We start from the raw sequence: 72089 nt of genomic DNA, 5'->3' as shown, positions 1-72089 counted from the left end.
CTGGGACAGGAAGGTGTGATACTGCGCTAAGCACCTGAACTTCTCAGGCTGAATACTTCTCGGTCCCAAGTGTGCATGTTTGGCAGTGCCAGGCAGCAGATACCCAGCAATGCCCTCTTGGCCTCCGTGGGTTCCCCTCACCTACGATCTGTGCTCCTCAGCTCAGGTTTGAGGCCACAGAGCCAAGTGGCTGAAACTAGTCACAGCCACTGTGAGAAGGCAAAGCCTTTCTGTGCCTGCTCTTGACAAGCCAGCTGTGTTTCGCCATGAGCTAAGGCAGCACAGAAGATGCCAAGGAAATGTAACCCTGTGGGCAGGGACTATACCAGTCTTTAGAAAGCATTGCCTGCAGCAGGTGTGGGATCTGCAGTCAGAGTTGTTTCTGCCCACTGAGGACTGGGAGTCAAACAGCTATTCATACGGTGATAGTGACTTACAGGCCTGTCTTTGTGCAGTTACTTTGCATGCCGTCACCTGTTCCTTCTCCTCTCCATCACCACCTATGGATTTATGGTATCTATACAGATGATTTGCTTCATGCTAAGATCCAGTAACGCACCTAATGAGGTTTTTTTTATTCATGGCTAAATTTAATATTTAAGCATGGTAAAAAAAAAATGAAAGATGTGGCTCAGGACTGGCAGCAGGGTGTCTGAGGCAGAAGAGCAGCAAGCAGACACTTGCTGCTTAGACTGAGCCTTTGTCTCCTCGTACCTGACATTTCAGAGGGCACTGCCAGAGAGTTTGAGGTCTGCCCCAACCACACTCCCTCTCTTTCCCATATGTGCTCACTGAGCTTCCATGGGGAGCTTTGGGCTCGGCCATCATCAGGTGGACTCTCACCAGCTAGAAGAACGGGCTGCACAGAGACAGCACAGAACTGTCCTGTCCCATCACCGCAGGGCTCCTGTGCAGCACGCCTGGCTCTCCCCACCATCAGAAGTGCCAGCAGCCCTGTGATGTGCCGGTTCTAGCCTCCCTCTTGGTAGAAAACAGGAGCACCCTGAAGTCAGTGATGAAGGCTTTAGGTTCTGTAGGTTTTTGCATTCTACTGAATGTCTTAATGATCCTTTTTGTGAGTCCAGACAGAGAGCAGAAATGCCTTTAAAGCAGCAGAAATGACCCAGGGATTAAAGCAAGGTGCTTTCTTCTTTCTTTTATGCTACTTGGGGATGGGGAATGGACATTTCAAGGAAGTTGCTCTGAGGGAATTACTCACTGCACACAATTTAAAGCCAGAATCACTGTGGGAAAGCTGAGACTTAAGACCCAAGCGGGAGAGACCACACAGTTTCTATATTGGTGGCCATGAGTTCCTCCCGGCACTGGCAGAGAAGGGGTTAACCCCTTTCCACCGACCAGGAAAAATTGCCCTGGTTGCCCTCATTGCTAGCAGGGCTGCAGCAGAGTGAAAGCAGCTGGTGGGGTGAGACACTGTAAAAGGAATGTGCTTCAGGTGAACAAGTTTTGCATTTAGCATTGCAAGCAGGGGTGGGATGAGCTCTAGGGACTGACTGGGAAGGGGATTGCTTTCTCTGCAGAAAAGCTGGGTTTATAACTTCAGTCTAGTTGTCTTTCTGCTTTATGTGTGGCTTTAAGGAGGTGAGATAGCCTTCATTTGATTTCACATTAAACCTTAGCCTCCCAGCTGGAGAATTTTTTTCCTGTTCTTGCAATAATGAGGAGAGCCAGGGGACTTAGGCTGATCAGGTTTTTTTATTCATGTGCCAGGACTGAACACGCTGTTGCCACACTGGCTGAGTCAAACTGGGCTTTGCCTGGGTGATGGCAGCAGCATAGGATGGATCCAGGCATAAGGTCTCAATTGTGCCACAGTTCATTTGGGTTGTTAATAGGAATCCAGGAAGTTGCTGACTCACCTGCAAAAGCTAAAGAATTACAAAAGTTGGATCTCTCTGCTTGAGTGCAAAGATACTGAGGGGATTGAGAGGTTTTTGGGCAGACTAGAAGGTAGAAAGGAACATCCCTGTCTAGCAGAAGGATTTTTCTAGGCATTTAAAGGTTTTCAAGTGGCATCAAACTAACAGCACCACAGAAAGAACAGCAGTAACAAAGAAGAGTTTATTTAAGCATCAGCAAAATACACAGTGCTGAGGTTCTGAAAATGTTTCCCTTAAGTTCCTTCTCTTATAATCTGCAAAATATTATTGCAATTGTCACATTTATTTAATAAAACACCACGTTCTGTTTACACTTTAAAATATGCAGCTTTTTTTTAAAAGAAAGAAAAAGGTTGTATGTCCCAGGAGTCTGACTAACACAAATGGAAATAGCATGAACCTTGCCCATTAGCGAGTGGTTTTACTGCAAACACAAGCAGCATGTTACAGCAGCTTCAAGTAATTCTGTGCTGAGGCTATATTGAGGAGGAGGAAGACGGAGATTATTCGCAGGACCGGGGTTTAGTTCAGAGAAGAGTGAACTCAGGTGAAACTGAGCCTGGCTGATGAATAAGACTTGATAGTAACAGAACAACAAACTACACTCTGAGGCTGTGCCATGCATTGCCTTATGGTGACTTGATTTAATAGGACAGTTTAGGGTTTTTCTGAGAAAAGCCCAGAGTCTAGCCCAGAAGGAAACAATAAAATGAAACAAGGGAAAACCTAGTATTATTTTTTTTTTACTTTGTGCCAGAAAATAAAATCCAAGCCAACAGCATAGCAGGGTCTGGCTGGAAACTGTCCAGCGCTCCTCCAAGGAGCATCCCACAGACACTGTGAGGTCTCCACTGCCGTCCTGGCCGTGGGTTAGCATATAACCAGTGGGCAGTTCTGGGTCTGCACTAGGACCAGGCAGGATGACTGTGGTTGGGGCTGAAAGAAGGTCTCCTATGTCTTATTCAGCCTCTCTTATTTTCAGAGCTTATATAAAACCATAAACTGCTCAGGGGAAATCTTACCACTGTGTTTAACAGAAGGTTTTGGATTGCATCCTGCTCAAGCCTTGCTACTGCACTTCCTTGCAAGAAGAGCAATCAGCACTGCATCCCCCCAGGCACTTCAGCTATTTGGCAGGGGCCAATCTGCCTGTTTCAGAGCCCTAAATCTTCAGAGCCCTAAATCTACCCCTGCCCCATCACCAGACCTGGATGCTTCCCCCAGCCCAGAGGGCGGCAGAGGGGATGGATGGTTCCTGGAGGTGCTCTGACCACGGGCTTCCCACCTGCCAGCGAGCTCAGAGAGAGGCACCTGGGCGAGGAGGTCACGTATCTGAGCATCCTGCTGCAGCCCCTGCGGATGACGCGGCCATGCAGAGGTGAGGGGCTCGTCTCCCCTCGCCTTTCCAGATCCTGTTGCAATGAATATGCATTTGGTTGATGTGGGGCTTCACTGAGCAGCCATGCTGGGGGGAGCGGGAGTGGACTTCAAGGCACCTTCAGGCTGGATGCATCTCCTCTCCCCAGGAATTCATTTATGGAATAAGCAGAGGCCTCTTTCAAGGCCTGTGTTCCACTAAGTGAATATATAATGAAGCAGTCTATACATTTATACATCATCCCCTGCAAACAGGGGCCTATTTAGGACAAGATCAGACTATGCTTCTCCCGGCAGGGGTTGCATTAGCAATTCATTTCATAGCATAAAAGGAGTGTACGGAGACAATCATCCATAGCCTGAATAAAACACTGGAGTTGAAGCCAGGGACCAAGGGAGGAAAGGATGATTCCTTTGAAAGGAAAGTTAAAAAAAAAAAAAAAAAGAAAAGGAAAAAAAAGGAAGAGAAAATATAGCTCCTCTATAAGGCAAAATGTCCTGGAAAAGTAATCAGAGAGATAGGAAATCCAAGCTGTTTATTATTCTGGATTATTGGAAGGAGAGGAAAAGGGGGAATAAAGCATATATTTCCTCTCAAGATTGATGGAAATAGACTAGCAAACTCAAAGAATGTGTTAAAAGAGTTTGGGAAGGAAAAGGGAAGAAAATGTTATCAGAGACACATTCATATGTGTGCACGTATGTGCACACACAGTCTGGAGGTGATCAGAAAGAATCTGAAGTAAAATAAAAAGATTTAGAAGTCCAGAGATCCTGCCTGAAAAAAATATATTCTGCCTCTAGGATACACAGAATGGAAGATGATAAATTAGGGAAAGTAGAAATGGGAAGGTGGAATATAGGAAAGAAGAAGGAAGAGAAAAGAAACACACAAAGGATAGGAAAGGTAAAGTGAGGACTTGTTTACTCTTTCTAATAGCCCAGACCTTTCCAAGGTGCATGTGGGATCACTCAGCCGTCAAAACATGTAGCTTTCTGAGACAGAATGAGCACATGCCCGCTAGCATCATTTGTCTTTTTGTCTATTTAATGGCCTTGTTTACATGAGGGCCAACGATTTCAGATGGAACAACTCCTGTGAGTTTAAATTTGTGGCTGTCTGACAAAAGAGAGAAAAAAGGTCCCAGTGAGGGTTGGGGTGCTCCATAATCTTCTAAAGAAACCTCTTTGAAACCAAAGGGCAACACAAAAGCAGCCCAAAGTCACTGATGACCTTCTCTAAATTCCCCTTATAGCATTTCACTGCCCTCCAGCAGAATTCAGCCCTGCACACCCAGAACACAGGACCAGCCCTCTCCAAAGGTCTTTAACTTCTGGTTAAGGTGTTGGAGCCATCTGATGCTGCCTCTGTGCTGTTTGTCTATACCAGCCTGTAGAGCAGCTCCAGTACTTAGTAATGTTGGTGTACAACCCTCCTCCTGTACCAGGTGACTGAGAAAGGACTGAGAGTAAATCATTCCCCACTCCAGGCCTCCTCTTCTTCAGAGTGCACCTCTTCAAAAGTACCTGTTAGAATCACTTAGCAAATGATGCTCACAGTTTTTCTTTACTTTGGGTTATTTGAGTCTCATCTGCTTGTGGGGGCTAGAGGCACCTTTCAGAGAGCAGCTATCGCTATTCTCACCCCTCAAGCAGCAGGCACTTTAAATATGCATAATAATAAAATTAAGGGACTGAAACCAAAGGTCTTGGTTGCATCAGTGTGATGCTGTCTAGCACTGCTACCTTGGCATGCTTACACGCTGCAAGGGTAACCTCTGCCTCTTCAATAGTGCTCACATCCCTCTTCCCCAAGACAGACCAGATGCCTGTTTAACAGCACTATTCCTCTGCTACGTGGACATCAGTGCTGCAAAGCAATATTCAGCCTAAAGACTGTTCTCATTCCCTCCGCTGCTGACCTGAGTGACTGTCGCCCAAGATTTCCTCCAAACAGCCTGCACAGAGCTGCTTCCCCCAGTCCAGCCTCCATTTCTGTCTGGCCCTGGTTGTTCACACCAATGAGTCTTCTGAGAAAGCCACTAATTAAAGGCATGCGATAGTTAAACTTTTGCTAATCAAGACAAATGAATCAAGTCTCGAGTGTATGATAGTGGAGCTGAATCGCTCCTTCCCCCACGCTAGCCAGCCTCCAATTACAAGGCTCAGATATTATCGTGAAATATTTCCCCTGAAGCCCCATTCTGCAGCTCTTGGTTATGGTTCTCCTGATTCGTGGTGTTTATTTAGCGCTATGGGGGTGTTTTGTCAGCAGAATACGTGAGCATATCCAAATGTTAACGAGCCCATTAAAGACAGACAAGATGTAATCGGACCAGACACTGACTGACTGGCAGGAGGACAGACCGAAAATTCAGGGGAAAATGTGTTCCTTTGCCCAGTTGCAGTGACAGATTTAGGAGAAGAGCTCCAGGGCAAAGGACATAGGCCAGACTGGGAGTCTGTCCCAGAAAATTACCGACAGTGAACCAAGGGAACCACTGCCTCTTTTTAGAAGCCTAAAAATAAATAGGGAGAAAAATCCCAGAGGTGGAGGTTTGAATGGAAGGGGGATTGGGCCCTGTTTTCATCCTCTTCAGAAATCAAGGGACTTTGCAAAATGCAGATGGCATGAGCCAAAGCAGAAACTGAACTACTGAGTTGGAAGCAAACTATCGTGACCTCTATTACACTTCAAAGCTGTTGATTTAACTGCTGTATTTTCAAACATCCAATTTGCACCCTCAGGTCACCAATATAAAGCTACCAGAGGGAGGCAATTGGAAAAAAAAGAAAAAAAAAAAATAGTAGTTTGGGCTGGAGCAGAGGGAAGGAGAGAGTAGCAAGACTTGCTGTAAACTTAAAATCTGCTTGTGTGTGTGACCCATGCTGCTGATGAATCAGTGCTTCGTTGATTTTTTTTGTTACAGGTAACTTACAGATCATATTTTTATGACTCCAGTATTTAGGAAGAGAGAAAGTAAGTGTGCTCATGTAGCCAAGACCTAATCCCAACCTTCTCCCAGAGCAAGGTGGGTCCTTTGCCTGCCCTGGACCGGGGACAGGCTCTTCTCACAGCACCCACGAAGCCCAGGCACGGTCCCAGTGTTGGGATGTGCCCTGCCAGGGGTAGCTGGCTGCTGGTGCCACCATTGCCCTTGGAGGCAACGCCATCGCAGCCACAGACAGAGCAATCTGCCTGCGTGTTACGGCTTGGCACTCGGATGCAAAATGGCTTTCACAGCATCGGGTCTCCATGTGGGTGCCGTTGTCAGAACAACTGTTGCTTCAGCTGCTTGCCACAGTTTTAATGTTGTGTTTTGCCCTTTTTGGAGTTTGCCAGAGAATGGACCCTATCATCACTGCTGCTAATTCTACAAATGCCTTTGTTCTCCGTGGCTGTTCAACAAACACGCATGTTGCAAACGTATTTCAGTTTCTGGCTGGACCGTGGACTGTTTTGTTGTTAGTAACCACTTGGTTTGTTATCAGTTTTTTTGAGCTGCAGGATCAATCAGGCAGTCACAATGTCTGTTTAGTTACCAGATCATTCACTTTTTCCTGTTTCAACCCTCCAGTCTGTAAGTCAACCCTTTACACGGAAACGAGGGCATTCATCTGAGTACGCACCCTTGTCCATCTTAAAGACAAATGACTAGTTAACTAATAAGGGAGGTGAAGAATGTTCTATCAAATTGTTCTTCCAGTTTTAGGCAGCACCCTGAAAGTCTGAACCAGCTTAAAAAAGAGCCATTGTTTTGGAGGCAGTTGAATGGAGGTGAAGCCTCCAAGAAGTTTTGAGGGAAGGCAGATACTTGGGCGAGCCATCTCGGTGCTGGGCAAGTTGGCATCTTCGATGTACACCTGCTACAGGTGGGTTTTGAGCCTCTTCTGAACGGAGACATCACATTTGGACGTGACCATAGGGCTCTCCTGGAGCTTCGATCCCGCCGTGGAGCCGCATCATTGCACAGCACCATCCTGGAGGCTTTAAATTGCACATCCAAGCCAGCAGCCAAAAAGAACAGTTAGTGGCACTAACAAAAACAACTCTTTTGATCTCCTTGACATCGGTGCAGCAAACATCCCACTCCGGTGCATTCTTGCATAAAAGAGAAGCTTCTTGCTGCTCAATCACACTGCTTTTAATAGCTTTCTGAATGCAAACATCCGCAGCTTTTATTTCAGTTTAATCTGCCAATTTTTCTAAGTCTTTATCACACTTTATCAAACAGTGTATCAGTGTGAGATATCCAACCCCCTCCCCTCAGGCACCTCTGAAATTGAAATCCCAGGAAGACAGCAGCTTCTTTCATATTTTAATTATTTTAACATTTTCCTTTAGTGGCCTCTGTATTATTATGACTTGTTTTTCTCTCTGGAACAGGGCTGTGATCCCACACTGGGTGGGAAATTTGTTTGTCTAGAGCAAAATAGCAGAATGCCTCTAATGCATTAGATATGGATTAGAGAAATTGTGTTTGGGAAATATATAATCTCTTGGTAAAAGGGGAAAAATAAAAAGCCTATTTCATTTTGGCTCTAATTTGTTTTTCTCCGATTATAATTTTTAATGAAAAAGTGTGTTTTAACCACATGAGTGCTGCCTAATGTGCCAAGTGTTAGGTATAAACTGCATCTCCAATAATGTCTCTTCATTCTTTACCATTGAGGGCTCTGATTCAGGAAAGCATTTAACCACATGTTTAAATCCATCCTTCCTGTAGAAAACACTCATGCGTAGAATTAACTTTAGGTATCCCGGGACTTTCTCATGTGTTTAAAATTTGAGACACTGAAATATTTCTCAAGTTTCACATTGTCTCCTGATTTAGCACCACATCATCTGGTACATAAGGCATTAAAATTGGCATCAAGACTCACAGCACCTTTGCCAGGTGTCAGCTTGGCCCTAATATGATGCCAAAGGAGTAGTCACTGCACCCCAGGCATGGCATCCTCCCCCTGCCATGCTGGGTGTGAGCAGGCAGAGGAGCAGGGCTCATGTCCAAGCACGGATGAGGATCTTTCTTATTTATTAGGATTTCTTTCACTGCAGGCAATGTTGTTTCCCATGTTCTGCACAGTATCCACTGCTTACTGGGCAGGCATTACACCTGATGTGAGGACAGACCTAATTAACTGAAGTCCCTGCCCTGTGCTGGACTCAGACATCATGAGAGGTGGTGGTCACACCATGATCCTCATGCTGTGCTGACAAGACCCTCCTGCCTGCAAGGGCCCAGCTATTTGTAAACAGTGCTGTTCCCGTGTCTGGTGTCTGAATCCTGGCTTTTCTCAAACTCTGCTGCGTCCTTGAGTGATCTGATCTGCGTCTGTTGTCCCTGTGTCACTGTAGGCTGAAATGTAACTTAAAGTCGACACATCATGAGGAGAGTTGTGCTTGTGTCTATAAGGGAAAGGATGTAATTAGGGCAGCAGGAGACTTATCTGTCTCTCCTGCTAATCCTCTCCCCAAGGTGCTTGGGATTACCCAAGGGGAAGCAGAAGGGCATGTGCCTGGGTCCAGTTCCCAGACCCATCCCTGTCTGAACGTCGCTGTGGACTGACCCTCCCTTGGCGGTTTGTGCAAACCTCTTCCCATGGTTGAGATCCTCTTCTGCTGCTCTGTTAGCGAAGCCGTGCTGCTGGCCCCCATTTATTCACACATGTAATGAGATGTGCTCAGCAACCCAGCTCTCCATCCACGATTCCATCCATGTGACTGTCTTGAAACATCTTGCAGGTCGTCAGTTTATTAAAAGTACATATCAAAATAAGTAAGTATAACTAAAGTCACCCCTATTAGGCACCTGGTATTTGCTGGCCCCTCAGGTCCTCCCTGAGGCAGGTTTTGCTGAACGTTACTCATGGAAACTTTTGAGCTTAAGTATAAAGAAATGAAATTTCAGCTCTTGGAGCAGCATATTGCAAGTCCAGTCATCAAAGATCGCTGCAGCCCTTTGACTCTGAACACAGAGGGAATCCAGCAGGACTAGGGAAACAGCAGGAGTCCGGGAGGAAGCCAGATCCACGTGTGTGAGTTCTCTTCCACATGCTGGTATAAATGAGGAGGTGAACACTGAAGCATGCTGGGCTTATGTTCTTCCAAAGCCAGGCAGGGGAACACAGACAGGTCTGGGTTCCTCCAGACACAGACCCTGAAGGAAGAAGGCTGTTTCCAAAGCCAGTTAGGTTTGTTTTGATCTTCAAATGACACCATATTCATTTAAATAGCCTTTGATACCTGTTGTAATGAAGTGTTCAAAAATAGTCCTTGTTCAAAAATCCCAGTGTAACCTGCATTGATCCTTGTCCCTTGTGCCCAGCTCCTGAGCCCTGCCACCCTTGGGTTCCCAGCCCCTGGAGCTGCTCACTTCATCTTAGAGTAACTGGAGTAAGTCAGAGCAGTTCCTCTTTCCCCAAGGGGTGGGATCTTAGCCATAAACCATGAGCTCAGGAGGTTTTCAGAGCAACAAACAGCTTCTGTTCTCATCCAGGCTTGCCTCCCTAGCTGCTGGGCTGGTTTGGAGGATCTGAGTCTCAGTGTTTCCCAGGGTGTGATTTTAAATTTCATTTCTCCCGTTTTCCGGCAAATCACTCCATCTCACAGAGCTTTTCCAGTAACTCGGTATTGTTGGCACAGAGAGGACAGGCCCATTATTATTGTATTTACTCTGGACCCCAGCTTCTTCTTCTCATCCAATAAATCCATTTCAGAGCAAGGGTTTTGATAGACACTTTAATAGAGCTCTCCTTAACCTGACCATGTTAATGATTTTTTGGGGGCTGGCTCTATGCCAGTTCGTGCAGCTCATTAGCTGTTTTGGTTTTTTTAATTTTGTTATGAGCTGCATCTTCTTCTTCTTCTTTCTCTCCCCCACCCCTTCATGGTGAAGGTTGCTGCTCTATGCTGCCCAGCTCCTGGAGACAAGGCCCCAGCACTCAGCCCCTGCTCATGCACCAAGACCGTCTCTGTTGCTCAGAAGCCATGAAGACCCCCAATTACCTGGCAAACCCCCTCAGCCCCTGTAGATAACAGGAATATCAGGACAGTTTGCCTCTACTCTGTGCACTGTTTATTTTACAAAGCACTGACTGACTTGATCTTAACTGGTGATGGAGAGGGGGAGGGAAAGGAGATCTCTTCTTCCTTGACAAGAAACTGGTGCTGAGGTGTTCACTTCTGATATTGCTGGCTCAGATAGAGTCTTCCAGCAGTGGTGGTTGGGGAACAAGCTGCTGGACTGTCTCCCTGCTGATGATCCCCTCTAGTAACAGAGAGTGGGGTTTTTCTCATCAGTAAGAAGAGCAAGTAAAATTTTCTGTTGAAATGATATCACATCGTCTCTCTTTCTACTTTATCCTACTGGGAGAGTCATGATGAAGGAAACAAATGACATGGGCTCAGGATGCTGTACAGGGACTCAAAGGAAATAAAATTTGATTTTGAAAGGATAAAATGTTTTGACTTCCATGATGGAACAAGCAATTGTCCATGGATTTGCTGTGCTCCAGAAATGGAACTTCATGCTAAAAAGAGATTTTATGGAGCTCAAGCTATTATCTGATGATGGAGAGCTCCCAAGCCAGCCCTCATTCTCCAGCTGGCTTCCTAGCAGAGTTGCTCTGAAAGCGTAATATATCCTGGTCATAAGTATTGAGATTCAGCCATCATCAGCCAGTATAGCTACACATATAAGCAAGCAGCCTATAGTTCCAAAGGCTTCTATCAAACCAATTAAAGGAGCTGTTGGAAAAGCACTGGGACCCCAGGAAGAGTGTTTGCAGTTAGAAACAAAGAGAAACTACAAGGTGCTTCTATTGTGCAGGGGTGCAGATGTGCATCAGGTACCATGGAGGTTTCCTGGTGGAGAGGACAGGAGAGTGGCCACACTCCCATTCTGCAGGAGCACAAATCCCACCTCAGTAAGTTATGGTGATATAGAAAGCTGCAAACAGATTCCGTGGCCAACAGGGATCTGCTTTTTGGTTGTTTGGGCTGAAAAGCCATTAATGTGAAAACCAGTTTCACTAGATTCTTACACATCTACAGATGTGATCCTGGGTTTCTTGAAGTTGTCATCTCCTCTCAGTAGCTTTCCTGAGCACATGGAATTTACATTCAGGTAAATGTTTTCACTTTGTTCCTTTTCTGGCCACCAAGGCTGTGCTAGCACTGCGTATAACCACTCCAGTAACACAGAGACTAAACAAATCCTAGGCAACACCAACATGAGCCTTCAGTGAGGATAACATACCGAAGTGTTCTGTGATGTTTAGGAAATGATCCATCATTGCATTATATACACAACTTTTTTTTTTTTTTTTTCTTTTCCACAGTGTCTCTATATAGCTGTCACCTGTGTGAAGCATGTGTAGCGGCTGGATCCACAGTATTCAGCACTCCACAGCAATACCTACTACAGGACTTACAGGGTAGTTCCTTTAATTGGAAGAAGGGAAAATCTCTGTTCCTGTACTGGAGCTTATTTCACCACTGAGTTACACTTACAGTTGCAGGTTGTGCTGGGAAACAAAAGCCTGTATGTCAAAATACAAGGAGAAGGAAAATGCAGTCTCTCCAAACAGAAGCCTGACAGTCCAAGCACCGAGCAAGATGATCAAGGATGGACTTTTGAGACTGGTTTTATGTCTCTGTCACTTCCAAGTGTGCAGTAAATTTTCCCCCAGTAGATAATCCACTCAGGATACATGTCTGTCTACATTCATCATTCCTGGGCTCCCCTCTTGTGTATTCCATAGGTAATTGCCACACATACACATTCTGCTGTTTACCTTTCCAGAATACATTTCTCATTCCCATTAAAGGAGCAGAGTTTTATTGTTAATGATGGCCTTGTACATGGAGAAGACCATTTCACTGTGGTATGTCAAAGGATGAGATCTGCCCTTCCCGACGGGTTTCCTGCACAGTGAAAGGATGATAATTTTAGGTAAAGGAATTACCCAGTTCCTTGTACACTCCGGTGGGGACAGCTCTTGAGTTTCACCAAGCTCTCTCAACACATCACAGACTTGCAGCTTCACTGAGAGAGGATTGCAACTGTGACTGCACCCTTTCTGAAGCCCTACCTGGTGTAAACCAACAGAAGCTCTGAAACCCCCAAATTATATCAGGGCCCTAATCTCTTCCAGAAGAAGAAAATTATAAACCCACTCCACCGTCCAACACCACTGCTATTTACAGCAGACATTTCTCCCAAGGTTTTTAAGATGATGTCTTGTTTTTGCTCCCTAGGACACAGCCACTCTCAGGCATTCTATCCTAATAGAGAGAATTTAATTCAGAACCTATATCTGGATTTCCATTTTCATATTACAGTTGATCCGGTTTTGAATTACTACCTCAACCACAGTGCAAATTCTGATTATGCAGTACCCACGGGGCAGAGTCACTTTGGTTTACACAGTCAGCTTTCTGAAGGAATTCACAATGCTAATGCAATCCTATCGGCAGTTTCAAACATTCAGGGCATTCCTGCAATTCAGAGCAAAGCTAGCTGTCACCTGCAATAGCATCTCACAGGCTGTAGTGAGGAGCCTCAGGCTGGGTCAGATTCTGCCAGTTTTCCCACAAATCTGGAGGAATCCTGCTGATTTTGTTGAGGCTCAGCTCTGTTTTACACCGGGGCTCACAGCGGAGTTTGGTCCATTCTAACTTCTGTTGGCTAATTCCACCTTTTATGTTCTTTAGGGTCACATCACTCTTTTGGGGATCAGCCATGAAGGCTGGATTCGCTCCAGATCACCTGTGGTATTTTGATAACTTCAAATATTGCTAACTTCTCAAATTTAAATATACAACTTACAGACAGGGGCAAAGTTTAACTCACTCTAATCAACTATAAAATGAACCCCAAGCTCACAGCTACACGTTAAAAGAGGGTCTTTTTTATGCTGATCATTAACTGCAGCAGGGATATTCCTTCCCAGAGATTTGTTATTAATGACTGCTGAAATTACTGATTTCAATTAACTACATTACATTTATATTGAAATACAGTTGGTGCTGCTCTGGGGAAATATAAATACTGAAATGAGAGCTGGTGCCTCCTCTGTTAAAGAACTGCAAGAACAAACAGGACATGCAGCACCTCTAGTTCTGCACAGTATGGATGCTGTACCCTTTCTCGCTTTTTTATTTTTACTCCCCTTCCCCTTTTTCCCTCCTTCTCTCTTGCTGTTAAGAGCATCTCCCCTCCTTGCAGCCATCTGATTCTGCTCCCTGGAATGTTGATGCCCCCAGGGACTTGTCATGGTCCCAGCCCTCTGGCTCAGTGCCTTTTGGCTTTTGAGAGATTGGTGTCATTGCTTTCTGGCTCTGTGGCCTTTTTCTCATTCAGGCCACGTCGCCACTGAGGGACGTCCAGTGCTAAGCCACCAAAATGGGATTGCACAAACTCTGCACGTTAATTAGTTCAATGCATCTCTCTGCTAGGGAAGGAAGGAGGGAACTGTTGCTAATAGCAGACATTTTGAAGGAGGTTGTGCAGAGCTGTGGGGTTCAAAGAAAAGGAAATGAGAGGGAATGGCCTAGCTTTAGCCTTATTAAAACTAATTCCAGGCTTTCGAGCCTACAGTTTATTATTGAGGGTCTCCCTGCCTCCATCTCTTTTCCTGCTCAGTATTTTGTGTTGCTCTTTGAGATCCGTGCCCACACTTTTCCTTCTCCTCTCATCACTCAGTCTCTAGCATTCAGCAAAACATGAGTCAAACCCTTGCTTCCTACAAAAAGTCAGCACTGGTGCAATACGGGCTAGACCACGCAGTACTCTCACAGCAATGCAGAAGGAAAGAATTGTACAAATCTCCTGGCTGCCCCCCAAAGAGATCCTCATTCCTGACAGCTGCACTGGCACTAAGTCCTGAGCGCTGGCTCACAGATGCCAGCCAAAGGTGCGGGACAAGGGTTGGAGAATACAGATGTGGGGCTGCCTCTGTGCCATGCACTAAGCCCCAGTGCAGCCTGCTCAGCTTATCCAGGCAACAGGAGATGTGTGTGTGTGTGTGTGCATTGGGTCCCACTGGCATTAAAGGACTCTGTAATTACTCTCAAAGGTTTCTATTATGTGCAAAACTGTCATTAACTCCCAGTGGTGTGATTGCCCTTTATTGATAATATAGAGCTCAGCAATCCACAGCCATGGCTTATTGTGCTTGCTCATAGTGGAAGGAAATGAACCTGCCATCCTTTCTCTCACAGCTTGCTATTAAGGTGTAACACACACATGAAGGCTACGCCCACCCTGACCTGCATTTGCCCACAACTGAGAAATCACTCACATCTGCCTGAAATGACACCCACCAGCTCCGTTTAACTCCTTGGGCACCTCTGAGCCATAGGTCGGGAGAGGAGAGCCAGGAGGGAATGGCTGTGGAGCCCGAGGCCATGGACCACGACACTGCAGCACTTCCTACGATGCCTAAGGGGCCATGGGTCTCTGAGAGGTGACCTTCCATGAGATTCAGCAAAGACACTTGCACAGGCTGAAATTCAAAGCTCTGTGGTCATGTGCATGCCAATCTCCTCTTAACATAAAAACGTGTAAGTGTTCCCTTCATAAATACTTCTCATTAGCTTTAGGTGATAAAAAGGAGCAGCTCTAGGTGCATTTTTCACAATCAGCCTTGGCCATGCTTTGTGGCTGTGGAAGAGGTGGGAAAAGGCAGAGGAGAGACTGCTGAGACTCCAGCCCTTGCTGGAACCGTGTCCATCAATCACAGGGTACAGTAAAACCTGATTTGAACCCAGCTTGTGGCACACACTCTAACGCAGGGACCACGAAGCATAAAATAGAAATCACGAGCAGAGGCCGCTGGGTTTTGTTGGAACATTATTGCTAGGTCTTGTTTCCAGTCACTGCATCTGTATAACAACATCACTTCTATACCATGTAATTAGACACTTAATTTATTAAACAGCAACTGTAGTAAGCAGAGAGTGGGAGATATACTTATCGTCTCACAGAGGAAATACATTATGGGGGGAGCATATACTTTTCTGACCCAGCCTGAGCTGCTTCTTAACAGGTAGAGCCTTTGAGAGGAAAGTGTTTTGTTGGTGTAGACTTTGGATCAGCCCTCGGGAGACACAGATTCTGCTTGTGCTGCCCTGCCACAGGTCTGCTGCGTGACCTTGGTCAAGTTGCTCACTCTTGCTGCCCCTCTTTTGCCATGTGTAAATTCAAAACAATAATCTGGCCTTTCTCCCACACATTTCCTAGTTTGTTCTACTGTTCTTGTTGACTTTTCCAGGAAGAAGCTCTGCGTCCTGTTCTGCTTCTGTTGGGCTCTGAGTGCACTGTGCCCCCACATCTATTGCTCCCCAATAACAAATGTCTTTCCTTTCAGCAAGGTCAAAGCAGATGATTTTTGCAGACTGACAGAAAAAAGGCAGTGTATTCTGAGGTTTGCATCTTCCAAGGTGAGAGTCAGAGAAACAAAGCAAATGCCATCGTTTCAGGTCCTCGGGAAGAAATTGTCTCAGTGTGAAATTCAGCCAACAAAAAAACCTAATTCTGACAAAGATGAAAATTATGATAGCCTGCTTACTTGCCCATGGGAAAACACATGAGACCCAGGTCTTCCAGGCTTCATAAGCCTGGGGCTAAAGAAAATGTTATCTCTTTATTGAGGCCTAATGTACTGACAACACTACAGCGTGTGAAGGAAAATGTCCTCCAGTGATTCCCTGGTAAGCCTTACAGAACAGCTTGGCTGCTGGGAGCCTTGGCTGAAGCTCCATAAATTTAACGTATGCTTTTGCAGTGAGTTTAGTGGACCTTAGGAGGACGCTGACACACAGAAGTGCTCAGCATCCACAAGAACAGATATGGCCAGTGAGAAGGGTATGTCCTGGGTGCATGAGAAACCAAAACTCCCTTTGATCCTAGGTCCTGGAGGATATTCAGAACATAAATCATTCTCAGCCATTCTTCCTATATCGTGTTAACAGACCTACATGGTCACAGCTGACCATGCTGGGTAAATAATCTAATGTAATTACAGGGTAAAGAAATGGCAAATTCTCTTCTAAACCAGAGTAGAGCTTGCATCTATTATTTATTAGAGGCAACCAGCAGAAGAGAGCAGGTTATGTGGTAATTACTTTTTGACCTCCTGGAGGTAATTGCATAATCATTTGCAGAGAATTGCTATTACAGTTGGGTGAATCTGCAAGCCATTTTATGTGAAGAGTCATTTGAATTTTTAAACCAATTTCCACCTAACTATGGAGTTCTGATAAGGTCGTCCACGAGCCCAGTGTCTGAACAGCTTTTTTCCCTGCTTTTGGGGGCTTTGTGTTCTTCAGATATTAAAGTAAATGAGCTAACTGGCAGCAATAATATCTATTTGATCAATTGCCCAGATAAGCTTAACCCAGTCTTTCAGTGGTTGAAAACTGCTCACAGGTTTTAGATCTGGGCAGACAGAGGTGGTTCCATTTCTGATGATACTGTCAATAGGTCAATGCCTGTGGAGTTTTCTCCCTGGTGTGAAAATCAAAGTACTGAAATTCTCCATGAAAATGCAGCCTCTGATGCGGTCACCTCCCCAGGACAAGCAGGTTTTGAAATAAGATCCAAGGGTGATGGGCTTGCTTGGCTTGCCTGCATTGGATGCCTAGATCTCCAGCAGCTCAGAAGCTGGACTGCCAAAACCTGAGAGCAGGCACTAACAAGACATTTCCTGGAAGCTTTAGCTCCATCCTGAAATAGGGATTTGTGACACATGGGGTGACTTGGCCTCTGGATCTTCCTCTCTCTCTTCATCAGCTGGAGAGACAACCAAAAAGACTAACTCATAGTAGACAGCCAGAGTTAGGCAAGATAAATCTCACTTTGATTTCTCTTTTAGTCATCTTTACCGCTTCCCCCAATTTTATGGGTATCCTGGAGCCAGGCCTAGATGCTCTGATATTGGCTGTTCTCCTTAAATTCTTGAAACTTATGAGTGAACTGTTACTGTTGGGGTCCCATTTGGAGAAGCAATATTCAAAGCATCAAGGAGATCATTGCACATTCTTCTGTGGCACACAAGTCCTTTCAGTCTGTGACTCCATCTTACCTTCAGAAGCCATGGGGACACTGAAGGGACATCAAAAACCCCCCAGATAAGTTTTTAGCCCACCTGAAGTTTCTCCATATTGCTCACCCTGCAATAGTTGAGACTCTGCTGTTTTAAAATTTATAGTGTAATTGATTTCTTTATAAATCATTCAGCTCTTATTATTTATTAATTCTTCTGTCAAGGTTAATTTGAAATACTTCTAAATAAGGCTTCCTGACAACACCTTTGTTTATGAGATTGACAGCATGCCAGTGCATGCTTCTCCATCGCTTGCAAAGGCAATCTGTACATACTCATGTCCCAGGAAAGGTGATCCCGCTTCATTCCAGAAAAAAGATGCAATGCAAATCACCCCCAGGTCCTGCAGTTGTTTGTCATTAATATTGCAGAATCGGAACTTGTACTGTCTGGAGAGGATTCTGGTTAAAATGTCATGTGTGAGGAGGAGTGTGGTGGACAATCTGCTGCCATAACTTTGCAGGATGTCAGCCAAACAACACACCAAGCATGAGTTCATCTCATAAGTGTCTGAAATTGTAAAGAAACAGTGAATCAAGATTTCTCAGATCATCTGAAGCACAGCAATTATACTTTATTCGGCTGGATTTGAATATAGACAGTGACAAATATTCAGCAGGCACTGCTCATTAAGAGGAATCACCCAGAAACATGGTATCTATCTAACAGCAGAGCTTCAAGTAAAAACTGCAGATGAGGACCACCAGGAATAAAAAAAGCCTGAATATTCATGTTGCATTCTGCAAATCTGGGTGGTTGGTTGGGAATATGTCTTACTACATACCTTTAATGTTGCCTTCCTTCTTTGTCTGTTTTGGCCTGTGAGCTCCAGACAGCAAAGCCCAGATGTCTATTAATATCTGGGAAGCACCTGATGGTACCGTAAGAACAGTCATAACTGCAGACATTTTGCACTGCTCCATGTGGTTCAGCACGCTCATAAATTGCTGACTCTTACGGCTGTTGTCTGGCGTATGAATAGAGAGCCTTGGCTGTATGATTACATTTAAATGACATCCGCCGCGTGTGTTTTCTTTCAAACTGGTAATATTTCAGGTTTCTCTTCCATGACAACAGTTCTGCAGCTGAGGACCGCAGCCCGGGTCCCTGCGTCTGCACCTCCCGTGTGGGGGCTTCAGCACGACACCGCTGGAGCGTTGCAGCCTCAAACTTGCCTCTCTTCTTCCCAGCTCTCACAGGAGAGGCCCATTTGTCTGCTGCCTTCGCGTGTGCAGCTTGGATGCTCTCCTTAATGTGTTTTTTGTTTATTTTTTTCTTACTGTAGGGTGAATTAACAAAAACCTTTCTTGGAGTTCTGACTCAGTTTAATGAACAATTAATGAACAGGAGTAGAACGAGCCCAAAACAGACTTTATTGTGCATAGGTGGGAAAGGGGGGGGGGGGGTGTTGCTGGATATCCTGGTGCGCCCAGGCTGTGATAACAAATTTCTTCTTCACTGTGCAGCAAAAGTGCCCGAAGAAGTAATTATTCTGACTTCTAATTCAATCTTCCTCTACTTAAATTCTGTCCGTTAGAATGGGATTGTGTGAAAGGTACCACAGCACTAGCTGGCATTAGCTGTTGAGATAGATTCAAAGGTGACATAAATGCTGGTTTGCACCACATCACAGCTGTCAATTTAAATGATTTAGCATGAGTGCATGTGGATCAGTGTGAGCTGGCGTGCCATGCTGCCAAGGGCAGGGGGTGAGGTGAGGACAGCCAAGGAGGGAGGGCAGCATCAGACAGTAACTTGAGAGGCGTGAGGGAAGCAAGGAGATGGTCACAGCTCAATTTAGGAACCAAGCTGGCCTAGTAGGAAAGAGATTCCCGTTCAAAGCACTTGAAATAAGGCGGTGGATACCCAACACACTCCACCCCCATCAAGAGGCTGTGTTACCTAGAGGGTTTGTCCTGACCCAAAACAGGTTCTTTCCCTTCTTGGTGCTTTTCCTTTGCAGTTAGGAACTGCACTCTGCGGGATGTGGATGTCTGATCCTTTGAAATTTTAGGCTTAAAACTTCAAGGCCTTCAAAGCAAGAAAAAATATCTCACTTTATATTTGGGGAGCACCAGGCATTACCAGATCCTGGTATCAGAGGTTGCTGGGCACTGGATCACAGAAATTAAAAAAAAAAAAAAAAATAAATATTAAAGCAGATAATGTAGTACAGTGTATTTAGAGGTTTGTGAGTTTTTACATAAAATTTTACTAATGCCTAAAGTTACGTCCTTTTCCCACAAATATTCTATTTAGAAAACTTCACAAAATGTGAAACTGGCCAGTCATACAAGGTGTTTGCAAGTTATTCGCCTGGTACAAACAGGGACTGAAATACCACAGCATCCACTGAATAAATTATTTGATGAGCATTATCCTGCTAACTCCATGCACATCTCTGCAGAAAAGGTGCTCCAATAACCTTGTGTTTCCTACATTGCTGTCCCTCACCCCTCACTGCCCCCCATTCTTCCCATATAAAACCTGCTTAGATAAGAAGAAGAGATGATTATTAAGATGGGAGCCGAAGAGCATCCACCAAAGGAATACCAATGAAGCAGTATCTTGGTGCATACATAAACTAAGCCCTTTTTCAATAAACTGTCAGATATAGGCAAAAGAGTGACAAACAGTAAGTGATTCCTGTCATCAGCAGAATTCACACGGGAACCTCTGGCAATGGCATTTTCCCTCTGCAAAAGGAAAAAGATTTAAAGATTTGGCGAATGCCAAACAGTGCGTTACAGGCAGCCCACATCAGTCAGTGGTGACCTGGACTGGCAGCAGCACAGGGATAGAGGAGAGCAGAAGTGCTTCTGTAGAGAGTGGAGAGCTTGTCCAGAGTGTGTGCGATGAGCTCAGGCAGGAATTTGTGGTGGATAAAGAGCCATTACTGAAGGACAGCTTTGTAGACTGGAGCCCTGGACCAAATCCAGAGCTACAGGTAAGCGGCTGCAATGCCTCTAACATCAGCTGTGTTTCGCACCAGCTCTGAATTTAGCTCCTTTTCTCTGCATGGTAGAAGGGTAAATGACTTGTGTTAGAGGAGCTGCAGTATCATCTGCAGTCAGTTTTAGTAGTCCTACTGACAAACACCTACAAAGTCCATCTTATTTATCACAGAGACACCTGAGGAGACAAACTGAATCACCCCTTCTCCCACAATTAGCTCGAGAGTTCCTGGTTTTCACTTAGGTAGTAGATATACAGCTTCTCTATGGGAAGGGGAGCGGAGCAGAGGCATCAAGAGAGCCCTGAATGTGTCTGTCGTCCCTCCAGCCCCACCTGAGCTCAGCTGCTTTCTGGGCATGGCAATGGTAGGGAAAGGGCAAGCAAGACACAGGGTACAAGTCGTCAATAAAATCACTTTATGTTACCACATTGTAGGTTAACAGTATTCTTTAGAATTCTTATTTTGCTCGTTTTCATTAACTGTTATTTCCAGTAGCTTCGTTTTATAACAGTTATCTCTACTGGCATCAGCAGTCCCCCCATCCTGTGTTTGTTCTGCCTCTCTGGGTTTTTTTGCTAATAATTTTTTTCCCTTCTTCCCCATTACTTTTTTCTTAAGTAATATTACAGTGAGGTAAAGAAGAGCTGGCCATTTGAAAGCTGACCTCTTTCAACCCAATTCTTTTTTCTTCATTTTAAAATTAAAACAGAAAACTGAGAAATGGGATGACTGGATTTATTTCTCTGTCTTGCTGCTGGCTGGCTGTGATAGCCTGGACAAAAACTCTGTATTCATCTCCGGTGAATCTGTGACTCTAAGCAGCCTATTGTTTTGATCCCACTGTAACAGGAAAATATTTAATAAACTGGACTTGTTTGCATGTACTCATATTGGGGGTCAGTCTTAACACGCCCAGTAAGGCAGCTCATGTACATACTTCAGTTTCAACCTTGAACCTTGGTCACTTCTGTTCCCTCCCAAGCATGCCCACTTTGCAGTTCTCTGTATTCCTGAAATGACTCTAAATCACACATCATAAGGTGAAAAAGATCATAAAGGAACAACAAAGGATCAGCAAACATAAAATAGAAGAATGGCAGCCTCCCCACCTTACACTGCAGAAATCAAAGGGAGTTTTCAAACAGCCCCATTTCCAGTCAGCTGGAGATTTAATTCACAGAGTAATTTACTGTGTCTGCACTTTTTCTGCTCCCCCTCCCTCCTTCTCTTTTTTTTTTCTCAATAGTTACTTTTTTTCTTGATCTATAATAAGAGGAACCTAGTGACCGAGCCTTACATGCAAATAAGCTTTTCCCTCCAATGTGTTCTGGGCGGAGGGGGAATGATACGGGAGATTCATGGGGGGAAAAAAAGCCGTTTATTGCAAAGAGCTTTTGTATTGTAAAGTAATTCTAGTATTTCAAGAAAAGGGGACAAGTTGACAAGTTCACATAGAAAATTATGCCAACTGAGACAGTTTGAGTCTGCAATTTTCTTTGCATGCGGTTGGGGCCAGTGATCACTCTGAATTTGTGGGTGTCCAGCACTTCGGTTTTCAGGGCAGTCCAGTAGCAGCTCTTGTCTGTTAACTGTTTCCTCCTCTGGTGAGTGAGGTGTTTTCCTGGTGATTTTTATTAGATAATGGCTCAGTGGGAAACTGAGCAGAAGAAACATTTTCATAATTGATGGCTCAATTTCAGTCCTGAAAACACTCAATGGCTTTTTCAGCCTCACTAACACTGGAAATTATTAGAAATTATAAACTGAGATGTGGCTGGAGCATATCAAAATGGACAAGAACCAAAACCCACAGGCTTATGGGTTTCCACTTGGCAGGGAGGGGGAGCTGTGTGCAGATTCTTGCAGAATTAAGCATGAGAATAACTATTTTCTTGGGGGGGGGGCAATGTGTTCAGGAGTGCCAAGCTGCAGGGCACAGGAGACATTATGGAGTTTGATAGGTAACAAAAAAATGAAGCTTAGAATAAGGATTATCATCAGAATTTTCAGGGGAGATTTTCCAAAGGACCAGGTTACCCTGAGACAGACAAGGACTGACTTCTTCTCTCCCCTCACTGTAAGAGCTACTGGATTTTGGTCTCCGCTCACAGAAGACGACCTGCTATGTTCTTTATCTGTTCACAGCATAGGGGAGGGGAATCAGAGAGGGAACCTGTAATTTTTCTCTTGGCCACCTGTGATTCTTGCTAAAGCAGTTTATGCTATCCCAGGTGGTGTAGCACATGGAACACATTGACTGGTTTTTATTCTCAGAAAGCTAAAATAAGGGTTCAGTGGGACCTTCAGGAAGGAGATGGAGGTGATAAGATCTAATGGAGATATTTACTGAGCATATGAATATTTTGTTTCCATCATCCCCAGGACATGGTCTGGGATCTATAACATTGTTCTCCTACAGCAGGAGAACAATGTATAGATCCTGTAACCTGGTGTGTGGAGCAGCAGGTCCCCTAAAACAGTGCTCCTCAAACATCTAAATCCTAAGTGTCCCGTAAATCCTTACTGAGAAGGAAGGAAATCCATGCATGTTCCTGGATACTGCAGTCTCAGACACTACCACATTTAACCAATTGAAACTTAAGATACAGGTTCATCTCTTGCCCTGATTTCACCACAGTGAACACTATACTTTGAGAGGAAGGAGGAATATGATAATTTCAAGGATGACCTTTTAATGTTCTCCACTAGTGGAGAATGAGTGATAAATTCCTGCAAAAACAAAGACTTCTGAACTCACCATATACCACAGAGTGTTTTTTTTTTCTCTCGTGGTGGAACAGTTGAAGAAACAAAACATTTCTATTTTTCATGCTAGCCCTACAATTCATTAGCAGCTGCTTGACCACAGCTAAATGCCAACCTTTGTACAATCTGTTTTTTCAAGGGCTCAAAAACAAGGGAAGCTGCCCACCTCCAGGAATCCCTTTCTAAAAGGCAAAGTCACCACAGAATAGCTCACCATGAATATTTCCTTCCTCAAGGCAGAGATTTTATTGCTGTTTTATTAAATTGCCACAGGACAATATCACCACCCTGAAAATGATGTTAGGGAAGTGTGTAATAAATGCACAAGGCAGCACTCTGCTGCAGTGATGTTATTTCTACTATGCACATGCACCATGCCATTTTATCATGACTTCAGTGAGCAAGAGCAGAGCTGGTGGAGGTCCCAGGGATGTTTATGAGATCATCAAGGCTACTGTACTCTAAGGAGAAACTCCATCCTGGAAATTGCTTCATAGCAGGAATCATCTCTATTTCTGATTTCATTTTGATAGCATCTATTAATCGATCTTGCCACCTTGGATATGCCTATCATTGCATTACTGAAGGAATGCAGAGATTAAGCACTAAAAAGTGTCAAGGTGTATCTTAGTTATGCTGCTGCTAAAGAGAAACACATGGTTATAGGTTAGATCCCTGGAAACAGCTGTCTTCCTGTCTGGTTTCCAGGTGGATGCCCTGATGCGTCCTGCTCACTGGAGGTGGACACAGCCTCTCCAAAGGACATGCTGGATGCCACTGAATCCATCCTCCAGAGCCATGGAGAAAACATAGAAAGGTCATAGAAAGACCTGCAATAAGCTCTGATACAACCAACCCATAGTTAATTCAGAGTTTTTATGATTAGAAACAGAATTTTTTAGTTTAGTCTTTCTATATAGTCATCAACCTGAGGGGTCATTGATTACTTTAAAAGACAGGGGTTTTTTTGGGGTGGGTTTTTTGGGGGGTGTTTTTTTTGTTTTTGTTTTGTTTTGTTTTTAAGTGGATAGCTGCAAGCTTTGCTTTCTTTTAATGCAAATGATCTTATTTGGACCTGCTGACATTGGAAACCATTAAGTCTAGCATTGTTCTGAATCTAGTACAGATGCAGAGAAAATAGAATATTGCATCAGCTCGTTTTATAAGAGCTCTTTAAATTGAGAAGGAAAAAAAAAAGGGAAGGAAGGAAGGAAGGAAGGAAGGAAGGAAGGAAGGAAGGAAGGAAGGAAGGAAGGAAGGGAGGAAGGAAGGAAGGAAGGAAGGAAGGAAGGAAGGAAGGAAGGAAGGAAGGAAGGAAGGAAGGAAGGAAGGGAGGAAGGAAGGAAGGAAGGAAGGAAGGAAGGAAGGAAGGGAGGAAGGAAGGAAGGAAGGAAGGAAGGAAGGAAGGAAGGAAGGAAGGGAGGAAGGAAGGAAGGAAGGAAGGAAGGAAGGAAGGAAGGAAGGAAGGAAGGAAGGGAGGAAGGAAGGAAGGAAGGAAGGAAGGAAGGAAGGAAGGGAGGAAGGAAGGAAGGAAGGAAGGAAGGAAGGAAGGAAGGAAGGAAGGAAGGGAGGAAGGAAGGAAGGAAGGAAGGAAGGAAGGAAGGAAGGAAGGAAGGAAGGAAGGGAGGAAGGAAGGAAGGAAGGAAGGAAGGAAGGAAGGAAGGAAGGGAGGAAGGAAGGAAGGAAGGAAGGAAGGAAGGAAGGAAGGAAGGAAGGGAGGAAGGAAGGAAGGAAGGAAGGAAGGAAGGAAGGAAGGAAGGAAGGAAGGAAGGGAAAAAAAAAGAAAAAAAGAAAGAAAAACAAGCACAACCATGCCATGAGAGGATTTGCTGGTTCCAGCCACCCCCCCCCCCCCCCCGCATCCCTCCCCCGCACCCTTTCTCCTCCCTTCCATTTCCATCACTTCAGGATCTTACTACAGCCATGGGATTAATGGACACCTAATGCCATCTCTGCTTTACAGCCTGGAAAGTGTCTTGTCTAGTTTACATTGATTTTTCTTTTCTGATGCATTTGCAGAATGTGAGATACCAATGGCGGGAAACACAGATAAAGAGGGAAGACATGAGAAAGAGATACATCCTCTGCTTCATGCTCCTGGTACTGAAAATGCTTCTAGACTTTGGAGCCTCCAGATACTTCCAGCAGCAAATACTCACTATTTTCTGCCATCATAGAGGACATAGGAAGGGCAGCAGTGATAATCTTGCTCTCTGGTGGGCTGGTGTTATCCATCACTCAGGAGCAGATAGGGAATGCATTGCCTTACAACAATTTCCAGTGCAGTGAGGTCTCTCTTGTGTGATTTGGCACTATGCTCCTTTTTATTGTAGTTCTATTTTTATTATAATTGCTATTAACAAGGCTAAGGTAATTTCCCAAGATCTTCTCCGTAAGTGAATGGACACAGTGGTCATACACCTGAGGAAGCTAATGCCTCCCCTCCCGGCTGTGCAGAAAACATGATGTTAAATGCAGAAGGGCAAATATCACAAGTCTGAATGATATCAGAAATACTAGGGGAGGGCTAGGACTAAATTTTTTGTGAAACTAGGCTTTTGCTGGGTCATCAACCTCCTTGTGCACTACTCAGCATCACATCATCCCCAGTGATTCGGCTCCAATCACGGAAGGGTGCTGCTCCCGACCTAACTTTACAAAGGTTTAGTTTAGTCTTTCTGTATAGGCTTCAACCTGAGGGATCATTGATTACTTTAAAAATTTCCCTACAAAGTAAAGAAACAGGAGGTGGGAGCACAACCTACTTCTCTGTTTAGTGGTATTGCTCTTTCTCCTAACAAAGCACTGAAGTAAAGCCGAGCTGCTGTACCGTACACCTCTGGGGTGAAATGACCTGCAGACATGTCAGCAGGTCAGATCAGATCGGCTTTGGCAAGAAGAACCAGTGGAATTGAAAGAGCTCTATGAGCCTGCTCACAGTCCCCAAAACCTCACCAGTAACACTGCAGTACTTGACAGCTCTGCAATATTTTGTTTATTAGCATCATTCACGGGTGTCACCCATCAGTAATACAGAGAAGATGGATGATCTTTTAGTTAAGATGCTAAATGCTGCCTGAAGCCAGGCTGTTTTCTAGCAATAGTGACAAAAACACAGTGACAGAAAGAACAGAAGGAAAATGCCATCCTGTGACCACGTCTCTCTCTCATCTCCAGCATCTTTGGTGTCAGCTTTGTAAAGCTGTTGGAACAAAAGATGGAGGAAAAGCTGTTGAACAGAAGATGGAGGAAAGGTTGGGAATGATGCTTTAAACTAACCCAACACCAGCTGGGGTCCATCTTCCACTGGCTTAGTGTAAGAGTGAACCCTCTGAACAGACAGTCCTTTCCTGGTGTGCTTTAGAAATCTGTGGTAACTTTAAGTATTTTAGAGGTTCCTTAACAGAAAGTTTGGACTCCCTTTTAGGTGCCAGTTTAAGTGTGCAGCAGAGAGAAAAAGGGAGGAAGACTGATGCCATCCCATGTAGTTCACTCTTTGCCATGCTCTCTCTGTGCGAGTGACACGTATTTCAGGAGCAGCAGGAGCCATTCGGCTCTGAGCGATGGTGCTGCTCAGGCAGTTATGAAGGCATCTCATTTCCCTTCAACCACCCCATAATGGAGTCTTGTTACCACAATACCCTATAGTATCGTGCCAGCGTCTCAAGGCAGGTGGGTCATAAGGCTTTTTTTCCCACTATGAGTTCCCAGTTCCAAGCAGTTCTTCTCACTCTGCCATAAAAAGGAGTAAATTGTTGTTCAAACAAGTGTGACCCTGTGCTTTGCTGTCATCAGGACAGCTTTTTAGAAGACATTTAAAGCTTAGTATGGAGCTCTTGACAGAAATGAGCTATTCCTTGCTGGGCTCCTGGCAGACTGCTGGAGAGTCTCAGGAAGAACAAAAGAGATTTATCGGAAATAAGGTTTTCTACTACAGGCAAGGGAAAAAATAGGAACATGGTCATTAAAAGAGCAAAAAGCAGGAAAATGAAAGGAACCATGGTGATAGATCCTGTTTCCCATCTAGCTGAAGAAATAGACTTGCAAACATTCAGATTAATCTTGGGAAATAAGTAGTACCTCAAGTTTTCATTGCAAGAAATTACATGTTGTCATTATGATTATTTATTTATTTTTATTCCAGTTAATAACTAAATTCAGGAAATTAAAAGGAAAATAGTTCTGTTGGGGAGACTGAGGAAACAGATCAGCAATCAAGGAGAAATAGTATAAATATCTCAACAGCATTGTTTCTCTTCCATGCATATTTCCACATTTAAGGGAATCTAAGTTTGTTTTCTGTTTTGCAAGGCTGGGTTTCATCCTTTTTTTCAGGTCCCTGTCCAAACATCAGCTGTTTGAGGTGCGTCCTGCAAACCTCCAGAGTTTCTTTTCTTCTGCTTTTGAAACTCTGAAAATTCATATTTTTATTCATTATTCACCTCTCCCATTGTTTCACTGTGAGCAAGAAGAATTAGGTGGTGCCTTAGCTGACTCACTGCACAGTACGAACAGAGAAGAGACAGTTTTCCAACAGCCCAAACCTAAAATCTTTATCATCCTGCAGAGTGAATCCTGAAGGGTAAACCAGTGGGAAGAAATCTTTTAAAGGACTTGGTTGCCTTATTACTATTTACTTCAATGGAAGTTTGATCTCTAAAACCTTCAAGTATACTTTGACTATTGGACCCTACATCCCTGCATTACTGGATTCAGAAATAATAAGAAAAAATAATGAAATTTTTAATGAACATGATTTACTGCAATATGGTCAGAAGCTGACTTGCAAAAGCTGTGAGGTGATCCAAAATCTCTACATCCTGGGACATGGCCACAAGAAAGGCTGGATGCTGTAGACACTCTGAAATGGATGGGCCAATAAATATGATGCAAACCGTTATCTCTTCCCTGAAGTCATGGGAATGATTCTGAATTTCATCTCTTAGGAAGCTGTCCTTGAATTGTCAAAACTTTCTGGAAAGCTCCTAAAAAAAAACCCCAGACTTTCTTCACAGGAGAGTAGAGATATTCATAGATTAAAACATCCATCAAGGTTCAGATGTTCAGAGTCTCATGCAGGGAGAGAAAGTGAGCCTTAGAGGTCTCCACAAAGCTGGCCTTAATCTGGAGAGGGTGGGACCATCCATGGCAAGTAGACGGGGGAGAGAGATAAAAGGGAATCTCTCTGTGACAATAATTGATTGCACAGAGTGCTAATCTTCTTCTCTGAACTGCCCATTGAAGATCCAGAGCAGAAGGACAGACCTCAAGGATGCTACCTCAAAAAAGTTCAGTGAAGACCATAAAAGCCACCAGCCTAAGCAATGAATCCAGAGGACCAGGGAATTTTCCAGTCACTGCCTGAGCTCTCAACATTTCAGATCACGCTGTACCAGTCATCAGACTTTCCAAGTCCAGATAGAGTGGTCCCTTTATTGTTTTATTTTTACCACAAAAGCACCTCCGAGAAATAACCAAGGATCAACACCCTGTCACATTAAATGACTTAAGGAAAGAGAATAGAAGGGCTAGACTGTGCCCCAGAGATCTTACAGTTTAATTGAAATTCCAGGAACACACCCAGATTTGAGGAAGGGCTCACCTTATTGTATTATTCTGCAAACCATTTTTCTCGTGTTCATCAAGAGAGAAAGTTTCTCTCTTCACCTCTCCATTCTAAGTAAAATCCTGCCTTCCTCCTTTTTTTTTTTTTTTTTTTTTTTCCCCTCCAAACACAAGAGGGAAAGAGAATGAAAGGTGAGAGCTGATTGAGTGAGCAACAGCAGGGGTAAGAAATGAGTATTTATCAATGTTCCTCTCCTTTTAAAGCACATCAATTCTGAAGCTGCTGACAGAGGTCTTGCTGTAACTGCTGGAAGAACCTCCAGGAGCTAATAATTTTATGTTCAGGCTTATGTAAAACCAGTTTTGATTAATTATTGATGCAAAGTTAGGAAAATGAACATTCGCTCTGCCTTGGCACAGCCCTATCAAATAAATGAAGCTGTGGCTGCCGCACAGCACGCCGTTCAACCCCTGTTCCTGTCTGGCAGCTCGTCCTTAGCAGGGCCAGCCTGGGTTCCTCGTGGGGGGCAGCATGTCCCCTCCTGTTGCAATGTCCTCTGGAGAGCTTGTTTTGAGGCCCTGAAATCTAGGAGAAACCATGCCAGGCAATACCAGATTTCCTTATCCACCTCGGGCAGAAGTGGATCATACTCCCTTTTACATGATCATTGAGCTGGGCAAATAAGCCTCTTTTTTTTAAACTTTTGACTTAAGATTAGTGCCTGAAATCTCTGTCTTATTTTGCCATTGCTTTCTGGAGCTGGCTGGGGTTCAACTGAAGGCACAGTGTTCCCATGTCCAGCACAGCACTCCTGTGGGTTCCTGAACAATGTATCCGTGCGCTGAAAGCAGTCTTGACAATAACTGCTTAGCAGATTCAATTCAATTCCGTCTAATTAAATAGGTTCAGCAGCACAAAGACTGCAGAAATGGCTGCAATCTCATGCTAGACACGCAGCTGCAGAGCTGCAACACACGGTTGTAAAAGGTGCAAAAAGTACATTTAACCTTATTTTAGTGGAAGTTGCCCCTTGCAACGTAAAACTCTCTACAGCGCACATACATCAAAGGGCTGCACTTAAACTTCTTGATGCCAACAGTAAGAGTCAGACCCAGAGATAGAGACACACCTCTGGTCTGTACACATCTGTATTCCCACCCCATGTTAGACACACATAAACCTCCTTTTCCATTCTGCAATACCTTTTTTTTTTTTTCCTGGATCCATCTCCACTGGTTTGTGTGGGGCTGCACTGGTCATAGTGGGAGCCATAGGGGGTGAAGAGGGAAGTTTTATCAACTGCTTCTAGGTAACCAAACAGCCTAAGTCATCTTGCCCATTAATGAGCATGTCATATAGCTCTGCTCTTCACTTCATCACTTTCGTGTCTTTTCCAGAGTGATGCCATTTTACATCCCGCAGCCTTTTATAAGCTCCTGATGTCCAATACAGATAGTCTCTTCTTATCATCTTTCTCTTTTTCCTTTTAGCACTCCTGGCTTCCCAGAACCATTTTCTAGGGCCAGCTTTTTTACAATGGTTTCAATTCTTAGCTCTTCACTCTTCCAATTGTTCTTTACAGATATGGAGGGTGGGTGACTTAAAAGCGCCCTGGCTTAATTCAGCTCCCCTTGAACTCACTAGTATAGAAAAACTGAACTGCACATTTCCATTGATTTCAAGAGGGGAAGAGTAAGGCAAGTACACTGGGTTTTAGAAATTCCCCCCCTTGATGTTTTCCCATCACCCTGTTCCCTGTCATTAGCACGCTTTGTACCACTGCTCCCAGTTCTGCTATAAAGTGTGCTCCTATTTTCATTCTCTTCTGCACCTGTCCATCTCCATGCTTTAACGTGTTTGAATTTCTTTTTATGGATTTTGTAGGTCTGCAGCCCTGTCTCCTGGCACAATTACCACTGCTTTGTAATGGAGTTTAAACTGCGTTATTCTCAATCAGATCTTCATTTGCCTAGGAATATATCACACAGACATATTATGGAGACATCACCTGCAGCCTTGCAGCTAGTAGCCAGGTTTTCTTTCTTGGATAGTCAACACTGTTACCCTCAGAACCAGAAGCAAATTTTTAATGTAAATTTTTCAAATAAAAGTTTGCTTGACATAATTAACATGAACTTCAAGTCTGCACTATTCTGTAAGAGAAACTAAACTACGGCAGGTTATAACTGAGCTCGTTGCTTCTCCTAATTTGGTAGTGAAGTAGTGGAGAGTAGGTCTTTACCTGGGCTGTGGATGTACCAGAAGCTTTGTACTATACCATAAAAGTAGTAACAACTACATCTCTACAGAGTTAGATCTGTACTCCCTAAGGCCAGCTTGGAGATCATCCTCCAAACTTTTCTTGTGAGATTTATCCTGAGAGGCACATGGTTTTGCAGACAAATGAAAAGGGTCCAAAGACCTGAAGCCAACCCCTTAGTGCAGTCTCACCACTCAGGTGTTCTATTCACCTTCAGTGTGCTCCCATGGAGCAAAAAAATATACAACATCTAGCTGGAGCTCAGGTAGAATCTTTAACGGATGTAGAGGCCTGAAGCTGCACCATGGCAAAAGCCATCACTGCTGTCTTTCCCCCTTGCTGTTCTCACTGAATATAATCTAGACAGCAGATCCCTTGTCTGAACTCAGGTGCAAACTTATAAAAATGGCTTGTGAGGTCTTATTGATCACTCCTCTCCAGGCAGTTGTACAAGACTTTCTTCCCAATGCCCAAAATTATGTCTGAAATCAGTTTAGGGAATGAGCAAGTCTTTTAATTAAAACAGTCTGTTATGATGAATCTGTTATTACAAAGTCTTACCTATGTAAAACATTAATAATACAAATTTCATTTGTTTATGTCAGCACCAAGCATTAATTTTTAATGGCGAAACGTATGAGTTATGAAAGGCATTAATGCAAAACAAATCACCAACTGAGAAGGGAAAGGAAATCCATTTTTTAGGGTAAGCAGTGGGAATGAAATATTATTGTGGTTCTAACCAGGGGAAAAAATATTTCTTAGGGCTCCAAGAGCAATTAAAAAAACCCAGTGAAGCCTTGGGTTTTATCATCATGCTTAATATTAATTCTATATCCAGCAAAGTTTGCGTCCATTTCAACCAGACTGTGCCTCGATGCCATCTCTGAGGAAACCTTTTACACAAAATTATTCTAATTGCCATGCAACTGCCATGAAAGCAGATCGGATATGTACTGCATAATAACCATCTTGCTGCTGTCAATGATTGAGATCACAGAGAGACCAGAAGTTAGTCAGGCTTGCTTGGTGGGCCAAATTCATCACAGATGTAAATGGAAGCCTCTCTGTGGGATTCAGGAGTCAATCCTGCTTATGCCAGCGATAAATTAACTCCAGGCGTTAATTGCCAACTCGTTCTTACATTTTATGATTATAATTCTGCAGGATAAATCAATACCAGGTCATTTTCAATACTGACTGTAAGGGAGGTAGTTGTGGTGGGCTGGTCCTGGGTTTGAGACAGAGCTACTGAGAAATCGGAGCTTTTGATAGGACTTTCACTTCTGTGGTACCTGGCATCCTCACGTTTAACCCTTACTCTGGCAATGGTTTCACAACAGGGAAATGCTATTAATCCCCTGGCAGAGAGGAAATGGGAAATCCTGGAGTGCTTAGGGAACCAGGTCTCACTGGCACTGAGCCAGCTCTTTAGCAGGAGTTAGGATGGTGGGTTAAAAGGGCTGTGGGCAACACAACCCGTCATGCCTCTGCCCACAGCAGCCAAGAGCACCCTTTTCCACACTAGTAATCTCCCTGATTTTCGGTGAAACCGTCCAGGTGTGTAGAGCGAGGCCACGTCTCCTTTCCCTACCAGCGTGCTGTGGGAGCCGTGGCTGTAAGGGGTTTGCAGAATGCCCGTGAAGCTTAGAAATAGCATCTGTGCATAGCATAGACACATCAGGGCCCAGAATGTTGTGATAACAACAGTCAGTGAGCTGGATGTTTTGCTCCGCAACAATGAGGGACCCAGGCAACAGATTTCAGTGATGGGATAGTGTGAGAATGGCAAAGCATGACTCAGAAAGCACTTGGCTTCTGCTCAAAGGGCCTTTGTGAGCCACACACGGGACTACCCTGGCACAGCATAATTAACATTTCTTTTTGCTATCAGTCTAGCTGTGGCTCTTAAAGGACTGCTACAGAGCTAGAGAATGGGGACATCATCTGTTTTTAAGCTTTATGGAACAGGACTTTGCCTTTTTTCCCTAGTTAAGACTTCAGAGATATAAGCAATACATCTTGTGGCTTCTATCTCTCTCCCACACTCTTCCTTTCTCTCTTTCTGTCTTTCTTTCTTGTCTCAGTCTAAAAAAGTTGCTGATATTAGCAATAAAGCAAGAATTTAATATCATCCTACAGGGTGCTACGACAAACTGCCCCTTGGTTCCATCGATTCAACAGGCCTGAAATATAGAAAGGCATCTAAGGGGGAAGAATACAAGATAAACTTTTCAGATATAAATTCTGTAATATTGGATTTCTCCTAACACATTTCAAGGCTGTGTTGTGTCACACCAGCATCTTTCCCTCTGATGCTACAGGATCTCTCTTAGCTAAGGAATAGGTTCTCGCTGGTGAAGCATTTAGAGCAGGGCATGGTATTTCATCTCAACAATAGCCCAAATATTACAGTGTGTGACACATCCACTGCTTCATGCCTCCGATAGAGACACACCACCCAGCCTGAGGGTACCAGAAACCTGGCTGGAAGCAATTTAAGATTGTTTTCTTCCTCCCAGCAACAATGTGTGAGGTGACATAAATATAGGAGAGGCTGTGGCTGTAGGGGAGAACTTGCTGTACCGGGTATCAATGATTTGATAGGAGAAACAATTGCAAATATTTAGGACATATGATGCTGTAATCCATTATTTCTTCTCCCACACATACATATCCCCTCCAGTCTGTAAGTATCCATTTGGCGAGGTTATAATATAATAAAATCTTAGTCTTTTTCTCCTTTTGGATACTTAGCAAGTTCATTTTCAAAATTCATGACTTCAGAAATGAGATTTAGTTTACCACACAGCATTCAAAACTTGCCTTTCCCTTCCTCTTGCGGGGAAGAATCCAGATCACTCTGAAAGGCTTCTTTATGAGTTCTTGGTCTGGCACTTTTCATGATGTTGCATTCATATTACAAACGAAGTAAGCAATTGCTTCCATGCTGTCCTCTTGCTTCTTGAAATTAAAGCCAGAGGAGAAGCAAAACAGAATAGCTCATTGCATTGTTCTACCACTTTAGGAGTTGGCTTTGATCTTCAACATCCTTTCATTTGAGATTCTGGCTAATTTAAAATTATACAAAAGGAGACAGGGATAGTGCCTGCATGTGGTACTGAATACAGTATCATATGCAGTAAATGATATTTGCATTCTCTTTAACAATGATTTGCAAATAATCTGGTTGTCAGCTATTTGCTCTGTAGGTGAAGTCTCATGACCAGGTCCCTGAGCCAGGCACAAAAATGATGGACTCATGCTTGTTGCAGGAACAGCATCATAAAATGTTCAACAGGATGTCTCTCATGTTAAAATTATATCAAAAGCCCAGTGGTCAACCAGCAAATTGAAAAGACAAAAACATGCAATTTTGGTGCCACTTTTCCCAGAACTCCAGAAGCTTTTTATTTCTTAGAAATAAGAGTGAAGAGTGGGGGGAAATGAGCAGTTTCTGGCCTGGGTTGCTCAAGATACAGTCTTCCTTGAAAGGCCGAAGAGAACTGGTCTGTATGTGATAAAGTTTGTGTATAATCAATAAAAAGAACTAGAGATCTACTTGAAAGTGGGAAAGGGTCAGTGTTGATAACCTTCACAATTCTTTTTATTTATTATTAATACTTCCTCGCTGGAACTCCAGCAACAAGAAATACAGAATACTAGGCAAAACAGAGACTCGTCTCTCCACTCCCATCATCCTTCTACCTACCTGGTTGTTTTATTTTTCCTCTAACTCCATCTCTTTCAGTCTATTGTTATTGAATCTTCTGGGACTGTGCCTAAGAAACATTGAGTACCTTGGGGCAGCAAAACACAAGTTTCCAAAACAAGTTGTATTCACGAACTTTTTCTGAAACTGCCAAGGGGAACAAATGTGGTAAGGGCTGATGGGTTTTTAGGTTTTTCTCACCTTTCAGTGTAGAGAACGCCTCCATTCCACTGCCTCAGGGCAAAGGGCAGGATACATCCCTCACCACAATGTCTAGTGACAATATTTGTCCCAGTGTTGGGTGCTTGTGATGTAACAGGACCATGTTTTGAGGAGAGAACCAAATGTCTGATGTGTGTTTTTCTAAGAAAAAAAAGTTTGTGGCAGGAGAAAGCTATCAATCCCACTAGCAGCCTACCTACTACTTCTGAGCTAAGGTAGCTAATGGCACCTCTGCATGGCCTTTTGCAACTGGAAGCTAGATGGTTGCTGTCAGGTACTGAGCCGTACCTCAGGTCACAGCATCGACTCAACATACTGCCTGTATGGCCAAAAGTTTCAGGACCCCCTGGCTTTCAGCAGACAAGTGACATACTGGGCTGGACGATCAAATGGTCTCATTTAGCATGAAACAACTAAAGAGTGGGTCATATGCATCTCTAATCAAAAACTTTCTTAAAGCTGGAATAGGCTTTCTGAGCATCTTTATCAACCAGGAATGTCCCCAGGCACAAGACAACTAAATATATACCTTTAAAAATTATATACTTCTCCAAATTCAGATGATGAATCAGATTCAGAGCCTATAAATGCTGTAGGGTTTTGATGGTTGGTTTTAATGGAAGGTAGGAGGTAGGAAGAGAGAGTTTCTTGATTTGGGGGGAGTTTTTACCTTGTAAACTCTGAGAAGCAGAAACCAGTAATGAGCACTGACAGCTTTTGTGTGAAAATTCTCCAGCAGCATTACTGGTGGTACCAAGTAAAATGTTTCACATTTTGCATCGGGCTTACAAAATAGTCCGGGGTAGGAATTTGAAAAAGGTAAGTTTCCTCCTTTTTTATCCTGGATCAGTACTCCTCTGGTCATCCTCTTGCCATGGCAGGTCAATTGCCTACAGTTTTACATCCTCTACTTTCACTGGCATCAGCTATCAGAACTACATTTCCCTCCATCAGCTCATTCATACAGGAAAAAATGCTCCCATGTAAGGTGTTTGCCAATAATCATCTTCAGGTTTTCTTCATTCAGTTATAGCCCAGAATGATTTATTATAGTTATTTCAACTGTCCCTACCCTTTGGCTCTCAAATTCTTCTCTTTACTGTTTACTATTATTATTTATATTATTGTAACTTGTAGTTGCAGACCGAAACAAGAAAGTTCTTTGCATTTTTCACAGCCCAGATTCCTGCATGGGTTGTCTGTTAGTTATTTCACTGAGGGACAATGTATGTATAAACTGTAATTTTCCAGTAGCAAAGCTGTACTTACCTGTGTAAATACACCACTGAATTCACAGACATACTCAGTACTTCTTCACATGGATGCTTCATAATATTAATATGAGATTAAAGTGTCGGATCTGGAGCATCCACGTTCTGAACTGTGGGGGCTCAGATACCGTCTCTCTCCCATCTTACGTGCCATTGCTTTTAACACCCATTTCTACATCGTGTCCTGGGTTGTTGTGAAGAAGGGAGTGCAACTTGGCCAGGAGCCTGTTTCTAGCCCAATCAGCTCTCTGGACTTGTATTTTCCTGAGACAGTGGTTGCTTAGACTTCATGATGATTCACGGAAAAAAGACTGCAACTCGAATAGTGTTATACAGCAGGTAAGTTTACTCCGGTGCTGGGTGCAAGGGGATCTCTCCACAAAGCTTGCACACCCACCGCACATTTTACCAAAAACTCATAGAGTGTGGATATCCATATTCATTGGATTACAGAACACAAACATACATATGCATGAGTAAGGCTGGGTTAGTTAGAAAGGCTGATGTCAACAGTTTATGTCATCTTTGCGCCTGCCCATTGCCTCCTGGTGGGTGTCTTCGGGGGTCTTTGGGAGGAAGGCTCGTAGTCTTTCTCACTTTGGAGCATGAGCAGATTCTCTTGGCCAATTTCTTGAATAACAAGAGTGTTTTTCAGAGGGTTTATTCCTTCTATCTTACCTAAGAGAACCAATAGAACTTCTACCATCTGTATATGGCTATCTTTACTCATTTCTAAGATTCCAACGAGTTAGGATACCTGTTACTCAGGGGCAAAAGCATAATATTTTGCTGAACATTGTAGTCCTTGGTAGATTTTCACAGTGAACTGCTTTGTTTTGATGATCACAGTAGTCCTTGGTAAAATTCCACAGAACAGTCCGGGCAAGCACGATTCCTAGCAATATTTAAAAAATACTATAAGTAATACTATAACTTGCTATAAATAAATAAGTTGCTAAGAAGATTTCTGTAAGTAAATAAGTAAATAAATTTCAAAACAAATAATAATTTCTCTGTATCACTGATCATCTAAATGCACCCACACCATATTTTGCCGTGCATGTGAAAGCCCCATGGCCTTCATTTGGCGGTAGACCAGACCCTGACTAAAACTTAAAATTGTCAGCACGCAGGTGAAAGGCTGTTTAGCCAACAAGGAACACACTGCAATATCAGATGCTATTTGCCACTTGAAAACATAAAAAGCACCCTTTCTTTGAAATGTGATCTGCCCATAATGTGATTTTAACACTGCTGTCTATTATTTAGCACTTCCTTTTAACTTGAATTTTTACCAGCAATTTTAAAAACTATTCAGTTTTAATCTCATAGAAAGTTTAAAGCAATTTTTTATTAGTGCATAACTCTAAAATACCACTTTGGAATGAAGAATTATCTCTCAAGCACTTACTAGATAGGCTTTACTTTACTGTTAGTTAATCTGACAGTGTTTTATTAATAATCAGCCCTTTTTGTATTGCTATTATGCATTTTTTTCTATTAACGCAGTTTATATCTCTAGCATCACCATTATAAAGAAGACTGTGAAATATCTCTCAGATATGCTGTGTAGGAACAAAGTAGATAAATATTGCTAACAAATCACAGGCACTATTTTTTGTTGAATTTTCGTGCTGTTAATAAACAATGAAATATTTTAATACCAATTTTAAGAAATATTTTTATAGGTGGAAATACGATTGTGGTATGCTCTACATCCACTGTAAGGGAAGAGGGAAGGATTGGGTACTCTTGTTTTATGATTTTTGCATGCTTGCTTATGATTCATTGTTCAAAACCAGCCCACAGCTCACTGCTTGTGCTCACCTTCATTCGAGTACAATTCTGTAGCAGGAATTGAACAGGCAGAATCTTGAATCTGGGCTTCCTCTGGTTTAGATTATTTATCCTTAGGTATAGTGAATTGTCTTTATTATTCATTCATTTTAACCCAGTCCAGAAATTAATGATAAGTAACTTCATGATCATGTTGAATTTAATAGGTTTATGCAGGAGATTTGGTAGGCCTGATAGTTTTACAGAGCACAACTCAATTCACTTCTCTAATGATTCACACCAGCACAAGTGAAGGAAAAACAGGCTGCGGAAATCCAGTCTGAGCATGGTCACTTCCAGCTTTTCATTAGCCCATACTTCTGACCATTTCAGTACATTCGGGTTATTTCATTGTCTCCAGTGTTTGCAGTCACTCCCCTGGAGTATAATCTGCAATGGAATTAACACCTTATTTATGCCTTCCCTCTCGTCATTAAGATTGATGCGGAGTAAAAATGGTGCTAATATTGATCCTTTTTGGCATTCTGCTGGACAGTGTTTTCAACCCTGCTTACTGTGCCAGTGATTTCTTACTCTTCCTTTGTTGTCTGGCTGGCAATTTTCCATCTCTGTCAATACCCATCATGCTTTGGAGAATTTTTTGTGAGGTGTGTCTGACATGTCTTGTGGAAACCCAAATAAACGCTGTCTCCTCCCACATTCATTTCCGGAAGGATCTTATCCCTGACCTCACATTGATTTGGACCCCCTTACCGAGTAATCAAGTGCTGCTTTGCACACCCAATGGGATGTTATTTGCCTAAAGTCATGTATGAAGCCAAGGGAGAGTGAAGACTCAAGTGTTTTTCCTGCTCATCTGTAGGAACAAAAATTGGTCAGACTCAGAAGTAACTGCCAGTTTCTCTCGTTTCCTCCTTTTAAGAGTAATACCACCTATGGGACCTAATTTTGATCTCACTGTTTAAAATCAGTGAAACAGTTACAAACCATTCAGACAAAAAAGTTTCCCAATTTCTCTTATAAAATCTTCATGATTTTTAATTTTTTAGCAATGTCAGTAAATCATATCTCCTTTGAGGCACAGGACTATTGCTCACCTAGATTCTCTGTTGTGCCCATAAAGGGTGAACACTGTTTTAAATATTTGTTTTAAAATCTGATGCTGCAGAGGCTAAACTACTTGCCATTATCTTCACTGGAAACTCTCCCATTGACTTCAATGGGTGATGATTATTAAGACTGAATTCTTACCACGTGAGACCCATGAAACTGTAAGCTTTCCAAATCAGGCATATGTGTAAAACCAGAATCTGCATCTTGGGAGAATGAGGTTAGTTCTGCTGAGCATTTTAATGCCACAATAGATAAGTGAAATTATAAATGGCTCGAGCCAACACTTCATTAAACTGGTGCAGAGATTTACGGACCCTCAAGAGCACAAAGTTTTTTTCCACCTTGGAAAACATCAAATAAAATCGGAGAATACCTTTTCAGTCTAATTCTCATGACCAAAACCCTGCTGAGCAGTCTAAGCAAGAAGCAAACATATCAACACAAATGGGAACTGGCTTCTGAAAGGAAGATTTGATCCAGAGAGCTAAATAATCTCTAGAAGGAGTGATCAGTAAAAAGGAATTCCACTGTATTCAATTTAAGTATCCATTTTATCTGTTCATTATCAACAGCTCTATTGACAAGGTCTTCATTACTTCCTAATTGTTTGCCCCAGTATTTTATGCTTTTCTGTGAAGGGCTAGTTTGAAAAGACGAGTCCAGTAGCTGAGCTGTGTTATTTTGTACCTCATCCATCATTGATTTTACTCCTTTTTTACTTTATTAAAGGGCCTGCTTTATCTCTGTTACAACTCCCTCCACATACCGCACAACATTTACTGCATTCTTAAAGCTCTTTCTTATTCAAAACTGTCATTAATTTGTTTCACATACTTTGATCTTCCTCATATTATTCACTTCTTCACTTACTTCTAGCCTTCAGCAGCCCAGAGAGTGCCAGCAGGGTAAACAGCAGAGAGATGAACCCGTCTTCCTAGTGAAAACACTGCTGTGGGGCTGTTTCATGTTTGTTCAGCAAACTGGACCAAGATATTCATCTGTCACTCAGAAACCTTATGAACTCTACATGGCGTTTCTCTGGTCTGTCTCACACAAGACCCAAACATCTCTTCTTGGGTTTCAAACTGCAGGGCATGAGTGCCAAGCTGCATCATTGCCTACGACCCCACCACTTGTGAAAATTCATACTAGCAAGGGTTGGGCAGGCTCCATCCCCTCTGTGCAAGGAGCAACAATGTGGTACACACATATGGAGCAGGGTCTGTGAGCTCCCAGGTAAGCACAACCACAAAGAGATCAGAGATGGGGCAGCACAAGAAGAGCTGCCGGCAGCCTGCCCCCTGCTCTGGCCTTGCCTTGGTCAGCAGCGATGCAACGTTCAGTGTAAGACCTCGGTTCTTTATTCAAAGCCATTACAAACAAACAACTCAAAAACCAAAGCCCTGGAAGCTGGATGTAGAAGAATTTCAGTAGATATTAATGTATAAACCCTTTTTCTTCCAGGAGTTGAACCAATGATGCAACCTCTGGAGTACTGTGTGCAGTGCTGCTCACCCCAGCTGAGAATGGACACTGCAAAATAGAGTTCATTAAAGGAATCTGAGGAAATTCCCACCTGAGAAGATACTCAGTTCAGTGCAGGGACAAATGCAAAAGAAATATAGGAAAATTGTATGAAATGACAAACAGGCTGTAGAGGGTGGGCTGGGAGCTCTGCTCTCTCTGTCTCATGACAGGAGAACAAAGAGACAGTCAATGGGATATTAAGCAGCAAATTCAAAACTGATAAAAGGAACTATTTCTTCACCGTTTGTTTCACTGCCAGAGAAAAACTCTGAGAATAAGACTTTCAGAAGATTGCCTGGGGACCGGCCACTCACTTGGCTAAGGAGAACGCCCAGAATTAGAGCAGTTAATGCTACAAACCCTTGGAAGAGACTTCACACAATTCTCTTAGAAAACAGTGTGTATTAGAGAATAAGTGGGAGGGAGGGGGAGATGGATTATCCTACATCTGTTTGTTGTGCAGTGCTTATATCTTCTTTAGAAGCATCTGCCATTAACCACAGTCATAGGCTGATAGCCATAGTCACAGTCTGATCCAGGCTGACAATTGTATTGTTGCCATTTTCTGGTGTCCCATGGTTGTTTCTCCACCTGTTTACAGCTGATTAAAAAATCCTGAAATTAATTTCACACAACAATCCGAAACTGTTTTCAACCTGAAAGGTTAAAAATAGACTAATTTTTTTCGGGTGTTTTTTTTTTTTTTTTTCCTCCCCCAGAAACTTATGGTGAAATATTTTAATGAAAACATCTACTGTAAACACAGGTGCTAGTAAACAAAATATGGCAGCATACATTTGGAAAATGTTTACAATTCAAAGGTTTGGGGGGAGAATGAATATTTTAATAAAACACTTGCTTTTAATTAAAAATACCCTATTTTTTTAATAAATAGGCTGGGTTTCTTCTTATTTTCTTTTAAAAGACCCTGAAAAATCTTGATCAGCTCAAATCCCAAAGATGAATTCAAATGCCCTGAAAGGTTTTAGCATAGGCAGGAAACAGCAGCAGGTCTCATCCCGGAGCAGGCTCGAACAGGTGAGCAGGATTCAACAGACTGAAAGATTTATCACAGGTTGAGGAGCAGAGGAGAGATGAGAAAGCCAAGTCCAGCTCCCGCTGTCAGCAATATCAACAGAAAATCCTTTTTTGGCATGGGCAGGAGCAGGACACGCTGTCCGGGGTGGCTGGCGGGTCTCCCAGGGTTCACCCTCACCCCTTCCCCATCACCAGCTGCGCAGGGACCACAATGGGAGGGAGACAAAGTGCCGGTGTGTTCTTGATTAAATTGATGAGATGGGGCTGCTGGCAGCAAATGCATCTCTCTCTCTCTCTCTCTCCGTCCCCCAGCACTTTGAAATGAGCCGCTTCTCCCTCTGCTCCCACCGAGCTCTGGAGAGAGGGGAGGAAGGAACAGGCATGAGCAGAGCCTCTGTCACACAGGAATGGGGGGTACATCCCGGCGGCGCACGGAGCAGGCTGGGGTAGAGGTGTTCAGCCATTCTGGAACAAGCTGAATGGCTTCAGGTTTCCTCTGTCTGTTGTTATCTTTTGTCCCTTTGCTACATGTTAATTGATCCTTTCTTTTTCCCTTTTTGCCTGAAACATCTGCTTTTAATGCTCACAAACAATAAATCCTTTCTTTTCTCCCTGCTCACATGGGATGTAAATCCACACAGAAGGGGAAATGGGGAGGGGGGGAAAGGGCTGCATGCCACGTTCCCAGCAGTAGTGTAATAACGGAGATTATGGCTCAGTGCAGCCCTGAGTGGCAGCAAGACCAACCTACCTCTTCTGTGCTAACCAAACCAACGTGCCTTCCCTAGGAGCACCGGGGCCTCCAAAACGTGTCGGCGGGTTCGTGGGGTGCTGAAAGTTGGCTTGTCCCCTGCTGTCAGTACGGCTGATAGATTTTTTAAGAGCTAGCAGGAACAGTGGGGATGTCTAACACTTTCCCTCTGCTTTAGAGAAGTCAAATAAAATAAAATACTCATATGTAAAATTTGCTGCAAGCCTTATCTCACGTGCACACGCAACTGCATCTCAGCAAGGCAGTCTCCTGAGAGTGCAAACTCCTGAAACCCAAGCATCCAGATGATCCAGTGTAGGCTGTTATCTATCCTTCCCAAAAAAAGAGCCTCTTGGGTGTCTGTACACATGGACTGGGCTGCCTCCTGGCTCTCTCCCATCTGCTCGCCTGCCTCACTGCCTGGAGTAGGCAAGCCCAGCCTCCAGTGGGGCTCAGAGACCATCGCTTTATCTTTGTGGGTTGCTGACACATGTCGTGAAGTGTTCAAGATGTACCACCTCCAGGAAAACACCTCTGCCTCAAAGCTCGGGCTGTTACTTGCATGAGGTGCTGCTTATTTAGAGGGGAGGAGTGGGTGCAGGCACAGCTTTCTACCTCCTCACACCCCTGCAGTGCTCATGTTTCTCCAAGTATAAGTGCCACCTCCTTCAGTCAAATTCTGCCTCTAGGAAAGTCTGGACAAAAGGTTCTAGTTGAGATATGAACACAAAGGAGCAAGTACAGAAGCTTGGCTGGGATCTGCTTAGCAGCTGTGCAGGTGAAAAATGGGGAGGGACGCTCGCACTTTCATCTTCCATTTTGTTAGGTGTGGGGTGAAGATCTCACTTTCAGGGGCATGTGGATGCCTTGTTCCGCCCAGGTGCTCATCAAGAAACCCATTCTTCAGGTTCACAGCTGCACAACACTATGACATCTGCTGAAGCCAGGAATTCTGCAGCAACAGGGCTTTAATTTTCCCATAAATGTGTTATTATTTTGTAATTAAACCATCTCTATGCTCTTTGACTTTACTGCTTTGCTTCACATTAAACAGCTCAGCACATCTAGCCACCACTGTGAGCTAGCAGCATGACTTAAGGTTCCCATAAGCTTACCTGTGGCAATACCTTAAGTTTACCCTCTGTCAGTATTGCAAAATCCTTGTAACAGCAGCAGAGCAAGTTATCTGTGCCAAAGAACCACCCCAGAACCTCTGCCAGGGTCTGTTGTCAGCAGTGGGTCTGTTATTCCCACCTGCATTCATTCAACTGTGCCACGCTGTCAAGGTATGAATCAACAGTCCCCCACCAGCCTCAGCTTGTGTGTGAAGGGAAAGAGATAAAGGTATTATCGTTAAAGAATACAAACCCACCTTCCAGAGCCACATGCAAGTGAGCCAGTTGTATTCCACTCTGGAAAGTCACTTTAAACTAAATTTTCCCATTTCAAAAAAAAAAAAAAAATTAAAGTGTTACAACTACAAGCTGTTTCAGCAAAGCCTCCTCAACAGATAATCGGATTTACATAATTGGGTGCTGGTGGGACTTCAATAAATCATCAACGTGGCAGCGTGTTTATTATAGCCATGCAGTCACTGCTCTTCACAAATAGTTTCTGGTGCCCAAAATATACCACATGCAACTGAGGGGGAGACAGATATGTGGTTAGTTCTTATGGACAGGAGAAATACAGAGAGGTTGGGGCTAATTGATGCCGAGGATTTATTGCATATCAAGAGCTGTGAGCTCAGTGGTTTGATAATGGGCTGAGGCTCCTTTGACTTGACCACAAGTTCAGATCTAGCCTAGGTCACTCCTAAGACAAGCTTCTAGGAGACAGCTGTTTGTGGGTCAGCCTAAAATCAGTTGCGTTTCTGACCTGCATCAGCAAGATTTGTTTGATATTTCTGTCTGATCACCTCCATGAAAAGCACAAATTCCAAAGAGGGAGAAAGAACTTCATTGCTGCTCACAGGCAGTTCTTCCACCTCTCAGCCATACAGCAAGAGGGGAACTGCTGTGCCATTATGGTGGAGGTATATGTCTAAATGCAATATTGTGTTGACCACCCACCTTTCACCAGCCTTAGGCATATGTGCACCTGAAGTGATGTTTCTTCTACACACCTGAGAGTGGGGATAAATCCTTCTCCAGGATGGTAGGGCTAAATGTGGGAGGACAGTCTGCCAGTGTGTTGCTGGTATCTGCGTATGGACAACACCACATGCCAGGGACAAGCAGTGAACAAAAGCGATTTGTGAGTTGGGAAATGGGATTGCCAAAAGAGATGGAACAGAAATGAGGTTTTAATCCCCCAGTCCAATCTTCCCTGGTACTGCCTGTCTGCAAGAGCAGGATTTTATCAGCATTGTCCACAGGGAACTTTTCTGACCTTCAGTTTGCTGGAGCCTGGCAGAGCATTGCGCCTCTCTAAGATGTGCGAAGACAAGTTTTCAGAATACACAGATGCTGCTGTGAGCTAGCCATGGCACAGCACAATCCACACCAGAACTCGCTGTGTAGACTGAACTCCACAGAGGAAGACTGTGCATAGTTTACAGGTCCTGCAAATTCACAGGAACAAGTATATCAACATTTTCTGCGCTCTTCATTGCCACTGAGCTGACAAAGTCAAACACCGTGGGACCTATGTATTTTCCAGACTAGATGAAAACAACCTTCCCTATTTGCATTTGTAGGCCTCGCCAGGTTAAAGAGGAAGAGAAAACTGTATAAGACCCACAGCTATACTACACTGGAGACTGACTTGAGCGTTTGCTTGAAAATTTAGATTTGCTTGTGTTGTACAGCTTCCTGCAAGTGTTTTCTATACCCGATTCCCAAACCAGCTCACCCCCTCTGCCTGCCTGTCTGCCAGATAGACAATGCAGGCACTAGCATTTTCTCAGCTGCCAAAGCATGTTGGACTGGGACTTCATTTCTCTGTATCACAAGCTACCAGCAGAAACCCTGTCATTGTGATTTTTCACATATTTTCTTCTGCTCTGGTTTTTTATCTCTCTGAAATATCAACTCCCCGGCTCGTGGCTGTAGGCTATTACTAGACTGGAACAAAACTTATTCTCAGACCCAAACAAAATGAATAAGGCAAAAGAAAACAGTCACAATAAAGAAAAAGTTAATGCTTGGAGTAATAAGCATCAGAGTTTCCATCTGCACTGGGTCAGGAGGATCAGGAGAGTGAGAAGGGACATAGGAGAGGATCACATGGCTGCTGTATACACCGTGAGCAGTTCAACTGGTGGCTTTATCTGATGAACTGGCAGATGACAGGTCCACCTAATTGCTGTGTCCACAATATTTCTATCTCATATCATGGCAAATTTCACTTAGAGAAGCTGCGTCCCAGCTGTGTGCTTGGAATTAGGGCCGTCAAATCCACCGCGGATACAGACGGGGACTGTGAGCACTACAAGATGTCTTGCAATTAATGACCCATGATGAGACGCTAAAGAGACTCCCCCAGGACACGGGGCTGTGTCTGACTAATATAAGGCACCGTTCTTCCATGTGCTATCTAACAAGCAGCAAAGCCAGAAAAGCAGACTGAGCCAATCCTTCTATTTTCTCCTTTCTTTTCTTCCCTCCTCTTTCCTTCTCTGCTTTCCTCCACTCACTTTTTTTTTTTTTTTTTTTTCCTCTCTCTCTCTCCTTTTAACATTTCAGCTCAAGAAATTAGGTTTGTTATTTCACTGGCTGAGTAAACTTTGAGGGCTTTAAGAAAAATAAATCATAAGTCTTGCCTGCCAGGTGGGTTCTTCCCCACATCTCAGCTCCAGTCACAACCCTAATTTAGAATCTGCAGCCAGTTAATGAGCACAGAGGAGACATAGGCTTGGTGCGGAGGATCCCTATATAAGCACAAACACACACTTCCAGATGTTTCATCTTTTTAATAAAGATTGGAGCTGTGTGAAAAGAAAGGCTTTAGATTTAAAAATAACAAAGCAGCCCAAGAGAAGGGTACTTACTCAGAGAACTGGTGTTGGGTTGGGGGGGTTTTGTTTGTTTGTTTGCTTAATCCTGAAATATTATGCAGAATCCAGACCTTGAAAATTTCTTTTTTTCTTGCACCAAAAGTGGTCTCCAAACGACTGAGCAAAATCTGTGTATTAAATCAAATGTATTTTCATGCCCACACCCCCTCCCCACTCTAACCTCTCTCTGCACACTTACACAGACACACAACTGCTTTTCATAGCAAGGCTATAATTTAACAGCTAATGCCTTGCATGAGTACCACCCCTTCCCAAATTCTCCTGCTTTTCAGTTTCTATTCAAATTCAAAGCCAGATTATTTTAGCTCTACAGTCCTGGAAAAAATGAAATGACAATATTTGAAGAAGCTGCTAGTACTTCTTTCCCTCCTTTCAGTTCACACCCAGGCAATGTCAAGTGTAAGTCTATTCTTTCTGCCTCTGCAGATAGACAGTTGGGAGCCAACTAAAGACAATTCCAGAGCTGGAGCTTCCCATTTTAGACATGAGATGGGTTTTGATTCTCAGGTGAGCACCCAGAGACCTGACTGAAATTAAAAAAGAAAAGCACCCTCTGCATTTACGCTGATAGAACTGGTCCAGACCATGGCTTAGGACTTGCACAGTTTGACTGAGGCACATCAAGGCCCAGTTAGTTGCCTGTGAGGCAATTAATGGGCAGGCAAGACAGGGCTGTAATGCAGCAAGGTTCAGCCTTTATGCCTTTGTACAGCATGTTGTGCCAGGCCTTTACCTGCCACGGTAACCAGTGATGACCAACAACAAGGGACATGGTTTGTTTTCACCTAAATAATGTTACGCACCTAACAGTGAGTGGAGGGGAAGTCGGTTAGAAAGTACACCCTTAGATACAGCAAGATCCTCTGCCCCTCTCAGAGTCAAATCAACAACTTCCCAACCAGGCTGAACTATTTGTGCCTTCACTTTTTAACACTGAATTACATCAAGGTGGGGAGACCTTTTCATAACTTTCCCAGCACACTTTATGCTTAACCAAACCCAAGTTGTGGGGTTCAGCAGTGAAGCTGATCAAAATGAGATACAGTGAAGGGAATTAGAAAAAAAAAAAAAAAAAGGCAGCATCATAATCAACACCAGGTGTAGACCAATTAAACAGCCGTTCCCATGTGCTCACAGGAGGGCACTCACTCACAATTTACCCAAACAAATCCATGCTTAAAAACTCTCAGGAGTTTCACAAAAAAATCACATTTCTCTTCAGGGCTCTTCAAAAAATATTTGAAAGCACTTTTGTCTGTACACACCAGCTTTGCACACCAGAAGCAGCTCCCTCTCAGCCCAGGAGAACTGATCATCCTGGATTAAAGTGCTGGCAGATGCTTTTTCCTTACAAAAAGTAAGAGTCCTTCTTCCCACAGTTCTCTTCCTTCAGCTTCCCCCTCTAATCCTCCTCTGACTTTCTTCAAGGGGGTGTTGGCTTTTGGCTTGTATTTTCAAAAGGATTCTTAGGGGCAGCTAGGTGTTCAAATCTTATTTATTTATAGGATCCAGGCACGCAGCTCTCAGGCTCCTTTGAAGCCCTCCTAGGAGCAGTGATATTTTTATTCCAATCACAGTTTTCCTTCACTGTCTCATTGTTTGATGTGTAAGAAAATGCACGTCAAAGTAGACAGAGCTTCACCGTGTCCCATCTGGACCTACAGCTCACTCTACCTCCATCCTGTCCAGAGCATCTGTCCATGTCTCAGCCCCTTTCACTGAGACAACAGTAACCCCAACCATCTGCACCAGCTCTTGAGTCAACCTGCACCCACAGTACTGAGCACCCCACATCCTGCTGGGGTGGACATGCACCCCAGGCCAACCCCTCTTCGCCTTCAACGTGCAAGTTAACTTATGCCACGTCAGTGTGGTCCCTAGTTACAGCCCTGTTTGTGCCAAAAATCCCTTTTCTTCAGTATGCTGAAGCTAGTTAACTTGATTTGGCTGGTGGAAATACGGGATAAATCTCGAGCTCCCCCATGTTATTGTCCACTGTAGCAATCACCCGTGTTTGTTGATACAAGGTACTGCCAGTCCTCCAGTGCCTTCTTAGGATTCCCCGCATTGGTCCTTCATGGAGGGCTCTCCAGGAGGCTCTCACAATCCACAAAGAAATAATACATGGAACAGATCAGTAAACATGTAGCAAAGGATTTCCTAGGGCTTTGTATGCCTCTCTCCTCACCTTCCTGCCGAACACAAGCCTTAGTGCTGCATGCACAGGACTGCAGTGCCAGCAGGAGCACAACAACCCACAGGTCACTCGTGTAGTGCAGCCAAGTAAGGGCAGGAGAAAAAAAGCTATTTTAGGCTCACAAGGCACCTCTGTGGGAGCCAGACTTAGGGATAGAATTCCTCCATCCATGACCCTGTTTTCCAGTTTATAAAAGCTTCCTGTGTGGTCTTCTGTCAACTGTAGTTGAACCCTCTTCCCCTTACACTTCTATAACAATAAATCCTGTCATCTCATGCTGACAATTGATTTTGCATGTGTAACTAACAGGCGTGGCGGGAAAAGGGTAAAGTGTCATCCTCTGGGTCTAGACGTGAATTTCAAGGCTGCCTTCAGCTATAAACAGTTATTGATTATTCACATGGAAAGTCAAAGGCAGAGAGAGATGATGCTAGCTATATAAACCTTGGCAGGATGCTGGCTATAGATGCTGGGTTGCCTTCATCACGCTTGCCTGATGGCATCTGAATATGTGCTGATCTTTGGCCTTGACCTTACGGTAACTGAAGAAAGGTCCTGGACCCCATCACAACAAAGCAGCAGCTTTGCCCCTGTGCAGTAGGAGATGCACACACCCACACTCTTTACATTCCTCCTGTTGTTTGTGGTCCTCAACAAAATTACAAAAGACAATCATCTGGCTGTTGTACTGCTTAATGCTGGTCGTCATCTCTGTTTGAGGTTGTTGATTGTCATCAGGAAGGCTGCGGCTGCCTCTGCCACTTAACATTAGGATTTATCACATCAGATGTCATCATCTTTTTAGTTTTTATTTTCAAGGGATTTCAGCTCTAACTGTATCATCTGGGGGAACAAGAAAGTGTGTTTAGCATGAATGAAACTGCCTGGAAGCTCTCCTAGGGGTTTTAAATTTTAGAAACAATGCTGGATTAAAGAAGCAGCTCCCTGAGCAGCAGAACAAATGAGGCTGGGCAATTGAAGGATTTATGTCTCAGGACTCAACGCCCCTTTAAAATTGCTGATATCTAATAAGGGCTGAGCTAACACTGCAGCCTGGGGTTATTGATTGGGCTCCTCCTCTCCTCCATCCATCTGTTTTCATGAAATCTACAATAATTTAAATTTTTTGAGAGCTTGACCCATCTGCCAAGTTCACTTGACACAAACCAACAGGTTTGGAGGTTTTTACGTGGCATCTGAGAGATGCCTGCACTCTGTATCACAGACATGTTGATTCCCTAGGAAACTAAGCTAAAACTCTTGGGTTCAGTCTCTAAAACCTCCTATTGTGCCTAGTATTTTATAATAATGTACAGAGAGCATGCCCTGCTCCTGCAAAATGCTAACACGCTCGGTTTGTGCCAGGACTGAATAGCTACCCATCCTGCAAGCACAATTCCCTGTTAGCGCCGTGCCCCATTCACAGAGAAACGATACTTGTACAGCTCGGGGAAGACGATCCTTATGAGGTGAATCTGCAGGGCATGCTCAGTAGGGCTGTTTCTGTCACTGGGGACGAGCAAGATGACAGATGTTATATGAGGCCGTGGCTGAAAGAGGAGAGAAGCAATATATATGTATATCTATCAAACAGCCTGGCTTGTGCAACTAATAACACCAGAGATTAGATCAGTTTTACTAATGCTCATTTCTGCTGTTTCCTCAGGTTTTTATATTCCCTTTGGCTTGGAGTATGTAAATAGACTGATTACCTGCTTCTTGATTCTGTTTCCAAAACACCACCTTTGCATTGCTTTCGCTATAGGGAAAAAAAATAATTGCTGGTGTAAAACCAGTTATATATCTTTTTATTATTATTTGATGGCAGCGTTTCCATCATTGTTATGGTTGATCAAGCCTTTAAATCCTGTTCAAAACCTACATCTTTCCTCAGTTCCTGCCACTGTCCATGGAAGTACTAGGAGTTCATATCCAGCAATTCTTTTCTCCTTCTTCCTGCCTATTCCTTTGACAGGGGCTGTCAGAAGAGGTTTCCATCTGCTTTCCAGGGCTGAGTAACCGGTTCATTATAAAGTCAACATGACAGGTTGTAGAAAATAGAATGAACACCTTTCCATAACCACTGTATTTATGCAAAGAGAGATCAGTCTTCAGTAGGGCTGCTTATTTTTGCAGATGTCCCTGGGCTGGGAAAACAGCATGGACCAGAGACAGTAAAAGGATTTTTGTTGTCAGTGGTGTAGAAGATTGCAGCTCCAGGGAAGAAAAAAAAAAAAAAAAAAAATAAATTCAGACATTAAAAAATAAAGTGCATGTTAGAAAAATTTGAAAAGATTAGAGAGAAAGTGTCTGATCTAAATGGGCAAGAGCAGTTGTGTCCTCAGACAGCTGTCTCAGTTTGCCTAGCTTTGAGTTTAAGATAATTGAGGTTTCATCAGTCTGAGAGCCTTGGGGGGAAAAAAAAAATAGACAAGGGAGATACAAATTCTGAGACTCAGAGGTCTCCACTTGCAGGGATGAGGTTGTGTTGAGGTCAGGTGGATTTGGGATCCCCTACTAGGCACTTTAATTAGAGACGGTTGTACATCTCTATCAGGAAGCTCTTCTCTTTGTAATGTGGCTGTAATGTCCTGAGCCAACATTTGCCTTGAAAAGAGTGGCTAAGCAAATGTACATCTGTGGGCAGGCTGTGGAAGTACTGGCGAAAGAAAGAGATTTTATCTTCCTTTTATCTCCGTAGGTTCTTCCTGGCATTGCCCCTTCTCGTCTCTCTAGGGCAACACTGCAGTGGCCACTGGGGAGCAAAGTACACAAGCAGCTTGAATCCATTTTGCCAGAGATGACAAAGGTTAATAAAAGTCATACTAAAGTCATACACATCTGATTTTGGGACCCGTTTCCCTGTCAGCAGACTTTGCTCATATGTGAATTAGAGGTTAACATGTAGAGTTTTTCTTCGAAGCATCCCTCCAAACTCAGTGAGCAGAGAGGAAGGTGCAGTGCGAATTGCTCATATTTTTCAGGAGTAAAGAAGTGCCAAGTATCTAGCAGGATTGATGCCCTGATCATTCTGAGCACACACTCCGGCTGAAGATCCAGCTGTCTGCAGAGCACGTTGCACCACTGGAACAGGACCCTGGTTATTCAGAGGGTGTAAAGTTCAACATACAGTGAAATCTCAATTTCACAGGGATTTTGCAGCTGAAAACATTCTCCCACCACAAATAAATACATAAGAGTTACATCCGTGCATCAAGCACAATGCACACTTAAAGAATGATTCCCCCAAACTGGAGAGAGGGTCTGTGCACCCATCGCAGAGTGAAACTGCAGCAAGAAATGCGACTCAGCAGGACAGCCCACATTTCAATAATGTCATCACATTTTTTCTGGACCTATCTCAAGTTGTTTATGTCTGAAATTGACACATTTTATTGGGTCTAAGTAGTATCATAAAAACAATAAAAAGCAGCCCTGACATTTTCTCCTCCCTGCTGTCTCAGCTGCCGCAGCCTTGACCTTCTCCTGTCTGTATCCAGTCCATATTTCAAAGGAAAAAAACCTCAAAAACTTTTTTTGCTCTCCAAAATTTGCTGCTGCTTGAAATATTGGAAGACCTTTTTGGGGGGGTAACATGACCATAAAATGTGCTACTTCTTCAGCAACTCCAAAGTTTTACTTCGTTTTAAAAAGTAAAAGGAGATCTTAACCAAAAAAAAAAAAAAAAAAGAAGACGGGGAAATGTGTGTGGTAGGAACATTATCTATCTCAAGAAAACCAGTGTGGATGGCCCGTGAAATTAGGCTTTTATCACTCCAGAACATGACTAGCTTTATCACATAGACTTGATCACACACAAAAGATTTTAGCTAGTGCATAATAACTTCTAAATTCCCCTGTCCTAAATCCCTTAGGAATGGAGAAATTCGCTCTGTCTGACCCTATCCATGTGCTTTAAAATCTATTGGGTACCACTATGGTCTCTGATCATACCAGATAACATAAGTCAGACAGGGTTAGTGCTAGCAAACAGGCACCATCTGACCTCCGGAGTGATCTGAGATACAGTGGATGGTGGTTAAGTTTAAGAAGTGTCCCCTGGGTCTCTTATCCTCCAACACAACAAAACAAGAGCTTGACGTCATAGGGAGTGATGGGGTGGACTTAAAAGCAAGGTCATTGGTAACAATTCCTTGGTAGTAGACCCATCCAGACTTATGTATTGTAGAGGAAAAGCCGTCACTTGACAGAAGATCACTGCACTCACAGAAGATCACTGATGTTATTCTCCCCTTTTGTCACCTTATACCAGTTGCAACCTATCTGAGATGCTCTGGCCAGCAGGAACCTGCCCACGGGGTCAGAAAGCAGAGGGCAATCCCAGACATTGTGCTGTGTCCGATGGCCTGAACCAACCAACAGGATCAGCAATTCTGCCTCCCTGAAGTTATTCATGGTGACTCAGTTGGACACAGTTTTCTTCTTCACTCCCTCTCCTAAATATGCTGCATAGTGAGAGAAATCTAGTTTGCTGTTCCCCACATGCACAAATGGCTGTATTCCAGCAGTTTATGAAGCAAGCTTTCTCATATCCAACATGTAGGTCTGCTGGTGGCATCTGTAAAACACTCTGCATCATGTTGAATTCAGTATGTTGTGCAGACACATAGCATTGTCGTTTAATCCTTTTAAATCTGGTTCTTTGCACCAGGTTTGCACCCATCGCTGACAGAGACACCCATAAAGGGTTAAATCAATAAAGCAAAGAGGATGCCTATAGGCAGCCAGTTCATTTCCCAGTATCAAAGATATTTATACTTTCTCTATGTCTGAGTTATTGTGATAAATATGTTGAGGTTGTATTATTAGTAAGATAGTTGCAATCTCATGGAACTACTTGCTGTAATACAGAATTCATGAGCTCCTGGCAACAGACTGCATTAAACCACTTAACAGAGGTCACTTCTCCGAAGTTTAGACATTTACATTCTAACCAACAGCCTGGCTGCAAGCAGCGATTTATCCTCAGCTACTCAGCCACCAACTGGAGGCTGCTGGGGTGCTGAGGACAGTGGCTGTGTTACTGGAACACCTCACAATGACCTGCAGGACAGAGCTGAGAGGAAGAGTTAGTTTACACAGACCCAAAAATGACATTTTATTCCTCTTCTTTAGCAAAATAATAAGCTGTGTCCACAAGGTTAGAATAGCTATTTAATACGGTCTCCAAAAATAGGAGCAGAGCGAAGTGAAGATGCTGTAAAGAAGTCACAGGTACTGAGACTTGTAAAGAGTGTATTATTTTTTTCTTAAATCAGCATCTTCAGGGACTGCAGCAATAGCCAGTGCACCAGAAACAAAGCTGATAGTGCCACCTACTCCTTTGCAGACTAGAAGTCAGTCCTGAACCAGTTTCTTGAAACAAGGCTACCTTGGAAACCCACCTACAACCTGCTCGACTGGCAAAGGAGCTCCTAAAGCAAGGGCATAAAAAGAAAGATAGTCCCATTGTGCTTGCTGATTTATCAGGAAGACTCAGACACAGACACAAATATACACACACACTTCAGTGGTCAAAGAAATGAAGACTCCCGATTGATAGTGGCTTTGATGACTTACACAAGAGTTTGCATTTCCGTCTGCCAGCAGTTTTCATCACCTCGTTCCCTGCTGCAGATGTCCCAGCTGGGAGAGACTGTTCAGTGGATGAGTTTCCCCCAAAGAGCTTTGCCAGAAGTGCCCCCTCCAGGTAAGGCTGCTCACAGTCTGCATCCTGAGCATCATTCCCACACAGCCTCTGGCTGCAAGGCCTAAGCCTCCTCTGAACGTGCAAAGATAGGATTTTATTTAAAAAAAAAAAAAAAAAATCTATTTATTGGGGAAAGAAGAATTATGGGGAAGATGGTAGCAATAAAACACCATTCTAAAATCTGGGCTTTTTTTTTTTAAAAAAGGAAAGGATTAGTTCATAAAAATACAACTGGGTAAATAATAGGTTCGTCCATCACATAAACACATTCTAAAAAAAACTTTATTAGATCTAAGACATCTATAGTAGCTCGACCTATTTATCATTTTAACATATATCTATAGTCACAATGAATTTATTAAAATGTTATATCCCATAATCTGCCTGATCAAACTCAGATAAATCGTTGTACTTTGAACATCTTGTTAATAAGCAATTAATCACAGTTCCTGAGAGCGCCAAAGGAACTAATTTTGATATTTACTTTTCTTGGTGGCATAGGTCATGTACTCTCCAGAGCTCTCAAGTCCTTCTTGATACCAGTAGAAGTCAGGTGTGATATGTAGCGGTGCCTCCCTTCACGCAAAAAAAAAATCTCATACAGATGCCTGTGATACATATCAGCATAAAATAAAAAACCCAAAAGAGCAAATTCCCCTTGCACATTCTGACTTCTGTGATCTGTTCCCAACTGCTTTATTGCCAATATCCCACTCCCAGCATCACTTTATTCTGAATATGTCCAAGTTAAATGGATGACCCGTGCATTCCTGATTCAGTCTTATCCAAGTAATGTATATACCAAAAATACCAATCTGGATAACACACAGAAAACTATTTATTTCTAGGATTAAATGATGCTGTGGCATGCAGGGAAAATCCCTACTGTCTTAATCCCCACATACTGCTACCAGGTTAAATACTGGTTTGATGCAACCATATTATTTGAGGTTTTCTTTATGTTTTTTTTTTAAATAAAAACCTCCAAGCAATTGCCTCTCTGTGTTCTAATACTGTAAATAATTGATCATACTGATAAAACATTTTGACTGGACCAAAGCTAACATTCACCCTCAATATCTTAAAAATCAATCAAAGTAACGCTAAGGGGCTCAGCGTGGAGCCAGTTTCACAGGGGCCATTAAACCATCATTGTGGTCTGGGCATTTGTTTGAATAAATTGTTTGTGTTTGTTATCATTTCTTAGTAAAACTAATTAAGGAACTAATTGATTGTTTTGTTGTCCTACTAATTAACTCCATATGGTGCACATCTCCATGGAGATACTGTATGAGTTATTGAAACTTCAGTGATTTAATGCGTCACTATTGGATATGGGGACAATTCTTTAAATCTAAGCATCCTTTCTATTTAAGTCTCCTTTTCAGATGTACTTTCTGTCTTTTCTGCCTCTTTCTTTGATTATAAACAACCTATGCATCCAACTATATAAAACCAAGCAATTTGAAAGGCAAGCCAGCCAAAGATGGAAATGTGGACAATTACTATGAGAGGGCTTTATTCTGTGATAAATGAGGAAGATGTTGGCAAATCTGCTTCTCAGCTTTTTTCTTAGCTACAGGCTATTGAGAATAAAATCTTCAGGTTCACGCCGAATCAACAGAGGAAGGAGGGCAGGTTCCTTAAATCAGTATTTCAACAGCAGCTCAGCTCCTTCTCCAGCTTCTAGATGAGCCATCCTCTATCTACATTAAAAGCCAAGAAAGATTAGCACATAAATAAGTCCTTCAAGAAATCTCCTGAGTGCCCTTAACCATCACTAAAATCAGGACCTGTGTAAACAAGTCTCAGAAAAGCAATTAGTGGTGCTATTTATGTTATTCTACAGGCAAGACCTTTGCCGGGATTTCAGGAGATACAAGTTCAAATCCCACCTTTGCTATAACCCGTTCATGCTTTATATCATGTTTGTACAGATCGACCATATGGTGTCTAAAGATCCCAAACATCTGCGTAGCACAAGTTACTCATGTTCCTGGGACAGGGTGCCTGATTCTATACGTCCCTGGTTATTTTTATGCATTGTAAGTCCCAGCCTGATGTCTGCTCTTGGTTCGCAATGGTAAGAATTGAATCCAGGATTTCTGATTTTAAAAAGGTTTGGTTTGTCTCTCAGACTTCTCTAAATTTTAAAGGCAGAGGCATCATTTTAATAGACTAAATTAGTGTAATTATCCCTTCTATTGAGGACTAGACAGCAGTTGCTAAGATAGCCCCGTGGTTAGCTCACACAGACTCAGGTTTTACACACCAAACAAAGCGCACACTGAAAATCAGGTTCAAAAACTAATTTGTACTCCAAAGAATTTTTTAGTGAATAAATAAACACAGCGTGGGGTAAATATTCAGAGCTCTCTTTAGTGGCTGTCTTTGATGAGAGTGGCTGGATAAATCCCTTCAAATCTCATCTGTAGTTGAGCTTAACGATGATGAGAGACTGGACTGGACATAGAAGAATTGCCGTCGTATTTCAAGGTTTCAAGCTGTCTAGCTCAGATACAGAGGGCTGAGTGCATAAGCACCATGTTAAAATGACTTCCCTGGGGTCTGCGCTTGATGATGCGAGAAAGCTTTTGAGTTCCAGTGATCCTGAAAGCCACACTGGCAGACACTTTAACTTCCAGTAGAGACACCTGTGTCTGCAAGGAAGCAGATGAAAAGGCGTCTCCTGGTCCATTGAGTTTGCAGAGAAAAAACAAGTTTGTATTCTTACTCATGTCCTGAGCAAGAAAAGGAACAAGTTAGATCCAGAATGCTAAAAGCCTTGGTTAGGCTTTGTTTGACTTCTCTGTAACCTCAGTTTTCCCAGTGTTTGAGATATTTTTTCTTGAGCCCAAGCATTTAGAGATTTCTCTGAAAAATCTCAGTTCCTACAAGCAAGTGAGAACTTGATTCAGGATTTTTTTAGACTTGTTTCCTAAAGAAATGAGGGTCATGCAACCTGTTTGTGTATCCACCCCCTCCCAATAATGTTGGAACACATTGGCCATTTTTAAGCCAGCTGGCCAGAAAGGTAAAGCACTTTAAAACACATGGGATTCCTGTAGATTTTGTGAAGATATTAGGTGGCTGATGAGAAGGCAGAGACCTTATGCCTTTACTTAGGGAATATCTGGAATATGAGGTTAACTATGTTATTAGATACCAGAGAATTCACATACAGCAGAGACACAGAAGCTCTCAAGTACAAGTCTTCAACAGGGACTCACAGCACTTGAGACATCAGAGAGACCAATACACACAGTATGGGAAGTGAGGCACCCTCAGTGTTGTGACTTTCCGACTGTGCTCTGATTGGTTTTCAGATAACTCTCTAATTTCTGTCACTGGAAAAAGTGAGGAAAGTGAGGAAAAACTCAAAATCCTGAAATATTTTTTTGTCAGTATGTGTGTGTCTCTACATATATGTATATACATCTATATCTGTAAACACAAAATCTCGGACGTTTTAAGATAGGTTTATGTTTTGGAAGTTTTAGGATTATAGTCTAACTTAGGGTTCAAATGCCAGGTGCTGTCATTGTTGGACCTTGTTTTTTGCATCCCTGAGAACATTCATTCCTGAAGCTGATGTACCCAGGACTAGGAGAAGGGGAGTGAGCAGCAAACACCCCCTCTGACATACAGAGGGCTTGTCCTAGGCTGGTGTCTTCTCCAGTGCACTCCCCTGTAGTCAGTGGCTGCTCCTTCCACCTTTCAGACTTCCAAGATCCAACAACAAACCTACCAGGGCAACAACAAACCCAACCAGCCCACCCCATCCACAATTCCACTTTAATCCAGTCTGCTTAACTAAGGAAAGGACCAGAACCAACAGGATGCCTGGACACTGACGCAGAGTCAGAGGGAGAGAAAGAAAAACAGCAAATAGGAGGAGACTTTTTTCTTCCTTGTTCTCTTTAGTATTCAGTCCTGACCTATTTTAGCCTTAAGCATTGCGTTGTGACTGATGATTGGTCTCCTCTGGCCTTTGTTTTCAGCTTTCAGATTGTGGATGTATTACAGAAATGATGTTGTCTGAAGCACCTCGGCTGATCACCGAGGCAGCAATCAGCTCACCCTTCGATGAGCCATTGAGACAGTCAGGCGAGGGGCCGCATTAGCCTGTCAATTTTGGCTCTTCGAACAGTTAGAACAATTTTGGTGAATTACAAGCAATAGAAAATCACTTTAGCTGCTCATTAGCCGGGAGACAGGAACGATGATAAATGCTCAGGGACTTTGAAAAGGCTTATGCACACAGAGCCTCCCTCCACAGCAAGGCCCATTTAACCCTGGTGTTGCTCAGACAGTAGTGGTAGTTACAAGCCAGCTACATACTAGGCTCTGGTTGTGAATTGGTAAAAAAACCCAATCTCTAGCAGAAGCCACAGCTCCCAGAATGAAGCATATACGGAATTCGAACCTCCATATCTTCCACTGGACTGAAAAAGCAACTCCATCTCACTGTTGTGAGCTACAGGCTGCTACCTTCTATGCAAGGTAGATAGCTATGGCAGGGGGACACAAACGCAACAAATGTTTGCAGGGATGTGGCACAAAGCTGTTGTTTTCCATGGGCTGGTCTATCCATCTGAAACACAGTGACTTCAGCAGGCTTATCTTCTTCTATCCACACACACGTGATCCATGTTTTAGATGCACAAAAGCATGTACTGGCCAAGGGAGTGGAGAAGGTCTCTGGGAGTGATGTGATTGCGTTGCTTATGGTTGCTTTCTCATGTGGAAGGAGACCACTGTAAATACTAACAAGGATATAAAGGCCTCTTGGTGCAACGGTTTTGTGAGGATGGAAGGTCCTGTGTCAATATTGCAAGCTGCTGACAATGCAAGTAAGGGCATGTTGCGATGTTCTAACCCAAGTTTTGGAGGTTTGATGTTAGTAGTTGTGGGAAAGTAACTCAGTCATAGTTCTTGAACTGGCAGTTTCTGTCTGGGATCCTCTCACAGGTCATATCTCTCAGACCCAAGAGGTGAATTACTAGATAAATAGGAGAGGAAAGGATGGAAGAAAAAGGCAGTAGTAGGAAAAATTCTGATAATATAAATGATCTTAGTACTCAGATGCTCCTAAGTCACTCACACACTGGAAGGTGGTCAAGCGCCATGGTGACAAACCTTGTACAAGAACCTGGAAAGAAATAAGGATGCTGGAGTGACTGTCTAAAGGATGAGGAATTTTGCAGGTGAGGAAAAATGGGTTTCGATTTCATCAGTGGTACCTAAGGCTGCTAAAGACATCCTAGCAATGTGGTCCCAATTTTGAATTGTAATACTACTGTGGTATTGATACGCCACCTGTCCAGCACATATTACCTTAACTTAAATAGATAATGACTGAGAGAGGGGCAACCACGAATGAGGCCATCTTTATAGCTCAGTCTACAAAGCACCAAGTATCTATGATGAGGAAGCTTATTGTGAGGACTGAATAATCCAGAGCTGGCCCTGAAATTCTGAGCATTCATAGACTGAGCTGAACCTCTGAGCACTTTGTCTCTTGTCTGTTGCTATTTTAGGCAGTGTGCTGAAGGACTGGTTCCTCTCGCCATGTCATTGAGAATGACAAAGACTCTCTACAGCATTCAGGAGAATTGGATGGATGAAGGACAGGCAGGACAAAGAAGCTGATATTTTGAGGAGCTTCCTTTATTCAGATCAGGTCTTTTAACTTGCCCTCATGCCTTTGTTCTGCTGATTTAATGATTCCTTCCTCCACGCCTCCCCTCTATTTCCATTTGTGTGGATCAACCACAGCAGCAGGAAACCCTTTAATTGGCAAAAACATTTGCTCAGCTGAAGAGGTCTGCAGGTAAAGGAGCACATTCAGTGAGGTCCTTTCAGCATGTAGGAGAAGAAATTGCCATATCTTCTCTACTGGCATTAACAGGACCATTTTCTACTCTTTGGGTCTGGATTCTGAGATATCCACAACAGGTAGAATAGGCATTGCTGCACTGTTTCTCTCTTTTATCAGGGAAAGAAGGATGGTGCAGGAAAGGAAGCTGACCTGCGACCTAGGAGGCCCAAGTTCAGTTCCCTGTTTCATTGCAAGCTTCCTGCTGGTCTCCCAGTAAGCTCCTTAAGTGCAAGACTTAGGCACTGCTCTGCAAAGTGCTGCAATATGTAAGACTTAGGAAACTAAATCCATTGACTTTCAGTAAAGCTTAAACTCCTAATTCAATACATCACTCTGAATATGTCACTTGGACGTCTAAGTCATTCAAGCCATATGGTTTTTAACAGAATCTCAGATCTATCCCTTTACAAATCTGGTCCTTGGAGTGACTGTTCACAGGTCACCCTCTGAGACATAATGGTAACAGCACTTCTGTATCAAGCTGGAGCAATGTGAGATTACTGTACTAGAGCCTGAGGCACCAAGGTGTTTCAGTGAGGCATAAACAGCTCAGATCAGCAGTTGTGGAACTGCAGTCCATGGGCTGCAGTCAGCGGCCTGCAGCTGATCTCTGTGTTTATAGTGTAGCACCATTCACAAGACAAGTCTGTGCCACGTTTGCCACCAAGGCAAAAGACCCACCCAAAAACCTCATAAACTCAGATAACTAAAAAAAGAGACCAAATTATGCTTTGGAGATTGACATCTCCATGACAATCAAAAAGTAAGGGAATGAGATACACCTGGAAGATAAACCTACCAGGGGACTTCACGAGCTGCCATAGTGAGACAACTGACAGATGGAGGAAAGTGATACACAAGATAACTTGATAACTCAGATAACTGATGGACTGAGACAACTTTATACTTTGGTTGATTAATACACTGAGGTGTCATAAAAAGAAGCAAACATGATACATTAGTCCATCTAATACAGAGATGTGACAGATGCATCAAGAATACTGATGTATCAGGACTATGAGACCTCCAGTTGAGCTGGTGTTCATGCCCATAATTGTTACTTTCCGATTCTGCGTTCAGATGGACAGAAGCCTGTAGGAGAATATCAAACTTCCACTAAGACCTTTTTAAATAATAATTACTCCGTAGCAGTGCTGTGAAATCTGTTATTAACCTGAGGCCAAAGGCCACTTTGTTAATCAGTCAGGGCTCATATTCTATCAAAAGAATCTAGGGCTGATTGCTGGTCTAATCATCGGGTGACAGCAGCTGTCAGACATGACATCTCTACTAGAATAAAAACAACCTTAAGGGCCCAACTTTGCTGTGGGGGTTACAGACAGTGGCTCTTCTGCAGAGGGAATTTGGGCTGGACATAGCAAAGTCACACTTCCATAACTCATACATGGTGACCCTTGGGTTCTCGGTGGGACATATCCCTGCCTCAAGTGCTATAGCAAGTGGGAGATGATCAGCATAGGAAACAGTGAGCGACGAGTGTCCTCTCACACGCACATCCTTTTAGTTGGTTTTCAGTGCCTTGTACACTGTTTCTGACTGAGAGAGTGCAATGAAAGCAGAAAACAGTGGTGTCCTTACTTTCATACAATTCCTTTGCTTACACAGACCAGATGATATTCTCTCCTTTGCAGAAACCCTGTGCATAGCTCAGGTCCCAGACAAGCTCTTGCCAAGAAAAGGAAAGGCCTGTACAAGAGTACAGAATGAGATGGGAACACGTAGGAAAGAAAAGCAAGAGTGCAGTGCCTGAGAGCTATGAGAGGACAGAGTTATTGAAAAGCAAAAAAAATGGGGGAATTGGACTGGGGGGAAGCAATTGAGTTGTAAAGGCACATAAGTGTGCAAGTGAAAGAGGGAATGGACCAGCTACTTTATTATAAAGCAGCTTTTGCCCTTGAACCAGTACTTTGCCACCTGCCCTGGGTAAGCTCCACTCCAGGTTCATCAAGCAGGGCCTCTGAAGGGAAGCAACAGCAGCTCCAGGTTCTTCACTTTCAGCTGCTTTATTGAAATTCTTTCCACCTCCCCTCATCTTCTGCTTGTATTACTGGATTATTGAGTCTCACATTCATCTGTCTCTAAAAGATTAAACTGTCCCTTGGAAAAGGCCATCACGTCCTGGAGGAGGAGATCCCATTTCCACTCCATCCTCCAAGAAATAGAGTCTCTGGAAAGTTTTTCAGGTTGATAAGTTCCCATGGTTATAAGAAATCTGGCTGGAAATGAGAGCAAACCCCACGTGACAGATGCCAGCAGGTTTCTATCCCCCATGGCATAAAACCTCCTCTGCATCTGAAAGGGAGAGTGGGGAAGTGAGGAATCACTGCAGCCTCTGGCCAGCACGGCAGAGCTCAGCATCTTTGCAGGCTCCGTGGGGCAGGACTGACTTGCTGAGATGCAAATTGCAGGGAAGAAAGGATAAGCAAGACACAGAGTTGTGGGGACTGCTTTCCATGGCTTTTAAAAAAAGGAAGCAACAGGTACCTCACATAACATGTGTGGGGGTCACAAGGACTTAGCCACACTGCTCATTTTGTCTCCCTGGGAGCTGGAGCTTTAGCCATGCTCGTCTTGTAGTTCTGTATTCCTGACCTTTCCCCCCAAGACTGTCTCTGTAGCCTCCAATCTCTGTCTCCTATTCACAACAGCAATTTCCTTCCCTTTGCTCAGGTCCAGTTCCCATCAGTCATCCCTGACCTCCCCCTTTCCCTCCCCTCCCAGGCCACACACCGCCGTCCCAAGCTGCATATAAATCTCAGGGTTTGGGTTGTTTTTTTCCCTTCTCAGATCTAGACCATTGCTCAAACTCTCACTAGCATCCTCATCTTATCCCCATTCTTGACAGCATAAACTTCACACTCTGTCCCTTGCTTGGCAGGTGTATTACCAAGGTGCCACTGACAACCATCTGCACCCTGCCTGCTACGCTCCTCTCTCCCTGCCCTTGCTCCTCGTTGGTCTCCATAGTTCCTGAACACTTCCAGGGTCACAGCCCACTCCTCCTTTCCTGAAACCATTTCAGCTACTCGGTGACATCCCCACATCCAGTGCAGTGCAGAAGGAAGCACCGCGATGCTCATGCTTCCACCAAACAGGGCGACCCACCAGAAAGAGCAAGGTGTGTTCATGGTGTTCCCCCACCGGCTTTGTCAGCAAGCACTGAGGCCATAAAAACAACCACAGCCTTCGAGCTGCACTTGAACTATTCCTCTGCTATCAGTCTTCATGCTATGATAACATATGCAAAGCAACACCCACCCTCCACAGCTCCCCCACTGTAAGCCACAAACCCAACTAATTAAAAGCCAGAGTCATCCACATCCCAACAAACACCACGGTGCCTCTCTGCATTTGCTTGGAGCGAAATGCTAGAAGTGCACGACAGCAGGCTGTCGCTGTGACTTATTACTTTGTCATACTGTAAATATTATACAGGCCATATGGATTTTCAATACCTGAGCACCACGCTGCCATTAATATCAAATGTAATAAGATATTATATGCATGACAATCACAGAAAGAAATTGCAAAGCTCAGAAATTGCCTGGTGGAGCTATGCACGGTTTGTTTTTGCCATGAAAAAGTCAGAAGAAGCCATAATGAATCATTTAGCTGATGAATTTTATCTCCTTTTCTGTTTGCAAACTATCTGCCAGCAGATTGTCATTTTCTCAAATGTGTCCATTATTTGGAACTCGTCAGTGGACAATCACTTATGTGTCTAATCATGGGCCATTTCTGAAGGATTTGTTGTGGGTGTGCGTCACATTAAACGTGAGCTGATTTGAGCAATTCTCCAGGTCCCGTGATGTGTCTCTCTTTCCTGACTGGATGAGATGGTTTGGAAACCACCGTGGATATTAAGGACTGTGCAGCAGAAATCTGCTTAGCATGCCTTTGGCATTATTCGTGGAAGAACAGCTAAAAGGGGATCTGTGCAATATCTGGACCCCGCTATTGGAGCTGTGTTAGCAGGTCAGGGCTACCTGGCTGCCAGCGGGTGATGATAACACCAGTGGGCTTCTCTGACCTTGCCCTGCACCACACAGCCTGGATGGCGGCAGCACTGAAATCAAGGGCACACACAATTTGCCCTTGCAGGCATTGAAACCCTCACTGAAGTCCACACAACACCGGCTGCTTTCCTGGCTAATGAGGCTGAGGCATTTTCTGCTATAACCTCCTAAATCCAGTGGACTTGGTGACAAGGATTTTCACTGAGTTTAGGCCAGCAGGGCCAGTATTAACCTGCAGACATAAAACCATTGCTTTTTCTCTTGATATTTTTTCTCACTGAAATTGCAAGAACCTGATAGAAAAGCATCTTCCTTTCCATATCCTCCTTATTCTTTTCAGATGTCTCTGCTGGCTGACGGTAATATAAAGACAGTGCCCTTTGAGTATATGTAGTTTATAGGAAGCTTGCACTGACCATTTGCATAATGGACTATGCTCCCTAGTGCAGAGTGTGACATGAATAGCTTACACACACTTTATCAGGGATTTAATATAGTGCCTTTCACAAGAGTCAAAGCACAGCGCCGAATAGGAAAACAAGCCACTCACAAGCACATGGATAAGCACATAAACCAAGAATAAAAGGAGATTAGACAGGGTGGGGAAAAGTATAAAAGAACTTGAGTTAGGTTTTAAATGTGTTAATGAGCCCGTGGTATGACTGTCTGAAGGGAAATTTCTACCAGGCTGCAGAGCACAAGACAAAAGGCTCAAAGTGTGGAATTTGAAACTAGTGACAACACAGCCACCAAGAATAAATCTGACAGTGAATGCACAGAGGAAACCCAGTGCCTGAATGGTGGCAATAAGGATCACATCTCCTGTTCATTTTTACGAGGTGCCTCCTAGCTGTAGCTATCAGAGGGATTTGTAAAGATAAGCTCTCCCCATTTTACATTTGGGGACACTGAGGCACAGAGAGATGAGGTGACTTGTCCCAAAAAATCCGTGGGGAATCCAGAAAGAAAACTGAGTCTTATGACACCTGCATCAGTTCTTTATTGTCTGCGCCAACAGTGCCCAAGCTGGCAGCTGGACAACCTGTAACTCACAAGGCTGCAGTAAGTCACCTGTTGAGGGAAAGGTGCCATCTATAAATGATTTTCATTTAAAAGTTTGACCCTTGAGAAACACTGGGGACCAGAAAGGGTCTGAGGTCCTAAATATTTGTGACAATTGCATTAAGCCATACAATTTCTCAGCAGAAGACATGAACAGTCAAATAAACGACTAACTTTCTGTGTGTTTCAGATGGGATCATTTCGTTTCCCTTACAACTGCAGATACAGGTAGTTCTGGCTGTGTCTAATTGATTTGCTCTCCTGGCAGAGCTGCAGGTGCAGAGAGGAGGGCACAGGCTGTGTAGATACACTTGCATCTGCAGGAAAGAGGGAAAGAGAGGGAGAGAAATTGCCTTTTTGAAACCAGTTTCCCATGACAACGTTAGAATGGTACAAGATAAGGATAGTCCCCCTCCATGAAATACAATAAAAATAAAATATAAAAAGAGAATGGCAACAAGGAGAAAAGCTTTTCAGTCATGTTAGAAAAGCTATTACAAGTAGCAGAACAAGCTTCACCATACCCCATAAAGCTGTATACAGCTGCCCACAGTACAATCAGGTGCAGCCTGAGTGATCTGGGCTCTTCAATAAATCTGAAGCTAAGGCCAAACTTGCAAATATTTACAAAGCTTTCAGTGAACTATCTGCTATTGCCTAGCCACTTGAGAGATCTTTTTTCGTCTTTCTGGCTCCGCCTGTCTGACCTCTTCTGCAGCCTTCAATTGAGGCACCCAAGAAATCAAACTTCTCTCACAGTTTTCCATCACTGTGGCTGGCGTGGTCCAACACGCCCTTCTTGTGTTATTGTTCTTCTTCACTGTTCTGTCTAAATCTTGCCTGCAGCATCACCAGGGAAAAGATCAGTCCATGGTGTTATATCATTAAATCATAATAATTTCCAGAACTGAGGTCTGAAGAGAAAAAAAATGTCTAAAAAAGATTTGTTTATATTGAAACTCTCCAGTCCTTTGCTTACCCTCCTGAGAAGCATTTGGATGGAAATCAAAACAGAAGAGACAACATCTACTCAGGAGATTTTAGGCTGATGGAAAGATGAACATAAAAGAATGCTTCACCCCATCCCTTTCCTCCCAGCATCAACAAGGCTGCCCACACACTCCAGCGCTAAATGCCTCAGTTTCCCTGAGATAAACTGGCCCTAATGAATGCACTAGGAACACCCTTCTGGATCTAAATAAAGGTTATTTGCAGGTTATTAATAAAGTAATACAGTTCACAGTCAGCAGTCCTCTTGCAATGTGAGGGCTGCAACAGAGTCAGCATGTGCCAGAGGTTCTGCTGGGGCTCAGTGAAATAAAAACAACTTCTGGAAATGTGTGATAAATAAAAGCAAGAGATCTTAATGACTAAGTTAATACATGAATGAAATAACAGTTTGAAGCTGGAAATGAAACCCAGATTTTTGTAGCTCAGAAACAGGAGACTTCAGGGATGGATTTATCTTAAAACGGAAAGACACAGAATGACAGAACCTAAAAATAAAACCTCATTCTTAGCAGTGCTGAATAGTAAACGATTAGCATCATCCAGTTGGAAACACCACTTGGGCTATGACAAATACACTAACAAAAAAAAAATTCAGCCAAAAACCTAGGGAAGGAACGCTAAACCTCTACTCTGTCTGCATATAAACTAATGCTGAAACTACTAGGAAGTGTCAAGAGACCCCTGAGCAGAGGAAAGGATACAGAACTGAGCTGCGCACAAAATTCCTTTTAAAATAATTGGAACAACTAACTGCCCAAGAGGAATATCCTGAGTGATACGCACCACAACTAGTGACCACACAAGACCTGAAATAAACAGTTTAGAAACAGCTCCAAGCTGAAAGCGTCTTTTCCACAGATTCAGCAGCATGGATCTGAAGAAACCAGTATCCTCGTAGCCCCTCTGTGAGCACTGGCTAATCCCTGATCCTGCACACATTTACACAGAAGAGAAACTTAACACATGACACATCAAGGTTAAAACTGGCAATCAATAGCTACAGCCTTAGACATTCATTTGATAATGAGAAAATTTACCTCTTCGTGTGTCAGTTTCCTCCTATGTAAATTAAGAGCTATCATTAGACACCAAGATAATGACACTTGGGCAAACCATGGATATTATAAAATTAATTTCCTTCTGCTACATACAATCTGAAAGATAAAAGACGGATGGATTTAGCCTGGTTTTAATGAGAGATGAGTATGAGTTCTAGAACAATACGGACTTAGTTTTCAATGTTTACACCAATTTGTTAACTAAAAGGAAGGCACCGTCAGAGAGCACCTCTCATTTTCCATTCAATAAAGCACAGAGTAGCCCTTATGCAGATCATTGCAAGAGTGGGGTTTGGAGCAACCACCAGCTTTAAAGGGACCGTGGCTGAAACACATTTACATTGATCATGAGTTTTCTAAAAATAAGTATCATAATATTTAATAAAAGTTCTTAATGTATACTTGGGAAAACTGGCATGCAGAGGAGGTCAACTCTCTAATTCACCAAAGTGATCAAAGAGGTGATATTTATTGCCTTTGGTAGTGGATTGGGATAACTGTTGGTCAGCCCTCTGCCCTGAAATGTGTTAAATAGCAATTTTCATAAACTCTCAAAAAATATACCTGTAGCAGGACCTGAAACAGAATTTAAGAGACCACACGCAGAAGCCATCTTCTGGTTTATTCTAGATTTATATGAACAACAAACAGTTATAATAACACATAGACAAGACAACACATTGTTCCACTGAAATCCTGTTTCCTCCACTAAAAATTTCTAATTAATTACCAATATACATTACAGAGTGAGAAAGCCTCTTACTAGAAAAGGTCACACCTCCTGCTACTTCATTTCACCCTGCCTGCCTGGCTAGGAATATTCACCACCTATCACAGCATCAAATGAGTTCCTATCCGTGTCATATTATTTACAAAACCTTTCACAGAGCTCCAATACGCTGGGTCTGCGAGTGATAATAAACTCTATTCTGACATATCAACGGCTCAAGGAAATTTTCTATTGCAATTTTCAACACAAAATGAAACATCCTAGCAGGAGCCAAAGCCAGAGGAATCTGTTCTGAGAGGAATGATTTCAGGTAATTTATCATTATGATATGAAAATGCAAAAGCCATTGATGTCTCCCGAAACGACACAAATAAACCCATGCTGTAAAGTCCATGATCAGTGAGGGGTTATATTCAGCAGTAGTCCAAAAAAACATCGAGAAATTAAATCACTCTTCATATATTAGAGTTACCTTTCAGGGTGTTAGGCAGGGAGCTTTTCATTGCAACTAGGACATAGTAAAACTTCCTTGACATTTCCCTCCAGAGTTTCCCTTTGCTATTAATACTGTGATCAGGAAACAGGAGAGCTGAGCAGTATGTGTGGGGTCAAATGAGATATTGAACTACCACTCTCAAAACCTGCCCATCAGACTTTTGCTCAGAGTGTCTGTCTGCCTAGGGCTGAATGCAAACACAGTTGGTGAATGTGAACAGAGTTGGTGAAAGTTTTCAGAAATTGTAAATTGGTCAAAAAGTGTAGTCCCGAGAGGAAAAATTTACAAATATGTAATAAGCCTGCATAATGCATCCTTGAATAACTGTGAGTGAAACAGAAGGTCTTCTAGGCTTGAATAAAATGTTTCTGTTTTACCCGAATGTGAAATATATTGCTTTATTGACTGAAGAATTCAAGATACAAACCAAAAGCTCTCTTGTAGAGCTCTAATCAGGATTCAGCATACTGCTGAGCTGGTGGACTTCCCAACACAAGGGAACTTTGTCCTTGCATGGCCATGCCAAAGGAATAATCAGAAAAGCAAAGGTACCAACTCCCATAAGGTCAGCAGCAGAAGTCTAATTCAGGAAGGAAACGCTCGTTTCAAAGACGGCTTTGTGGGAAGAAGAGCATCTTATTTCCCACAATCAAAACTTTTCAAAGTCAGTATGTCCTCATGGGTCCCTCTTTGCTTCCTGAAATTAGACAGCTCTTCAATTCCTTCATCAATCTTTGACTGGGAGTGGCTTGGGATCAGAATAGCAGATGGGTTTTGTAGACGCCAAGGGAAAGGTACATAGGAAAGGCAGCATGAGGATACCGAACTAAAAAACCTGAAGTTTTATACATCAAAAGTAATGTGCCTGAAAAGTACTGCATGGAAGGCCAGAATTGCAGAAGTCATGGCAACTTTGGCTTGAGTTTCAGGGGTGTGAAATTTCCGCCTCTTTAACTTGTACTGCACCTGATCTGTCTCTAACTGGTGCTCTTAATCTCACTTGTCTGTTTGGATTCCTGCTGTCTGAAGAATGGGAAAAAAAGCAGGGGGTCACTCAAATGGCTCTTTAAGGAAATTTCCCTAGACCAGACACAGATGAGAACTGAGTTATATTTAAGAAGATTTTGTAACATGAGACTGATGGTTCATTGGTCTGATTATGGACAGTTTTGAACCTTGTAAGAGTGGTAAACATCAGGCTCCCTGAGACTTGCTGAGTGTATCTAAATAGAAATTACACCTTTCTGTCAAGAATGCCTGTGTTTGTGCTGAGAGCGACAATCTCTGTCACTGTAAGCAGGTAAGCAGGGCAGCAGACAATATTAATAAGGCAGACAGAACACTATGTTGTGTAAAGGTCTCCATTCTGTTTGCACAAGCAGAAAGTAGAGACAGACACATCCATCTTGAGACAGGTGGAGCCCACCCATCAGAAGTGCTCACAGGTACTCTACTCCATCAACCCACTGCCTTTCTCTCACTGCATCCCTCAGTCCCTCTGTCTATTCTCTCCCATCACTAGATAGCAAGCACAGGTAGACACAGCTCCAGCTCTGAGAGGCTGCAGGGGAATAGAAAGCACAAACATCACCTGCCAGCTACCATGAGAAAATAATTTCCCAAGGAAATTAGAGAGGGCACACCTGAGGATTTGGTATAGGCTCCAGATGGTACATCAGCCCAGAAGCATGCAGGGTACTGGGATGCACACAGCAATGAAATATTTAAAGACGAAGAAAGGCATAGAGCTTGGCTGAAGGCAGCTAAAGAAATAATGGACAAACCCTCTGACCTGTTCAAGCAGGTCCGGAAGAGGCCATGAAGATGATGAGGGGGCTGGAGCACCTCCCTTATGAAAACAAGCTGAGAGAGTTGGGGGGTTCAGCTGGAGAAGAGAAGGCTCCGGGGAGACCTTAGAGCGGCCTCCCAGGGCTGAAAGGGGCTGCAGGAAAGGGGGGAGGGACTTTTGATCGGGAGGTGTAGGGATAGGATGAGGGGTGATGGGTTTAAACTTACAGAGGGCAGATTTAGATTAGATAGAAGGAAGAAATCCTTCCCTGTGAGGGTGCTGAGGCCCTGGCACAGGTTGCCCAGAGCAGCTGTGGCTGCCCCCTCCCTGGCAGGGTTCAAGGCCAGGTTAGACGGGGCTTTGGGCAACCTGGGCTAGTGGAAGGTGTCCCTGCCCAGGGCAGGGGTTTGGAACTGGGTGATCTTTATGGTCCCTTACAACCCAAACTGTTCTATGATTTTATGATCCCTGAGTGATTGTATTAAAGGAAGTAAATCCTCACTGGACCATGATTGACTTACATGCTTGGATTTGGTCTTTCTTTCACAAAGTACTGAAAGAAGATTTTCAACTGATTGGCTCCCACAGATCCCTGAAAAGAGGTGTGATGGCACTGGTGTCCTGTCTTCATTGGTACCCAGCACCATCTCAGAGAGTTAAAATGATGTGTCGGAGGGAAAGAGAAGGGACCTGCACAAACCCTGCATTTCTAGTCAGATACTCTAGAAGTTAATTCAGATGACACAGCTTAGAATGGAAAAGTTTCTTTTTTATTCTGTCTAATGCAGATGAAGAGTAATACATATGGAACTTGTTTTTCAGCAACAACTTGAGAAATAGTCAAAGTTTTAAATCTAGGGCAAGTAAATCAAGCAGAAATAAAGAGAAAGGACATATAGTTGTAGTTGTCTTCTCTATCACTGAGCATGCAAGCTCTGGGAGGGCAGAGCAGAGGCTGCAGCCAGCATGTCCTCGGTGAACAGCCCCTCTGCCCCTCGCTGCTGGCTGCTGCTCCCCAGACACCATCACTTGGTGTGGCGTCACAGATATTGCAACTATCTGGGAAAAAACGTTTAAGGGAATTTAGAGAAATCTAATCATGTTTAGCTGGAACAGCAATGCTGGGAAGAAACCAATTGTTTTGGAGTTTGCCCGGCTTTGCTCTGGCTTCCCCAGTTCAGGGAATAAGGGCAGTATCTGGCTGAGAGGAAAAAAAAAAGAAAAGATTGGGCAGAACAAGTGAGGTGGAAATATCACAATTTAACTGTCTGAATGTCTTGGAAATATTATTTATATCCCCAAACTGGTAAACACTAAGATATTTAAATAAAAAACCATTAACTCCTATCTCATTAGACACAACAAATTTTTTTCCCAGATGCTATTCATTTCTCTCTGCACCAAAACTCTGATTATACTCAGTGGGGGACCTTTTTGTATGACAAGTAACTAAAATGGTCAGGATTTCAGCTATTATGGGGAAGTCCAAAATGGAAAAACTGGTTTCAGAAGGAAATGTGTTTACATAAGCTGGGTAGAGCACACCACTGCAAATGACAGTAAAAATAATCTGAACATGGCTATTTCTACAGCCTTGAAAAGCCTGCCTGTTTTTTTATTAAAAAATGGTTTATTAAAGCTTATTCCATTTTTAGATATGTCTCCAGTTGCTGGTTCATGTGGTCCAGGAGCACAGCAAGGGCTGGTACGCTAAGCTCCACACATCTCCTG

Source organism: Athene noctua, chromosome 20, assembly GCF_965140245.1.
Source record: "Athene noctua chromosome 20, bAthNoc1.hap1.1, whole genome shotgun sequence".
Taxonomy (NCBI): Eukaryota; Metazoa; Chordata; class Aves; order Strigiformes; family Strigidae; genus Athene; species Athene noctua.
This window is presented reverse-complemented; position numbering follows the sequence as displayed.